At 43.4% G+C, this 72089-nt stretch overlaps 1 protein-coding gene, 1 long non-coding RNA gene and 1 pseudogene across 2 annotated transcripts; 1 reads left to right on the top strand and 2 right to left on the bottom strand.

Annotated features, from left to right (window-relative positions):
• The first annotated feature begins 33806 nt into the window (after positions 1–33806).
• LOC125537975 (G-type lectin S-receptor-like serine/threonine-protein kinase B120) lies at positions 33807–43566 on the top strand (annotated as a pseudogene).
• LOC125539838 (uncharacterized) lies at positions 34858–42015 on the bottom strand. Its single transcript, XM_087545677.1, has 9 exons — positions 41538–42015; positions 41006–41174; positions 39039–39331; positions 38652–38784; positions 38312–38395; positions 37009–37148; positions 36785–36928; positions 35801–35852; positions 34858–35280 (listed from the first exon to the last, which is right to left on the bottom strand). The coding sequence occupies exons 1-3, from the start codon at positions 42013–42015 to the stop codon at positions 39253–39255; spliced, it is 726 nt and encodes a 241-aa protein (XP_087401803.1). The 3' UTR covers positions 34858–35280; positions 35801–35852; positions 36785–36928; positions 37009–37148; positions 38312–38395; positions 38652–38784; positions 39039–39252.
• Positions 43567–44325: 759 nt separating the features above from the next.
• LOC125534187 (uncharacterized) lies at positions 44326–49013 on the bottom strand. Its single transcript, XR_007294415.2, has 3 exons — positions 48752–49013; positions 48580–48656; positions 44326–46423 (listed from the first exon to the last, which is right to left on the bottom strand). It is a non-coding gene; the product is annotated as an uncharacterized LOC125534187 (long non-coding RNA).
• Between the last annotated feature and the right edge of the window lie 23076 nt (positions 49014–72089).

Raw genomic sequence — 72089 nt, 5'->3', positions numbered from 1 at the left:
GCTCGGTTTTTGATGACTTGTAGATTTTTGCAATAAGTATGTGAGTTCTTTATGACTAATATTGGGTCCATGGATTATATGCACTCTCACCCTTCCATCATTGCTAGCCTCTTCGGTACCGTGCATTGCCCTTTTTCACCTTGAGAGTTGGTGCAAACTTCGCCGGTGCATCCAAACCCCGTGATATGATACGCTCTGTCACACATAAACCTCCTTATATCTTCCTCAAAACAAACACCATACCAACCTATTATGGCATTTCCATAGCCATTCCGAGATATATTGCCATGCAACTTTCCACCGTTCTATTTATCATGACACACATCATCATTGTCATATTGCCTTGCACGATCATGTAGTTGACATCGTATTTGTGGCAAAGCCACCATTCATAATTTTTCATACATGTCACTCTTGATTCATTGCCCTTCCCGGTACACCGCCGGAGGCATTCATATAGAGTCATACTATGTTCTAGTATCGAGTTGTAATCATTGAGTTGTAAATAAATAGAAGTGTGATGATCATCATGTAGGGTAACGCAGCAGAAAACAAAAAAATTCTGACCCACGCACCAGCCCAGGGCCACTATGGAGACTGCATACATGATTTGATCTTTTTCGTTACCGACTCGTAGCGTAGCGGGAAGTAGAGTCGATGACGATCAGCGGTGCAGATCCCCGCAGCTAGGATTTACAATCTCCCAACCGTGAGGATGTATACCCTCATCTGCTCGTCAGATAGCCCTTCGGTAGGACCTTCGAAACTCGGACGGTCACACGGACAGCCCTCCGAGAGGCACTCACGAACTAAGACCGAAACTACGATCTCTCTACAGAGTTGCACACATACGGTGTCATCTATCCGGCAGGGCTTCGCCGTCCAGAACTAGTTCCCGCCGGAACCCAGATAACCTTTTGGCTCTACGAAACTATTTCGCGGGGAGGGAGAGAGAAGCCAGATCATTGCATGGCACTTGTATGTGAGAAGGGATGAGGAGAATGGCAGCCCCTTCTCCTCCTTTTATAGGCCAAGGCAAGGTGTGGGGTGGTGGAGGAAATACCAAAATGCCCATGCTACATGTCCCACATGAAGGGTGAAATGGTAACTCAAGTGGGGGGACACCATGGAGGCACCCCCTTGGCCAGCCACAACCTTTCCCCCTCCCATAGGGGGGCAACAAGCCACCAATATGTCTCCTAGAAACATGGGTGCTCCCTAGACAAAAAGCCACCAAACATGTAACCTCCTATATATCTCCATATACCCTAAAACAATCGGAGAGCACAATAGATCGGGAGTTCCGTCGCCAGAAGCCTCCGTAGCCACCCAAAGTCAATCTAGACCCGTTCCGGCACCCTGCCGGAGGGGGCAATCCCTCTCTAGTGTCCATCTTCATCATCCCGGTGCTCTCCATGATGAGGAGGGAGTAGTTCTCCCTCGGGGCTAAGGGTATGCACCAGTAGCTATGTGTTTGAGATATCTCTCTCTCTTGTGTTCTTGATTTGGCACGATCTTGATGTATCGCGAGCTTTGCTATTATAGTTGGATCTTATGTTTCTCCTCCCCCTCTTCTCTCTTGTAATGAATTGAGTTTCCCCTTTGAAGTAATCTTATCGGATTGAGTCTTTAAAGATTTGAGAACACTTGATGTATGTCTTGCCATGCGTATCTGTGGTGACAATGGGATATCACGTGATTCACTTGATGTATGTTTTGGTGATCAACTTGCGGGTTCTGCCCATGAACCTATGCATAGGGGTTGGCACACGTTTTCGTCGTGATTCTCCGGTAGAACTTTGGGGCACTCTTTGAGGTCCTTTGTGTTGGTTGAATAGATGAATCTGAGATTGTGTGATGCATATCGTATAATCATGCCCACGGATACTTGAGGTGACATTGGAGTATCTAGGTGACATTAGGGTTTTGATTGATTTGTGTCTTAAGGTGTTATTATAGTACGAACTCTAGGGCTGTTTGTGCAACTTATAGGAATAGCCCAACGGATTGATTGGAAAGAATAACTTTGAGGTGGTTTCGTACCCTACCATAATCTCTTCGTTTGTTCTCCGCTATTACTGACTTTGGAGTGACTCTTTGTTGCATGTTGAGGGATAGTTATATGATCCAATTATGTTATTATTGTTGAGAGGACTTGCACTAGTGAAAGTATGAACCCTAGGCCTTGTTTCCTAGCATTGCAATACCGTTTACGCTCACTATTATCATTCGTTACCTTGCTGTTTTTATTATTTCAAATTACAAATACCTTTATCTACTATCCATATACCACTTGTATCACCATCTCTTCGCCGAACTAGTGCACCTATACAATTTACCATTGTATTGGGTGTGTTGGGGACACAAAAGACTCTTTGTTATTTGGTTGCAGGGTTGCTTGAGAGAGACCATCTTCATCCTACGCCTCCTACGGATTGATAAACCTTAGGTCATCCACTTGAGGGAAATTTGCTACTGTCCTACAAACCTCTACACTTGGAGGCCCAACAACATCTACAAGTAGAAGGTTGTGTAGTAGACATCAAGCTCTTTTCTGGTGCCGTTGCCGGGGAGGTGAGTGCTTGAAGGTATATCTTTAGATCTTGCAATCAAGTCTTTTAGTTTCTTGTTTTATCACTAGTTTAGTCTATAAAAGAAAATTATAAAAAAATGGAATTGAGTTTGTCTCATACGCTTCATCTTTTTAATATCTTTCATGAGTATGATGGAAAGGAAAATTGTGCTCAAGTGCTAGAAAAGAAATCTATAAAATGTTTGGCACTAAATCTTTGAATGATGAGCATGATTGCAATGTTGTTAGTATGAATTCTTTGAATACCCATGATGCTAATGATGATTGCAGTAGTTATGATGAAAATGCCTCCTATAAACATGTCAATTTTTGTGGAGTGCATATTTGCAAGTACACACCAAATAGGGAAGATAGATATTGCAAGGGGCATAAGTACTTAGAAAGCAAATTATTGCAAGAAGAGCTAGACGAATGTGCTGAAAATTTAAGATATCTTACCCATACTTGCAAACTTTGCAATGAACATGGTCATTTAAATATCAAATGCAAATTGTTTCATGACCGTATCGTGTCCAAAAATTGTGATGACTTGATTTCCCTTGCACATCATAATGAACTTAGTTTGCTCTTGGGTTATGAAGAAATGAAACATATAACTGAGGGTATTCTAAAATTTAATCTCGATAAACTTCTTGGTTTTGATCTAGATAAGATTTATATGTATTGTGCGGTGAATTGCATTGAAAATCCTTATATTGCCAATTACATAAAGAAAAGAAAAGAAATAGGAGATGAAGAGAATACTAATGAAAGGGAAGAGACTTCCCAATATCCTCCTATTATTTCTTATGATGAATCAGGTAACGAGGAGGAGCCTTCTATTCAACCAATCTCATTAATAAGGAGCTCCAGAAAGAGGATTGAACCCACACATGAGGTGAAGAAGAAGAAAAGAAAAAGGAAGAGAGGTAAAAAGGTATCGCTCCCAAATAAAGTTGCTCCTATTATTGTTGTGCCTCATGAAAATGAAGATGATACACTTGATGATGATCTCGTTATGCCTATTGCTTGTTGTGATGATTATGATTGGGAAGATAATGATACTTCTTATGATCTTGAAAATATTTTTGGCACTTGCTTGGAAGGATATAATAATTGCTATACTATTGGTGCTATCCATACTATTAATGATGAGAGTGATTATGCTTATGATATGAAAAGGCTCAAGCTTGGGGAAGCTATGTTTGATGAGGATGACATATTTGAGAATATATTTGCTGCAATTAATGTTTGTCCCAAGCTTGGGGATGCTATGTTTAATGAAGATGATATTTTTAGCCTCTCAAGTTTTGATATGCAAAGTTGTTGTGATGATAGCATGCCTTTTAGCTATTATGATTATATTGATGAAAGTGGGTTTGGAAGAGTGTCAACTTTAGGGAGTAGTGATCCCACAATATTGGAGGATGTTGAATCTTATAATATTTATGGAAGTGTATTTGGAGAGGTCATGACTTTATTTAGTGATGTATCCACTATTTCGGAAGAGGTTTCAATCGATTATGATGAGAACAAAGTTGCTACTTATGATGATTATTGTGATGAAACTTATGATATAGAAAGTAGTGATTATATTTATAAAACTTGTAATGATTATGATTACCCCTTCTCTGAACATTACTCTTTTAATGTGGAAACAATTTATAGTATTCGAGTCTCTTATGATACTCCCACTATTATTCATGAGAAGAATTTTGCTTGTGTGGAGAGTAGTAAATTTTTTATGCTTGTAGATCATGAAAAGAATGCTTTAGGTGCTGGTTATATTGTTGAATTCATTCATGATGCTACTGAAAATTATTATGAGGGAGGAATATATGCTTGTAGGAATTGCAATAATATCAAGTTTCCTCTCTATGTGCTTAAAGTTTTGAAGTTATGCTTGTTTTACCTTCCTATGCAAGTTGATTCTTATTCTCACAAGTTGTTTTCTCACAAAATCCCTATGCATAGGAAGTGGGTTAGACTTAAATGTTCTAGTCATATTCTTCATGATGCTCTCTTTATGTTTCAATTCTTATCCCTTATGTGAGCATCATTGAAATCATCATGCCTAGCTAGGGGCATTAAACGATAGCGCTTGTTGGGAGGCAACCAATTTTATTCTTGTTACTTGCTTTTTGTTCCTTTTTAGTAATAAATAATTCATCTAGCCTCTGTTTATATGTGGTTTTATGCTTTTAATTAGTGTTTGTGCCAAGTAGAACCTTTGGGAAGACTTGGGTGAAGTCTTGTTGATCATGCTGTAAAAAACAGAAACTTTAGCGCTCACGGGAACTGCTGTCATTTTTATTTGGAGAGTTCTATTTAGTTAATTATTTTTTAAGATGATTAATAGATAAATTCCTCAGGTCCAGAAATTTATTTGAGAATTTTATGAGTTCCATAAGTATACGTTTGGTCCAGATTACTACAGACTGTTCTGTTTTTGACAGATTCTGTTTTTCATGTGTTGTTTACTTATTTTGATGAATCTATTGCTAGTAAAATGGTGTATAAACCATAGAGAAGTTGGAATACAGTAGGTTTAACACCAATATAAATAAAGAATGAGTTCATTATAGTACCTTGAAGTGGTGATTTATTTTCTTATACTAACGGAGCTTACGAGTTTTCTGTTAAGTTTTTTGTTGTGAAGTTTTCAAGTTTTGGGTAAGGATTCGATGGACTATGGAATAAGGAGTGGCAAGAGTCTAAGCTTGGGGATGCTAAAGTCACCCCAAGGTAATATTTAAGGACAACCAAGAGCCTAAGCTTGGGGATGCCCCGGATGGCATCCCCTCTTTCGTCTTCGTTCATCGGTAACTTTACTTGGAACTATATTTTTATTCACCACATGATATGTGTTTTGCTTGGAGCATCATGTCACTTTTTTTTTGCTTGCTGTCATTTAGAATAATGTTTTTCATCCTTTAGTTTCAATAAAATGTCAAGGATAGCCTTTATCATGCTTAATTTGCAATTATACATGTTGCTGTTTGAAAACAAAAAGTTTACCGCTGTTGCAGAAATTCCACAGAAAAGTCAGAGTGTGATAAAATGTTGAAACCTTTTGAATAATGAGCCCTGATAAATTATCTACAGTGGGAATTTTATTTCATAGTTTTTGGAGCTAGGGAAGTATGATGAATCTTGCATTCTTTACAGACTGTACTGTTTTGGCAGATTGCTGTTATGTTTGCATTGTTTGCATATGTTTCCTTGTTTAATGATTCTATTTGATGATAGGAGTATTAAATATGCAGAGGCATTTAGTATGCAATGTTGAATAATAATTTTAGTGATTTTCTACAGTATAGTATAATAAGGTTTTTGCATTGGTTTATACTAACCTATCTCACGAGTTCTTGTTGAGTTTGGTGTGGATGAAGCTTTTGAGATTTAGGAAACCGTGATATGAGAGGAATTAAGGAGACACAAAAGCTCAAGCTTGGGGATGCCCAAGGCACCCCAAGATAATATTTCAAGAAGTCTCAAGCATCTAAGCTTGGGGATGCCCCGGTAGGCATCCCACCTTTCTTCTTCAACAATTATCGGTTAGTATCGGTCGAACCTAAGTTTTTGCTTCTTCACATGTTGTGTGCTTTCCTTGAAGCGTCGTTTTATTTTCTTTAGATTTTCTTGATGTTTGAATAAAGTACCAAGATCTGAAATCCTTAAATGTGAGAGTCTTCACATAGTTGCATAATTATCCGAATACTCATTGATCTCCACTTATATCTTTCAGAGTAGTTTGTTGTTTGCTCTAGTGCTTCACTTATATCTTTTAGAGCACGGTGGTAGTTTTATTTTGAAGAAATAGATGAACTCTCATGCTTCACTTATATTATTTTGAGATTCTTAAATAGCATGGTAATTTGCTTAAATAATCATAATATGCTAAGCATACAAAATTTGTAAGAATTCATATGAGTGTGTTGAATACTAAGAGAAGTTTGATGCTTGATAATTGTTTTGAGATATGAAGATGGTGATATTAGAGTCATGCTAGTTGAGTAGTTGTGAATTTGAGAGATACTTGTGTTAAAGTTTGTGATTCCCGTAGCATGCACGTATGGTGAACCGTTATGTGATGAAGTCGGAGCATGATTTATTTATTGATTGTCTTCCTTATGAGTGGCGGTCGGGGACGAGCGATGGTCTTTTCCTACCAATCTATCCCCCTAGGAGCATGCGCATAATACTTTGGTTTTTGACGACTTCTAAATTTTTGCCAGAAGTATATGAGTTCTTTATGACTAATGTTGAGTCCATGGATTATACGCACTTTTTCCCATCCTTCCACCATTGTTAGCGTCTCTAATACCGTGCACTTTTCGCCGGTATCATAAACCCATCATATACCTTCCTCAAAACAGCCACCATACCTACCTATTATGGCATTTCCATAGCCATTCCAAGATATATTGCCATGCAAGTTTCCACCGTTCCATTTATTATGACACGCTCCATCATTGTCATATTTCTTTGCATGATCATGTAGTTGACATCGTATTTGTGGAAAAGCCACCGTTCATAATTCTTTCATACATGTCACTCATGAGTCATTGCACATCCTGGTACACCGCCGGAGGCATTCATATAGAGTCATATCTTGTTCTTAGTATCGAGTTGTAATTCTTGAGTTGTAAGTAAATAAAAGTGTGATGATCATCATTATTAGAGCATTGTCCCAGTGAGGAAAGGATGATGGAGACTATGATTCCCCCACAAGTCGGGATGAGACTCCGGACGAAAATAAATAAATAAAAGAGGCCAAAGAAGCCCAAATAAAAAAAGAGAAAAGAGGCCATAAAAAAGAGAAGGCCCAAATAAAATAAAATAGAAATAAAATAAAAAATGAGAGAAAAAGGGAGAAGGGACAATGCTACTATCCTTTTACCACACGTGTGCTTCAAAGTAGCACCATGATCTTCATGATAGAGAGTCTCCTATGTTGTCACTTTTATATACTAGTGGGAATCTTTCATTATAGAACTTGGCTTGTATATTCCAATGATGGGCTTCCTCAAAATGCCCTAGGTCTTCGTGAGCAGGCGAGTTGGATGCACACCCACTTAGTTTCTTTTTGAGCTTTCATACACTTATAGCTCTAGTGCATCCGTTGCATGGCAATCCCTACTCACTCACATTGATATCTATTGATGGGCATCTCCATAGCCCATTGATACGCCTAGTTGATGTGAGACTATCTTCTCCTTTTTGTCTTCTCCACAACCACCATTCTATTCCACCTATAGTGCTATGTCCATGGCTCACGCTCATGTATTGCGTGAAGATTGAAAAAGTGTGAGAACATCAAAAGTATGAAACAATTGCTTGGCTTGTCATCGGGGTTGTGCATGATTTAAATATGTTGTGTGGTGAAGATGGAGCATAGCCAGACTATATGATTTTGTAGGGATAGCTTTCTTTAGCCATGTTATTTTGAGAAGACATGATTGCTTTGTTAGTATGCTTGAAGTATTATTATTTTTATGTCAATATTAAACTTTTGTCTTGAATCTTTCGGATCTAAATATTCATGCCACAATTAAGAAGAATTATATTGAAATTATGCCAAGTAGCACTCCGCATCAAAAATTCTGTTTTTATCATTTACCTACTCGAGGACGAGCAGGAATTAAGCTTGGGGATGTTGATACGTCTCCAACTATCTATAATTTTTGATTGCTCCATGCTACATTATCTACTGTTTTGGATGTTTATGGGCTTTATTATACACTTTTATATCATTTTGGGACTAACCTATTAACCCACAGCCCAGTGCCAGTTTCTGTTTTACCTTGTTTTAGGGTTTCGAAGAAAAGGAAAATCGAACGGAGTCCAATTGACCTGAAACTTCACAGAACTCATTTTTGGAAGGAAAGAAGCCCAGAAGACTTGAAGTGCATGTAAGGGAAGCTTTGAGGAGACTACGAGGTAGGGGGCGCGCCCACCCCCCTAGGGCGCGCCCTCCACCCTCGTGGGCCCCTCGTGGCCCCCTTGACGCACTTCTTCCTCCTATATATCTCCATATACCCTAAAATGATCGGAGAGCACAATAGATCGGGAGTTCCGCCGCCAGAAGCCTCCGTAGCCACCGAAAGCCAATCTAGACCCGTTCCGGCACCCTGCCAGAGGGGGCAATCCCTCTCCGGTGTCCATCTTCATCATCCCGGTGCTCTCCATGACGAGGAGGGAGTAGTTCTCCCTCGGGGCTGAGGATATGTACCAGTAGCTATGTGTTTGATCTCTTTCTCTCTCTCGTGTTCTTGATTTGGCACGATCTTGATGTTTCGTGAGCTTTGCTATTATAGTTGGATCTTATGTTTCTCCTCCCCCTCTTCTCTCTTGTAATGAATTGAGTTTCCCCTTTGAAGTAATCTTATCGGATTGAGTCTTTAAAGATTTGAGAACACTTGATGTATGTCTTGCCGTGCGTATCTGTGGTGACAATGGGATATCACGTGATTCACTTGATGTATGTTTTGGTGATCAACTTGCGGGTTCCGCCCATGAACCTATGCATAGGGGTTGGCACACGTTTCATCGTGATTCTCCGGTAGAACTTTGGGGCACTCTTTGAGGTCCTTTGTGTTGGTTGAATAGATGAATCTGAGATTGTGTGATGCATATCGTATAATCATGCCCACGGATACTTGAGGTGACATTGGAGTATCTAGGTGACATTAGGGTTTTGATTGATTTGTGTCTTAAGGTGTTATTCTAGTACGAACTCTAGGGCTGTTTGTGACACTTATAGGAATAGCCCAACGGATTGATTGGAAAGAATAACTTTGAGGTGGTTTCATACCCTACCATAATCTCTTCGTTTGTTCTCCGCTATTAGTGACTTTGGAGTGACTCTTTGTTGCATGTTGAGGGATAGTTATATGATCCAATTATGTTATTATTGTTGAGAGGACTTGCACTAGTGAAAGTATGAACCCTAGTCCTTGTTTACTAGCATTGCAATACCGTTTCACTCACTTTTATTATTCGTTACCTTGCTGTTTTTATTATTTCAGATTACAAATACCTTTATCTACTATCCATATACCACTTGTATCACCATCTCTTCGCCGAACTAGTACACCTATACAATTTACCATTGTATTGGGTGTGTTGGGGAAACAAGAGACTCTTTGTTATTTGGTTGCAGGGTTGCTTCAGAGAGACCATCTTCATCCTACGCCTCCTACGGATTGATAAACCTTAGGTCATCCACTTGAGGGAAATTTGCTGCTATCCTACAAACCTCTGCACTTGGAGGCCCAACAACGTCTACAAGAAGAATGTTGTGTAGTAGACATCATGACCCTATAGGTTCGCTGAAGTATAGACATGATCTGGAACCCCTTCCGATCAATGATCAACATCGGAGCCGTGGACACCCATATTGACCCCTATACCCACACGAATGAATATTCGAGTGAACCTCCAGTTGCCGTGTGCTATTCCTATTGCTTCGGGATATGTTACAAATCCCCGAGGTGAGATTTACTTGCATCCCCGTGGATCAACGACTTGTCCACTATGCTAGTTACCTCGTTACCGGTTTTGTTCTCTTTTCTCGTTTCCGTGTTGCGGAATCCCTGTGATCCAATCACACTGTGTCTGGCCAGACGATGATGGATGTCGTAACACCAAGAGGGCCTGAGAATATCTCTCCATCGTCGGAGGAGCAAATTCCAATCTTGAGCTATCAAGTTACTTGACACACTTTTCCATGAACCCGTAAGCCGCCGTAATAGCCACCCATTTATGGATGACGTTTAACAAACCCCAAAGTTCATGAAGCAAGTATGAAGAAACTCGATACCCTCATGGTCTACGGAATTATGCAAACGTTAACCATATCTGTGTTATGTACCATTAACTTGTGATGAACGAATCTCATAGCATAACATCAATCCGGGTCGATTCAACACAAATGTTCTCTTAACATTGTGCCCTCAAAATTGCTGGCATAGACATGCCCATGACCAGGAAAACAGAATCATCATGCAACACTTGAGCTAGTATTAGAGGCCAGACTAGGAATACTTCTTACCATTTATTATTCCACACGTGCATATGAGTCTTCCTCCGAGCCTCGTGTTATTGCAGACTCGAGAACCATAGCAGTTATAGCATGGAACATAAACATAATTATGAACATGGAGATAAGTGATAGCATTTATTATTGCCTCTAGGGCATATCTCCTACACATCATTAATAGAGCATTGTCCCAAAAAAATGAGAAAGGCCAAATAAAAAAAAGGAAGGCCCCAAAAAAATATAAAGGGGCAATGATACTATCCTTTTTCCACACTTGTGCTTCAAAGTAGCAGCATGATCTTTATAATAGAGAGTCTTTTTTTTGTCACTTTCATATACTAGTGGGAATTTTTCATTATAGGACTTGGCTTGTATATTCAACACTGGGATTCCTCAAATGCCCTAGGTCTTCGTGAGCAAGCAAGTTGGGTGCACACCCACTTAGTTTCTTTTGTTGAGCTTTCATACATTTATAGCACTAGTGCATCCATTGCATGGCAATTCCTACTCCTTGCATTGACATCAATTGATGGGCATCTCCCTAGCCCATTGATTAGCCGCGTCGATGTGAGACTTTCTCCTTTTTTGTCTTCTCCACATAACCCCCATCATTATATTCTATTCCACCCATAGTGCTATATCCATGGCTCACGCTCATGTATTGCGTGAAAGTTGAAAAAAGTTTGAGATTACTAAAGTGTGAAATGATATGTCTTCAACGTATCTATAATTTTTGATTGCTCCATGCTATTATATTATCTATTTTGGATGTTAATGGGCTTTATTTTACACTTTTATATCATTATTGGGACTAACCTACTAACCGGAGGCCCAACCCAAATTGCTGTTTTTGCCTATTTTAGGGTTTCGAAGAAAAGGAATATCAAACGGAGTCCAAACGGAATGAAACCTTCGGCAACGTGATTTTCTCAACAAACATGATCCAGGAGACTTGGAGTGGGCGTCAAGAAACGATCGAGGAGGGCATGAGGCAGGGGGCGCGCCCTCCACCCTCGTGGGCCCCTCGTTGCTCCACCGACGTACTTCTTCCTCCTATATATATCCACGTACCCCCAAAACATCCAGGGGCACCACGAAAACCTAATTCCACCGCCGCAACCTTCTGTACTCGAGAGATCCCATCTTGGGGCCTTTTCCGGAGCTCCTCCGGAGGGGGAATTGATCGCGGAGGGCCTCTACATCAACTCCATGGCCTCTCCGGTGATGTGTGAGTAGTTTACTTCAGACCTTCGGGTCCATAGTTATTAGCTAGATGGCTTCTTCTCTCTCTTTGCATCTCAATACAAAGTTCTCCTCGATCTTCTTGGAGATCTATTCGATGTAATCTTCTTTTGCGGTGTGTTTGTCAAGATCCGATGAATTGTGGGTTTATGATCAAGTTTATCTATGAACAATATTTGAATCTCCTCTGAATTCTTTTATGTATGATTGGTTTATCTTTGCAAGTCTCTTTGAATTATCAGTTTGGTTTGGCCTACTAGATTGATCTTTCTTGCAATGGGAGAAGTGCTTAGCTTTGGGTTCAATCTTGCGGTGCTCGATCCTAGTGACAAAAAGGGAAACGACACGTATTTTATTGTTGCCATCGAGGATAAAAAGATGGGTTTTATATCATATTGCATGAGTTTATCCCTCTACATCATGTCATCTTACTTAAAGCATTACTCTGTTCTTATGAACTTAATACTCTAGATGCATGCTGGATAGCGGTCGATGTGTGGAGTAATAGTAGTAGATGCAGAATCGTTTCGGTCTACTTGTCGCAGACGTGATGCCTATATACATGATCATACCTAGATATTCTCATAACTATGCTCAATTCTATCAATTGCTCGACAGTAATTCGTTTACCCACCGTAATACTTATGCTCTTGAGAGAAGCCACTAGTTAAACCTATGCCCCTCGGGTCTATCTTCCATCATATTAATATTCCAATACTTAGTTATTGCTTTTGCCGTTTATTTTACTTTGCATCTTTATTTCTATTTATCATAAAAATACCAAAAAAATAAAAATGCCAAAAAATATTATCTTATCATATCTATCAGATCTCACTCTCGTAAGTGACCGTGAAGGGATTGACAACCCCTTTATCGCGTTGGTTGCGAGGTTCTTATTTGTTTGTGTAGGAGCGTGGGACTCGAGCGTGATCTCCTACTGGATTGATACCTTGGTTCTCAATAACTGAGGGAAATACTTACGCTACTTTACTGCATCACCCTTTCCTCTTCAAGGGAAAACCAACGCAGTGCTCAAGAGGTCACAAGAAGGATTTCTGGCGCCGTTGCCGGGGAGATTCGCGCCAAGTCAAGTCAAGATTTGACTCCTGACAACGAGCCATTTCTGGCACCGTTGTCGGAGTCTACACACAATTCAAGACATACCAAGTACCCATCACAAACCCTTATCCCTCGCATTACATTATTTGTCATTTGCCTCTCGTTTTTCTCTCCCCCACTTCACCCTTGCCGTTTTATTTGCCCTCTCTTTTCCGTTCGCCTTTTCTCCGCTTGTTTCTTGTTTGCTCATGTGTTGGATTGCTTGCTTGTCATGATGGCTCTACCTAGATTTGGTGATCTTCACCTTAAAAGGTTAGAAGAGATCGAAAGCAACGTCAGGAGTTTTATGACTTTACAATTTGAGCATAATAATTTCTTTAGGAACGAGCTTAAGGAACAAAAAAGCTTTATGGGTTATATGAATAAAGAGCTCGATGATATGTCTAAGGAATTTTATGGTTTGAAATCTCAGATTGCTCATCTTGAAAAATTAATGTCTGAAGTTTCGGATAAGCAGGCCACCTTAGTTAATAAGATGGCCTCTAAGCCGGATTTTTTTTATGAAAATAAGGATGAAGATCTAAAAGTTATTGATGTGTCTCCTATTAGATCTTTGTTTTGTAATATGAATATTGATAATGATGGGACTGAAGATGAGCCAACTTGAGCCACCTTTACCTAGAAGGCATTCCAAAAATTCGGAGTTTTTAGATCTTGATGCAAAAATTGGTAAAAGTGAGATTGAAGAGGTCAAAACTTTAGAGATCAATGAACCTACTATTCTGGATTTCGAGGAATTTAATTATGATAGTTGCTCTTTGATAGATTGTATTTCCTTGTTGCAATCCGTGCTAAATTCTCCTCATGCTTATATTCAAAAATCAAAATAAAGCTTTTACTAAACATATTATTGATGCTTTGATGCAATCTTATGAAAAAAACTTGAGTTGGAAGTTTCTATCCCTAGAAAACTTTATGATGAGTGGGAACCTACAATAAAAATTAAAATTAAAGATCATGAGTGCTATGCTTTGTGTGATTTGGGTGCTAGTGTTTCCACAATTCCAAAAACTTTGTGTGATTTGCTAGGTTTTCGTGATTTTGATGATTGTTCTTTAAGCTTGCATCTTGCAGATTCCACCATTAAGAAACCTATGGGAAGAATTAATTATATTCTTATTTTTGCTAATAGGAACTATGTGACCATAGATTTCATTGTTCTTGATATAGATTTCAATCCTCCATGTCCTATTATTCTTGGTAGACCTTTCCTTAGAACGATTGGTGCAATTATTGATATGAAGGAAGGGAATATTAGATTCCAATTTCCGTTAAGGAAAGGCATGGAACACTTCCCTAGAAAGAAAATTAAATTACCATATGAATCTATTATGAGAGCCACTTATGGATTGCCTACCGAAGATGGCAATACCTAGATCTATCCTTGCTTTTATGCCAAGCTAGGGGCGTTAAACGATAGCGCTTGTTGGGAGGCAACCCAATTTTATTTTTATTCCTTGCTTTTTGCTCCTGTTTAGTAATAAATAAATTATCTATACTCTGTTTTGGTTGTGTTTTTTGTGTTTAATCAGTGTTTGTGCCAAGTAGAACCGTTGGGAAGACTTGGGGAAAGTCTTTTTGATCTTGCTGTAAAAAACAGAAACTTTAGCCCTCACGAGAATTGCTCCCATTTTTATTTGGAAAGTGATATTTAGTAAATTATTTTTGCAGATTATTAATAGATAAATTCCTCACGTCCAGAAATTTATTTTATAATTTTTGGGGTTCCAGAAGTTTGCGTTAGCTACAGATTACTACAGACTGTTCTGTTTTTGACAGATTCTGTTTTCCGTGTGTTGTTTGCTTATTTTGATGAATCTATGGCTAGTAAAAGAGTTTACAAACCATAGAGAAGTTGGAATACATTAGGTTTAACACCAATATAAATAAATAATGAGTTCATTACAGTACCTTGAAGTGGTGTTTTGTTTTCTTTCGCTAACGGAGCTCGCGGGATTTTCTATTTTGAGTTTTGTGTTGTGAAGTTTTCAAGTTTTGGGTAAAGTTTGATGGATTATGGAACAAAGAGTGGCAAGACCCTAATCTTGGGGATTCCCATGGCACCCCGAGGTAAAATTCAAATACACCAAAAATCCTAAGCTTGGGGATGCCCCGGAAGGCATCCCCTCTTTCGTCTTCATCTATCGGTAACTTTACTTGGAGCTATATTTCTATTCACCACATGATATGTGTTTTGCTTGGAGCGTCTTGTATGATTTGAGTCTTTTGTTTTTATTTTACCACAATCATCCTTGATGTACACACCTTTTGAGATAAACTCACATGATTTGGAATCTATTAGAATACTTTATGTGCTTCACTTGTATCTTTTGAGCTATATAGTTTTTGCTCTAATGCTTCACTTATATCTTTTAGAGCACGGCGGTGCTTTTAATATATAGAAATAATTGATATCTCATGCTTCACTTATATTATTTTGAGAGTCCCTTAGAACAAAATGGAAATTTGCTTTAATATAAAAACTTTCATAGAAGTGCATTGAATACTATGAAAAGTTGAGACTTGATAATTGTTTTGAGATATGGAGATGGTGATATTAGAGTCATGATAGTCGAGTAGTTGTGAATTTGAGAAATACTTGTGTTGAAGTTTGTGATTCCCGTAGCATGCACGTATTGTGAACCGTTATGTGATGAAGTCGGAGCATCATTTATTTATTGATTATCTTCCTTATGAGTGGCGGTCGGGGACGAGCGATGGTCTTTTCCTACCAATCTATCCCCCTAGGAGCATGCGCGTAATACTTTGTTTCGATAACTAATAGATTTTTGCAATAAGTATGTGAGTTCTTTATGGCTAATGTTGAGTCCATGGATTATACGCACTCTTACCCTTCCACCATTGCTAGCCTCTCTAGTATCGCGCAACTTTCGCCGGTACCATAAACCCACCATATACCTTCCTCAAAACAGCCACCATACCTACCTATTATGGCATTTCCATAGCCATTCCGAGATATATTGCCATGCAACTTTCCACCGTTCTGTTATTATGACTCGCTTCATCATTGTCATATTGCTTGCATGATCATGTAGTTGACATCATATTTGTGCCTAAGCCACCGTTCATAATTCTTCATACATGTCACTCATGCATCATTGCACATCCCGGTACACCGCCGGAGTCATTCACATAGAGTCATATTTTGTTCTAAGTATTGAGTTGTAATTCTTGAGTTGTAAGTAAATAAAGTGTGATGATCATCATTATTAGAGCATTGTCCCAAGTGAGGAAAGGATGATGGAGACTATGATTCCCCCATAAGTCGGGATGAGACTCCAGACAAAAAAAAGAGGCCAAAAAGAAAAAAAGGAGAAAAAAGGCCCAAATAAAAAAATGAGAGAAAAAGAGAGAAGGGACAATGCTACTATCCTTTTTCCACACTTGTGCTTCAAAGTAGCACCATGATCTTCATGATACAGTCTCCTATGATATCACTTTCATATACTAGTGGGAAATTTTCATTATAGAACTTGGCTTGTATATTCCAATGATGGGCTTCCTCAAAATGCCCTAGGTCTTCATGAGCAAGCAAGTTGGATGCACACCCACTTAGTTTCTTTTGTTGAGCTTTCATATACTTATAGCTCTACTGCATCCGTTGCATGGCAATCCCTACTCACTCACATTGATATCTATTGAAGGCATCCAAGATCGGTATAATAAAAACTTTCATAAAAAGTGCATTGAGTACTAGGAGAAGTTTGATACTTGATAATTGTTTTGAGATATAAAGGTGGTAATATTAGAGTGTGCTAGTTGAGTAGTTGTGAATTTGAGAAATACTTACATTGAAGTTTGCAAGTCCCGTAGCATGAACGTATGGTGACCGCTGTGTAACAAATTTGAAACATGAGGTGTTATTTGATTGTCTTCCTTATGAGTGGCGGTCGGGGACGAGCGATGGTCTTTTCCTACCAATCCATCCCCCTAGGAGCATGCGCTTAATGCTTGGTTTTTGATGACTTGTAGATTTTTGCAATAAGTATGTGAGTTCTTTATGACTAATGTTGAGTCCATGGATTATACGCACTCTCACCCTTCCATCATTGCTAGCCTCTTCGGTATCGTGCATTGCCCTTTCTCACCTTGAGAGTTGGTGCAAACTTCGCCGGTGCATCCAAACCCCGTGATATGATACGCTCTGTCACACATAAACCTCCTTATATCTTCCTCAAAATAGCCACCATACCTACCTATTATGGAATTTCCATAGCCATTCCGAGATATATTGCCATGCAACTTTCCACCGTTCTATTTATCATGACACACATCATCATTGCCATATTGCCTTGCATGATCATGTAGTTGACATCGTATTTGTGGCAAAGCCACTGTTCATAATTTTTCATACATGTCACTCTTGATTCATTACCCTTCCTAGTACACCACCGGAGGCATTCATATAGAGTCATACTTTGTTCTAGTATCGAGTTGTAATCATTGAGTTCTAAATAAATAGAAGTGTGATGATCATCATTAAAGAGCATTGTCCCAAAAAATAAGAAAGGCCAAATAAAAAAAGGAAGGCCCAAAAAATATATAAAGGGGCAATGCTACTATCATTTTTCCACACTTGTGCTTCAAAGTAGCAGCATGATCTTTATGATAGAGAGTCTCTTGTTTTGTCACTTTCATATACTAGTGGGAATTTTTCATAATAGAACTTGGCTTGTATATTCCAACAATGGGCTTCCTCAAATGCCCTAGGTCTTCGTGAGCAAGCAAGTTGGATGCACACCCACTTAATTTTTTTTGTTGAGCTTCCATACATTTATAGCTCTAGTGCATCTGTTCCATGGCAATCCCTACTTCTTGAATTAACATCAATTCATGGGCATATCCCTAGCCCATTGATTGGCCGCGTCGATGTGAGAATTTTCCTTTTTTGTCTTCTCCACATAACCCCCATCATTATATTCTATTCCACCCATAGTGCTATATTCATGGCTCACGCTCATGTATTGCGTGAAAGTTGAAAAAAGTTTGAGATTACTAAAGTGTGAAATGATACGTCTTCAACGTATCTATAATTTTTGATTGCCCCATGCTATTATATTATCTATTTTGGACGTTAATGGGCTTTATTTTACACTTTTATACCATTTTTGGGACTAACCTACTAACCAGAGGCCCAGCACAAATTGCAGTTTTTTTTGCCTATTTTAGGGTTTCGAAGAAAAGGAATATCAAACGGAATGAAACCTTCGGGAACGTGATTTTCTCAACAAACGTGATCCAGGAGACTTGGAGTGGGCGTCAATAAACGATCGAGGAGGGCACGAGGCAGGGGAGCGCGCCTACCCCCCTGGGTGTGCCCTCCACCCTCGTGGGCACCTCGTTGCTCCACCGACGTACTTCTTCCTCCTATATATATCCATGTACCCCCAAAACATCCAAGAGCACCACGAAAACCTAATTCCGTTGCCACAACCTTCTGTACCCGAGAGATTCCATATTGGGGCCTTTTCCGGAGCTCCGTTGGAGGGGGCATTGATCACGGAGGGCCTCTACATCAACTCCATGGCCTCTCCGGTGATCTGTGAGTAGTTTAGTTCAGACCTTCGGGTCCATAGTTATTAGCTAGATGGCTTCTTCTCTCTCTCTTTGGATCTCAATACAAAGTTCTCCTCGATCTTCTTAGAGATCTATTCAATGTATTCTTCTTTTGCGGTGTGTTTGTCGAGATCCGATGAATTGTGGTTTTATGATCAAGTTTATCTATGAACAATATTTGAATCTCCTCTGAATTCTTTTATGTATGATTGGTTTATCTTTGCAAGTCTCTTCGAATTATCAGTTTGGTTTGGCCTACTAGATTGATCTTTCTTGCAATGGGAGAAGTGCTTAGCTTTGGGTTAAATCTTGCGGTGCTCGATCCCAGTGACAAAAAGGGAAATGACACGTATTTTATTGTTGCCATCGAGGATAAAAAGATGGGGTTTATATCATATTGCATGAGTTTATCGCTCTACATCATGTCATCTTACTTAAAGAATTACTCTGTTCTTATGAACTTAATACTCTAGATGCATGCTGGATAGCGGTCGATGTGTGGAGTAATAGTAGTAGATGCAGAATCGTTTCGGTCTACTTGTCGCAGACGTGATGCCTATATACATGATCATACCTAGATATTCTCATAACTATGCTCAATTCTATCAATTGCTCGACAGTAATTCGTTTACCCACCGTAATACTTATGCTCTTGAGAGAAGCCACTAGTGAAACCTATGCCCCCGGGTCTATCTTCCATCATATTAATCTTCCAATACTTAGTTATTTCTTTTGCTGTTTATTTTACTTTGCATCTTTATTTCTATTTATCATAAAAATACCAAAAAAATAAAAATGCCAAAAAATATTATCTTATCATATCTATCAGATCTCACTCTCGTAAGTGACTGTGAAGGGATTGACAACCCCTTTATCGCGTTGGTTGCGAGGTTCTTATTTGTTTGTGTAGGTGCATGGGACTCGAGCATGATCTCCTACTGGATTGATACCTTGGTTCTCAAAAGCTGAGGGAAATACTTACACTATTGCAGAACCGGGCTTTAGCGCCGGTTCGTAAGGGCCTTTAGTGTCGGTTCCATAACCGCCACTAAAGAGTGGGGACTAAAGGTCCCCCCCTTTACCGGTTCATCACGAACCAGCACTAAAGTGCCACCATGTGGCACGAGCCAAGCCCGGGTGCGTGTAGGACATTAGTACCGGTTGGTAACACCAACCGACACTAAATGTTTTGGTTTTATTTTTTATTTTTCCATTAATTTTGTGTTTTCCATTTAATTCTTTTTTGTTTGCTGGTATTTTACGATACTACATATTGTACACGTTATGCATATATATAAATAGATTTTCTCATAGAACCGATCATATATATATATCACTGAATGTCTCACAACCACCATTAATTATTCACACATACACATGTGTGTGTGTGTCTATATATATATATATATATATAATTTCTCCTACATGTTGCCTTGGTGCCTTCGGAGCACGATAATAAGTGGTTCATGGGGGTGGTAGCGGGTAATAGTATTCTCCTTTGAGATCTATGACCTGGTCGAGCAAAAATCCTGCTATTTCCTCTCGAAGTGCTAGTATGCGCTCCGTTGTTAGGAGCTTCTCCCGCACCTCTTTGAACTGTTAAGAAGGAGATCAATATGCATGTGTATTAGTTGTGTGACTAGATATCGATAATGATGTAAATATTGTGAATAGTGTTCTGGCAAACGTACCCATTCCTGTCTTTGAGATTTGCTCCCTTTGGACGCCATCATGCGAATGTTCTCGCAAACGTAGTATGCACACAGATTATTCCCCGGAGCCTGCCTCAGGGCCTTTACAAGAATGGAATTTAATCATATAATAATTAATCAAGCATGATAATTAGTTGATGGTATTGAAACAAGAATTAAAGAGATGGTAAGCTAGCTAGTAATACTTAATTACTTACCTTGGGTCGATACCAATACATCTTTTGTCGCCATTTGCCTGGAGTCACCTTGATGAACTTTGCCCAAGCCCTGCCCGCCAGCAAAGAAAATGAACAAAGGGGTTATTAAATAATTGATATCAGGAAATGGCGAACTAATTAAATAGACTGAGATATAGTTAATAATGATTGAAATTACCTCCCGACTATCCCCTTCACGATGGCGAAGTCACTTTATGCCTTAAGTAGTGAGTCCAGTACTTCAATCAACTTTAATGATTAACAAGATCCAGTGGAAACTGCATGCGCACATGTTTTCATGTATTAATTAAGCGGGCATGTGCACAACACTAATCAACTATCCTAAACCCTATATACTTAATTATTAACATCTAGCTAGCTAGTAAGCAAAAACAAAATTTGTAGTACAAGAAAATGTGACTCACAGGAAGTTGTAAGGAAGTAGTATATCTTCATTGCTATTGAGGCGCTTGAAGAACTCTAGCATGCTTTCCTCTAAACTTGCTTGACAACTTAGAATATTCCATGTGTACTCATTAATGGTATTAGGGTCAATGAACCCAATGCCATAGCCTCCAGATTTTTTCATTTCATACATCTTCATCCTGCATAATACCACAGAAAAGAATATAGTGAGGATAATTACAGGTAATGATTGATCAAAATGATCACTACAGCTATCTTGGGACTTAAATTATAGAAAGAAATCACTTACAGACAATAGCAACTGACGAGAGATTTGTCGAGTGCATCTTGATTGTATAACTGAAATAGTTCTAAATACTCAACGGACAGAGCTTTCTCATGGTAGTAATGCTCCTCCTTGACATTCACCATGAGGGACTCTCGATTGGAAATCTTGGTAATGTTCATGTACCACTGATGCAATTCATACATTCTCGTTGGGAGGTTCTTGACCTCCTCGGGCTTGACCAAAGGTTGGCCTCAGACATATTGCCGTTTTATTTCCTCCTCTCTAAGAGGAGACATGGGATCGATGTCGAGGAGTTGTCCAACACTGATATCGAGCATTTTAGCCTGCCTTATATGCTCCTCGGTTATTACCAGATTGTTCAGCTGGGGAACGGTTTGCCCACAATAATATACGGCGCGCGTACTCTCATGTGTTGTTGGCACAACAAGCGGGGGGATCGATTGCGCCACCTGTTCTCCAAGTTGGGGAACGTTTTTCCCGCATTTTTTGGCAGCTGCTTGTTGGCTCGAGCTCGAGCTCGCTTCCCTCTGTAGTCGTGCTCGATGTGCCTTCCTGAGTTGGCGCTCATAGTCAGAGTCAACGGGATTGGGAGATGGTGCTCTAGCCATACGAATGAAGTGGTCAATCTTTTCCTCAGGCACTTTCTCCCTTGGCGGCGGTGCCGGTTTCAGTCCAAAATGGGCGTCCACTTGGGCCTTCACTATGGCTTTGTTTTGCTCCTCGGTTATGTCGTAAGGCCTCTGAGGAAGAGGAGCGAGGCTGCTTGGACCATATTTATATCGCTTGCCTCCGCCTGTACCTCCTGTACTACCTCGACTCGTACCGCTACGCACCATAGCTGCGGCGTGTCTCTTCTGCGATTGCTGAGGCAGCGGAGATGGCTGACGTGGTTGAGTTGGAACAGGAGTCTGCTCTCGCATTGGTGGACTTGGAGGAGCGGGAGTCTGCTGACACGGTGGTGGACTTTGAGGAGGAGTCGGCTCAAGCGTTCATGGACTTGGAGGAGCGGGAGTCTGCAGACACGGTGGCGGACCTCGAGGAGGAATCTACTCACGCGTTCGTGGACTTGGAGGAGCGGGAGTCTGCTGACACGGTGGCGGACTTTGAGGAGGAGTCGGCAGACGCGGTGTTGGTGGACTTCGAAAGATGATGCAATCCTTTCTCCAAAGGATGGTACGATGTATGGCCTCTCCCAGTGTGTGCTCGTCGTCACCTCCAGGTATGTCAAGTTGTAGCCCCGAATATGGGTCCACCACCTCAGCAACCAAGACACGAGCATAGCCCGCTGGAATCGGGGCGCAATGGAAGGTTGCTTCTGGGGTAATTGTGAAAGCAACGACGTCCGACACCTTCATGGATATGTTCTTCATTTTGAAGTGTAGCTCACAGTTAGTGTTCTCTATGATGTCATCCACAGGGTATGTATCCAGCAGTGCGTCGCCCGGGGCGGAACCAACGCTGCTTCTCGGCATGGATGGGACGGTGCTATCCAGTGCTGGACGATCATCCGCTTGCTGCTGCCGCTGTTGAGACCCCCTTTCCTGGCTAAGTGAGTCGATCTGCTGCTGCTGCTGGAATTTGAGTGCCAAGTCCACATGCCTTGCTTCTAGGCCTTGAAGGCGTTCTGCGTCCTGCTTCCTCTGCTCCTCCTCCAGCTTCCTCTTCTTCTCCTCCTCCCTCTTCTTTCTTGCACGGGTCCTGTAATCGTCGTTCCATTCTGAAAAGCCCTCATACCAGGGAATAACGCCCTTGCCTCGTGTTCTTCCCGGGTGTTTAGGATTTCCCAGGGCGCGCGTAAGCTCGTCGTTCTCTCTGTTGGGCGTGAACACGCCCTTTCGAGCATCTTCTATTGCGTCAAGTAACTTTTGTTCGGCTCCTTTTAGACTTGCCTTCTTCGAAACCTCGCCTGTCTTCGGGTCCAACTCCCCTCCATGCGCATAGAACCAAGTTCTGCACCTGGGGGCTAGCTCCTAGTAACTGGAGTGACCCTGCATCCTCCATATCTTGCTCAGACTTATCCCACTTAGGCATTGCCACCACGTAGCCACCTGGCCCCAACCTATGGAACTGCGTCTTTTTTCGGCATTGGCCTTGTTTTTTCTCGACCGTTCCTTAGATAATTCTGATTCCTTGAATTCCACGAAAGCGGGCCAGTGTTCTCTTTGCTTCTCCAGTGTTCCTGTGAATTCAGGAGTCTTCCTGTTTGCAGCGAGGTAGTTGGCCCATACAGTTTTCTTGTGGGTGTTGAATGCAATTGCCATCTTCTTAAGAGCAGCATCCTTGACTTTCTGCACATCTGCATCAGTGAAATAATCTGGTAGGGTGAAATGTTCCATCAGAGATTCCCAAAGATTGTCTTTTGCTCTGTCGTCGACCCAAGTAACATCTGGACGTTTAGTTTTTATCTCTTTCCATTCTTGAATGGAGACCGGGAGTTGGTCCTTCACAAGAACTCCGCACTGACAAACAAACTTGTTCGCAATGTTCTTAGGCGTGAGGGGTTCGCCACCCGCTTTGATGGAATCGATGTTGTACTTTACACCCTCCTTCAACTTTTTGCCCGGGCCTCGCTTTATCCTACTATCTGTAGAAGTAGATTTGCTCGATCCGGAAGGCTAAAAGAAGAAAGATCAATTCGTTAATATATCTTCAAATAAAAAACATGTGATGATCACTAGATGCCTGCTTATATAAATATACCTCGCCGGTAGTCTTTGTTATTTCAAGATCAACATTGTTTGTGTCATCATAATCATAATCATAGTTCATGACTTCATCAGCTCGGTCGTCCTGATCGAATATCTTATCATCACCCTCCACGGTATTGTTCAGATATTGGGAGCCGTCATCTGCTTCATTCATATCATCTGGCCTGGTAGGGCTGCGTATGATCTCGAACATGGACTCTTCTCCCTCTCTGCCGGTATTGTCCGCCATAGCTTTTATTTAACACTAATCCAGAAGAAATATAAAACAATTTAGTATTCAAATTACAATGCATGGATGCAATCAATAAGGAAAAACTGAATCATATAGTACATAATATGCATCGTCTCGAATAATATATAATCTCGAATACATCATCTCAAATAATATATAATCTCGAATACATCATCTCGAATAATATATAATCTCGAATACATAGTCTCGAATAATCACTGGCTAGGTAGCTAATAAATATCGAATACTACAGAAGAATCACGTGGACACCCAAAGAGAAGGAACCATCACAGGATCATATCTCCGGTCATCTGCCCAAAGAACCTACCAGGTATTGGAGAACCTAACGTCCATAGCAGCCATGTAGCGATGGACGTGCTCGTCCTCCTCCCTGACACGGCGACGCACCACCTCCGGCGGGGCCGGCTCCCTCTGCACCGAATGTGGCCCACGTGAACGCCACCAAAGGAGATCAGGGTCGACGACGGGACCCGGGTTCCTCACCAAGAGGCGAGCAAAGGTAGCACCTCCCAGTGCCAGCCCGGCGGGGCCCAGTCCCGGACATGGGTCCTCTGAAGCAGGACGTTGTCGCGAACGGGTCGACAGCGAGGATGCGGGCCGGGCATCGTCGAGAAAAAATACTATATGCCGCAAAAGTAACATTTTTTAAATTATTGGATTGTGATTTCTTATATACAAATTTAAAAAATGCTATCATTGCATATGTCAAAATTCTATATGCAATTTCATACTAATTAAGCATCTAACACTAAAAACAGAAAAAACAACTTCTATACATCCATTAAAAAATAGAAAAACAACATTATATAAAAAATCCATACTAATTAAACACTAATTATATCCATCTAACATGCATTCATACATATATACTAGTGAAAAAATAATAATCTAAAACATGCAAACTAATTAAACATAAAAAAATACGTATATACTAATTAACTTAAGGAAATGTGTGTGTGTGTGTGTTCATCATGCTTGTGTGTGTATGGGCTCGAGGAGGGGCGGTGCCCATGGTGGCCACCGGGGCAAGGGAGAGGGGATAGAGGGGGGAGAGCTCATAGCGGGGCGACAACGATGGCGAAGCAACGGCGACCGCGAGGCGACAGCCGGGGGCGGCGACGGGGGGCGGTGACGTGACGGGGGTGGCGAGGCGGGATCAGGCCGGGGGCGGCGACGGAGACGAGGGCGGCTACGGGGACGGGGGCGGCGACGGGGACGGGGGCGGCGACGGCAACGGCGCGCGACGGGGGCGGCGACAGGGACGCCGCGGGACGGGGGTGGCGACGGCGTCGATCGATCGGGGCAGGCGGTGCTTCGATGGGGAAACAAAGGGAGAATGAATTTTTTTCAAGTGCTGCTTATATAGAAGGCACCTTTAGTACCGGTTGGAGCCACCAACCGGTACTAAAGGTCTGTTTTGGCCAGGCGAAGCGGCGGGAACCGCACCCCCTTTAGTACCGGGTCATGGCGCCAACCGGTACTAAAGGCCCCCCTTTAGTACCAGTTGGAGCCATGACCCGGTACTAAAGGGTGTGCGCTGCCAGGCGAGTGGCGCAGAAGTTTAGTCCCACCTCGCTAGCCGAGGGGCACTCGCACCTGCTTATAAGCCCCGCCGCCGCTGTTGTCTCAAGCTCCTCTCAAAGCAGGCCTTCTAGGCCTACCTCTGCTGCGATGCCCTGTTGGGCCTACTGGGCTAGTAGGCCTGCATCCTGGCCCAACTAGAATTTGGGTTTCTAGTCGTATGCAGGCCGCTGTGGCCCAGTAGGTGGGCTTTTTTCATTTAGTTTTTTTCTTTTTTCTTTTCTTCTTTATTTATTTTGTTTTATTTATTTTTAGTTGTTTTTTGTTGTATTTTGAGTTTCTTTGTGAATATTTTTGCTTTAGGTACAAAAAATTACAAACTTTCTGTTAGTGCCGGTAGTTTTCAAATTTGAATAGTTTAAATTTTGAATTATTTGAATTTTGTGTGAATCACTAGTTTGTGAATAACTTAACTTTGAAAATAGATTTTTCAGTGATTCTTTTTTCTTATGTTTAATATTAGTGTGTTTTATCATTATATTCAATTTGGTAATGCTTAGGTATTTAAAAAATGAAATGCCTTTGTAACAGATGAGTTTTCGTCCGAAACCCTGATACTTCAAAAGAGATTGTCCATTTTGTACACGAAGTGCATCCAGTTTTTGCGGTAACCCTCTCTACTTTTTGCACATGCTATGTGGGTGAAATTAAGATACCATGCCAACTTTCAACCTTTTCTGAGTTCATTTGAAATGCTTTTCAATTTTAGGGTCATTTAGCTGAAAAAATCAATAAATGCATGAAAGAATTTGTTTGCACATAAAATTTCTTCGTGTTTCAAATGCCAAAACACATAACTACCCTAACTATTACAGAGATTCCCTCCTGGGTGTGAAACACAGAAGAAAGTTATGATAGTGAAGCCGATCACATCCCAGATCTTTGGGTGTGAAATTTTTTCTTCGCGTGTGTCCCTTTGCGTCGTAGCATGGAAAATCTTCATCATTTAACTGGATGCTCGGGTCAATATTCACTGTGAATGGAGCAATTTCATCAAAATTTTCATAATCTTCTGACATGTCTATCTTGTCATCCACTCCCACGATGTTTCTCTTCCCAGAAAGAACTATGTGGCACTTTGGCTCATCGTATGATGCATCCGCTTCCTTATCTTTTCTTTTTCTCGGCTTGGTAGACATATCCTTCACATAGAAAACCTGTGCCGCATCATTAGCTAGGACGAATGGTTCATCTGCATACGCAAGATTGTTGAGATCCACTGTTGTCATTCCATACTGCGGGTCTTCCGTTACCCCGCCTCGTGTCATATTGACCCATTTGCACTGAAACAAAGGGACCTTCAAACCACGTCCATAGTCAAGTTCCCATATCTCCTCTATGTAACCATAATATGTTTACTTTCCCATCTTGGTTGTTGCATCAAAGCGGATACCACTGTTTTGGTTGGTGCTCTTCTTATCTTGGGCGATCATGTAAAATGTATTACCATTTATCTCGTACCCTTTGAAAGTCATTATATTTGAAGATGGTAACTGGGACAACGAGTACAGGTCATCTTCAATAGAGGCGTCATGCATGGTATGTGTCTGCAACCAGCCGGCGAAACTACTGGTTTGTTCACATGTAATCCAGTCACCAGACCGCTCCGGGTGTTTGGACCGTAGAAAATTCTTGTGTTCGTCCATATACGGAGCCACCAAGGCGGAATTCTGTAGAACTGTGTAGTGTGCTTCAGTGAGAGAATGTCCGTCCATACATATTTTTTGATTCCCTCCTAGCATGCCTTTTCCATCCAGTCTGCCCTTATGCCGCATATTCTTTATCATTACCAGCAACTTTCCAAATCCCTTGTCAGATACACCATTCTCTGCCTTCCATTGCAGCAATTCTAGTGTGGTGCCCAACTTTTTCTTGTCAGGTTCGCAATTCGGGTACAACAATTTCTTGTGATCCTCTAACATGCGCTGCAACTTCTTCCTCTCCAAATCACTTGTGCAGTTTCTCTTTGCATCAGCAATGGCCCAACCTAGATCATCAGCGGGCTCATCTGATGCCTCTTCTTCAGCTTCTTCCCGCATTGCCGGCTCAGCTTCTTCCCCCATTGTTGTATCATTGTATTCAGGGAACCCATCATGGCCAGGATAGCTGTCGTCGTCCTCTTCTTCTTCATTGTCTTCCATCATAACCCCTCTTTCTCCGTGCTTGGTCTAAACATTATAGTGGGCATGAAACCGGACTCAAACAGGTGGACGTGAATGGTTCTTGACTTAGAGTAATTGTTATCATTCTTACAGCCAACACATGGACAAGGCATAAAACCATCTGCTGGTTGTTTGCCTCAGCCACAAGCAAAAAAGTTTGCACGCCATTAATGAATTTGGGAGAGCATCGGTCATCGTACATCCATTGTCGGCTCATCTTCATTACACAACACCGAAAAGACCAAATTAATATAAGTTCATACATAAAGTTCATACAACACTTAAATGCAACAAAAAAATAACTCTCTAGCTAAAGAATTTAAATGCAACAACAAATGTGATCAAGATCGCAACTAAGGTAACAATTGATCCAACAGCATAATGATACCAAGCCTCACTATGAATGGCATATTTTCTAATCTTTCTAATCTTCAAGAGCATTTTCTCCATCTTAATCTTGTGATCATCGATGACATCGGCAACATGCAACTCCAATTCCATCTTCTCCCCCTCAATTCTTTTCAATTTTTCTTTCAAATCCTCGTTTTCTCTTTCAACTAAATTTAACCTCTCGACAATAGGGTCGGTTGGAATTTCCGGTTCACATACCTCCTACATACAAATATCTATGTCAGCTTGATGGGCATAATTTATCAAAAACACGAAATGCAACAAATAGTTTTAAAAGAGAATATACCACATCCGAATCATAACCTGGACGAGGGCCGACAGGGACGGATATCAAAACCATGGCACTATGTATAACAGGCAACATACGGGTAACACAATTATACGAGTAACTATATATCCAAATCACACAAACATTAATTTTTATATAAAACATTCATGAACAAGAGGCTCACCACAAGGTGGTGCCGGCGACGGGACGGTGCGGGCGATCGACGGTGGTTACGACGGAGATTTAGAAGGCACTAAGTGAACCACACCTACATATGCAAACTAAGTGTTATTTTTGACCTCAAATTGCATATAAATCAAATACTAGCACATATATATAATTCCTCCCAAATTACTAAACTCACAAATCAATCACTATATAAAGCATTGCAAGAGCTAATCTAGCAATGAGAGATGAAAGGACAAAGTTGCTAACCTTTGTGATCATTTGAATGGATGGGGGCCTTCAAATCTTGACAAATTTTGGGCAAAATGTGTGATGAGCTTGAGAGGAAGAGGGGAAGAACAGAGAGGAGAGGGGAAAGGGGAAGAACAGAGCGAGCTCGGGTGGACGAAGGGTGTATGTAGGATGACCTTTAGTACCGGTTCGTGATACGACCCGGTACTAAAGGTGCTGGAGGGGCCCCGGACTGACAACATCCTGCCACCACTCACTTTAGTACCGGTTCGTGGCATGAACCGGTGCTAAAGGTTCGCCACGAACCGGTACTAATGAGAGCACTAATGTGCTTCACATTTGACCCTTTTTCTACTAGTGTTACGCTACTTTACTGCATCACCCTTTCCTCTTCAAGGGAAAACCAACACAATGCTCAAGAGGTAGTAGCGCCCATGCCAGCCGCTGCGGGTCGCGGCGTGGGTGCGCAGGGGCTGAGGCCTCCGCAGCCCGGGACTGTCGTGGTGGCGCCCCAGAAGCAGCAGCCGCCGGCGCGTGCGCTGCAGCCTCGGATTGCGCCGCCGCCTCACTTCGTCGCGCGGCCGCTGCAGAAACGGGATGGACCGGTGCAGACGTCGCACGCACCGCCGCCTCAAAATTCCGGGCTGCCGGCTGCGTCTTAGACTGGGCCACCTGAGCAAGTGGGCGATGGAGGCGCGGGACATGCTCGATTCCCAGCAAACCATGGTGGTAATGGACCGCCTCGGGGACAATGGGGTGATGATGGTTACAATGCTTATGGTGATGGCCATCATCGTGGCTCGTCGGCGGCGGGCGGCGGGCGTGGATATGCATGGTAGAGTGATGGAACAACAGAAAGACCTTTTCACGTCCCCTCGGGAGGCTTTATCGATGGGGGCATCTGGCCCAGATTACTGGTAGAGAGGTGGCTACCGAGGTTATCATGGTGGTCGTGGTGGTAGGAACCGTTACCGACAGCCTCCTCCACCCGTCGTTGTTGAGCCGACAGCCTCCTCGGAGGTGGTTGTTGCCGGACATACGTCGAAGTTGTCCGGTCAGGTTATGGACACGGTGATGGCGCTAGCTAATGCTGAGCTGCCTCAAATTGAGCCCATGGTGACGGGCTCTGTCGGTGCTGCTAACAAGTCAGACGGTGATAGAGCTTCCAAGTGGGCTCATAAAAAGGAGAAGATGTTGTGCTATCGTTGTGGTGAGAAGGGACATTTTATTGTTGAATGTGTGACCGAGATATGTGATACCTGCCTCAAGCCAGCGCATGATACGGGGAAGTGCCCGATACTGCGTGAACAGATGCCGAGTATTACCATTTATGGAGTTTACTGTGCCGAGTTGATGTTCTTTGAGTCTCCTAGTGCGAGGGAGATCCCAGAGGAGCCCCAGAGCACGGCCATGGGGGTTGTCAAAGTCACGAAAGGGGATGTGTCTGAGGCTCAAATTATGCAGAGGCTTAATTAGTTAGCTCCAGGTAACTTTCAGTGGGAGCATATCAGACTCGAGGCCAATATGTATAAGGTTGACTTCCCTACAGCAGAGGACTTGCAGTGACTTCTGAGTTTTGGGTTGTGCAGAGTGCCTGGCACAGAGTGCATCCTTGAGTTTCATGAGTGGAAGAAGATAGAGCCACAAGGAAAGCCTCTTACTCAGGTCTGGTTATGATTCTCGGGGGCTCCATCGAAGCCGCTGCAGGATGCTCGGATCGCTGCTAGCTTGGGGATACTGGTCGGGAAAACTGAGAGGGTGGATAAGGCCTTTACCCGAGCTAACAGGGTGGCCAGATTGCTGGTGAGTGTCCTGGATATTGAGTTCGTGCCAGACGTGGTTAAGTGGACATATAGGGGCCAGATATACAACCTTCAGATTGAGTTTGAGGACACCGATCTTTTCGCTGAGGCGCTGGCAGGGACTGATCTGGATATGCATGATAAGGATGATGGTTCGAGTAGTAAGGAGGCACGGATGGAGGATGTTGGGCGAGAGTTGTCCAACGGCCCGGGTTCCGCCTCACAGACGACCGGGAATGGGGCTGCACCATCATCTACGGTGCCTATGAACACTCTAAGATTTGGTTCGTTTGAGCCGGCTTCTGCTCCTCCCAGACTTTGGAGCGACCGGGTGGACTGTGATGATGTGCTAGAATGCACGCTCCCTCCCCTGGACTTTGCAGATGCAGATGGCTTCGTGGATGGCTGCTTGGATGTGTTTGTCACTGAGATGACTTCGGTCGAGGGGAGGATCATGGGCAGGAGGCCCCTCGTTCTCCTACTCCTCCTGTTGTTTCGTCACGGGTGAGGACTCCGATGATGCTGGGCACGGTAATGACTGTGTTGCAGATCGGTGATGGGACCGGTTTGGGAGGGCGGCCCGGGAAGGCGGCCTCGACCTCTACTTCTCTTGTGGCGGTCAGGGTGGCCGCTCCTGCGGCGTCCACGGGCTCCGGGAGCTGGCCGACGCCCGCTGAGCTGGAGGTGTTGGCCCAGGCGACGCCGGCCGTGGTGGCCGCGTCACCCTCCAGTCAGAGGGCCGGGTTGGGTGGGGAGCATGGGCAGGCGGCTTCCGCACTCACTTCCCTTCGCGCGTTTTTGGATGGGGTGCCCCTCGCTGTGTCCCCGGGCGCCGGGTGCCGGCTGACGACGCCGCAGGCGTTGGGTACCTCGCCGACGGCTCTTGGCGCTTCTCCGGATGGTGTAGCACGGCTATGCGTTGGGGATGGGGCTGGAGGCCTTACCTCAAACGGGACCACTCGGGAGGAGATCATCGCTTTTGGAGGGATTACGGATCCTGTATCTGAGGGGCGACGGATGAGCTGCCGCCTCCAGGATCAGTCGGATGTTGATGACATGCAGTAGAGGTGCGCCATGCGGGCAGCCAAGCTTCGTGACATTGAGGTCACTACTGGTATGTCGGTCAACACTTCCAATTCCATTCTGCATTTTTCCAATGATGAGATTATTCATAATGCAAATCAGTTAGGAGTTTCACTAGGTAGTAATGATAGTGAAATCTCTATGTCCGTTAATGATATCCTAGATCTTGAAGCGGAACGCGCTTTAGAACTGATTCGAAACTTAGCAGTGGTCAAACATATGAACAATTCTGACATAGATGCGTTGGGAGTCAGGGTGCTCAATAATTTTTGTGCGGATCTTGCCCCATCCCTTCCCGAGACAGAGGAGGATGATGGTTCTATATCCCTAAGGGACACTACCCCTATCGAGCCTCAGGCAGTTAGGTCCATGAAGCCCGGTTGTGAGGACCGAGTGGAGGATCAAAACAAGCCTAAACGCAAGTGGATGCGAAAGATTTATCCAGCTTTGGCGCTGCGTAGAAGTGCTAGGAACCGTACTACTATAAAAATTCATGATAAAATATGAGAGGAATCTTTTGGAATGGCAGAGGTCTGACAGACTTGGCTAAAAGAAGGTTTCTAGCGGATGCTTCTATCGAGCATAGGTTGGATTTTATCACCCTCTCTGAAACTGGAAGAGACAATTTCTCTCTCCAGTTTCTAAGTACTTTATCAGGAGGTGTCGATTTTGATTGGCATTGCCCACCTCCGAGAGGAAGATCAGGTGGGATCTTACTTGGGGTTAGATGCGAGTCGCTGGAAGTCCGAAGTGTGGTTATGGGAGATTTCGCTGTCAAGTTTCGGGTTAGATCAAAGGTCGATGGGTTTAATTGGGCACTGGTGGCGGTATATGGCGCCGCGCAGCCAGAACTCAAACTAGATTTTTTGGCGGATCTTGTCCGAATTTGCGGTTCTGAGCAGCTTCCAATCTTTGTTGGGGGCGAATTTAACATTATTAGAAGGAGAGAGGAAAAAACAATGATAACTTTGACGGCAGGTGGTCGTTTACGTTTAATACCATTATTGAAAGCTTGGATCTGAGAGAGATAGAGCTTTCGGGTAGAAATTTCACTTGGGCTAATACTTTGCCAAACCCGACGTTTGAAAAGATGGATCGAGTCCTCACGAGCGTTGAATGGGAGCAGAAATTTCCCATGGTAACAGTCCAAGCGTAAGAATCGCGCGCAATCTCCGACCACACCCCTTTGCTGGTTGACTCTGGTGAGGCAACACATGTGGGGAATAAAAATACCCTTTCTTTCGAATTGGCGTGGTTTGAAAGAGAAGGTTTCTTGGATCTAATAGCCAAGGGATGGGCTAAAGATGCAGGAGGGAGGACATTTGTTGAAAGATGGCAGAATAAGATAAGACACTTAAAGAAGTTTCTTACGTGGGTGGGCTAAGCATCTAGTGGGATTTATAAGGTTGAAAAGGATAGGCTCCTTACACTTATTCTGTCCCTAGATTTAAAAACCGAGTCCACAATTCTAGAGACCACGGAGCTACATGCTAAAGTAGACGCGCAGATGAGATTGAAAGAACTCCTGCGAGAGGAGGAATTGAAGTGGGCATTGCGAGCTAAGGTTCACAAAGTTGTCCAAGGTGATGCTAACACTCAATTCTTTCATATGATCCCCAATGGCAAGCACAGAAAGAAAAGAATCTTTCAGCTTGAGCAAGACGAGGGGACGATTTTAGGATAGGAAAACCTAAAATTATACATAACCAATTACTACAAGCAATTGTTTGGGCCTCTGGAGGATAATTTCGTATCCTTGGATGAGTCGAGGGTTGAGGATGTTCCTCAACTTGCTGCGGATGAGAATGATATTTTGACTGCCCCATTTTCGGAGAAAGAGGTGTTTGAAGCTATTTCACAGATGAAGAATAATAAAGCTCCAGGGCCGGATGGATTTCCGGCGGAGTTTTATAAAAAGTGCTGGCATATTATTAAAGGGGATTTGATACCGATGTTCCATGATTTATTCTCTGGACAGCTTCAGTTGTTTCATCTGAATTGTATGACATTATTCTCTTGGTGGACTATAAATCTGCAGTTGATGAGAAAAAGATAGCTAAACTGAAGATTGTACTCCGGTTTGTGGCATGTCTGTTGATATTCACATGCATATACCTTGGATGCAAGTCAAGAGGTAGAATAACTTCTCATTAACCCTTATCTCTCAAAAAGAAATATTAATCAAGGATTCATTTGAGACAATATTGATGAAACTATCATGTCAGGTAAAAGCAGCAGAAAAGTTCAAAACAAACATAAGCTAAAACACTTGAATGCTTCTGATGAACTTGGGAACGAAGATACAGAACTTCCGTCTGTTGGCTTTGAAGACATTCTCATTGCAACAAACTATTTCTCTGATCACATCATGCTTGGAAAAGGTGGTTTTGGAAAAGTGTACAAGGTAATGAACATTTTTAACTTCATTTCTGAAGAACAAATATTTTTGCCGTTCTCTTGTTAAACTGAAAAATGATGTGCTCGTGTAGGGAATGTTGGAAAATGGCAAGGAAATTGTTGTCAAAAGGCTTAGTATTGGATCTGGGAAAGGGGTTGGAGAGTTTAGGAATGAAGTAGTTCTAATTGCCAAATTGTAGCACAGAAACTTAGTTAGGCTTCTTGGTTACTGCATTCATGAAGACTAGATCGGCAGCGCGCCTTGGCGCGAGGGTGCCGGTCCTAACGATGTGGTCAAGCAAATATAATCATGGTTTAGCGTACGTATTCAAATAGGACAACAAAATAAAAGAAAGAAGAAACATTCACTTCTAATAAAAGACATCGAGTCACGTGACCACAAAAGGTAACCACTTCCATTAAGTTCAGTACTAAGAGCGCGAAAATGAGAGAGCAATGTCCTAATCTGAAACAAAGTTTGCAGCACATCCATATATAAGCAAGGCAGCTACATAGGATAAAGTTATACCAAAAACAACTTCACTGCAAAGGTAACATCTAAAAAAGGAGGTTAGTAAACACTTACTAATGATTCAATACTAAACATCAAGGTTCATCACACGATATTGGCAAATTTCATACCAAAGCATACTTGTTGTAACAAATATACTCAAAACAACTTCTCGGAGTATTAGTGCATTTCATAAAACAATGCTATGAAGGGGGGCATCCACGATACAACATACATGTTAGTCCTCAACTTTCATTTCTATCTATCTAAGTATATTGGAATTCCAAAGAGCGGTCTTTAGGGCGTCGTGCCCTGTCCAGCACCATGGTCCAGTGCTCAGATCCAAACCATAGAGCAGGTTACGGTGATCATGGTCCAGGTGGTGTCGAGTAGAAAAAACCACAATATATTACACGTGAAAGAACATGCCATTCTTGTACATAAGTGAACCCCTAACGAAGCAATGCCCTAGATCATCTTCACACACCTATGAGACTCCAGGTTGTAGCCTTAAAGATAAGTGTAGACAAACCATGTCAATAGTAATACATGGGATGCAAGAGTAGAGAACATTTACTGTACACAAAGCCACACCATTCTGTCATAGAAGTAGGGAGACAGAGCACTAAAACAAAGAAGAGTACAGTTTCCTTTCACCAACGGATGAACTTTGCAATTGACACTCAAAAGGGGATGAAAGCAATGGGAAATTTTCTTCTAAGACTGCCGCAAATCATTATGAATCATGGGCATGTGTCCTGCACACACACATGATGCATTTTTTATTATTACCATGCACTACTGCCTACTCTATATATCATTAAGAACAGGTCATTAATTCCTTTGTATGGTTGACACTAAGATAAAGTCACATGTTCAAATTCCATTAACCTAATAAGGCAGTAATTCAAACAGTCTGTCGAAGCCTTTCCAAAGAAGGCCCCTAAAAGATAATCAGCCAAACTATATGTACTGAACATAAGAACTTATTCCAGAGATATGTTAACAACACATTATGAAAGATTATACCTCCACAAAGCAAATCAGGGACGGCAAATCCACGAATGTCCATCCCCACTTCCTACAATTACGCAAAATAAAATCTAAGGTGAGAACATCACTGAATTCTAATTGAAAACTGAATTTTGCTCTGAACCATAGCATGCACTTGACAAAGTGAAATATAAAGAAATGGAGTTATTATATGAACCATAGCATGCACTTGAAAAAGAAAAAATGCGAACTGGAGCTAAACCTATATAATCATACAGTGGTATTTTCCTGAAAATTTAATCATAAAAAGAGAGAAAAGAAAAATCAGCGGATAAAAAGGCAATCAGCGTGCCGAATCACATCATTATATGAACAGGCACAAAGGTCAAACAGGAAGTCCAAGGAAGCCCGAGATGATGGTACCATATACATATTGTATACGAATATACCTTCATCGCCGGTGTATATTGGATCGCCACTCCGTGCCCCTTTAATGATGTTATTATATATCGGATGCTTAGTTGTTACTGCAGCTCTAGCATGAGCGAAAGCTCGTTAGTATTCTTATACTCATACGGCATTATATTTTTAACTGAACTAAGCATCCAACAGTGTGCGAACAACTAACCAGGGAGTCAATCAAAGTTATAGAACTAAAACTACACATGTACCCCAAAATCCAACTATCCATGTGAAATCGGAGAGAAGTAACCAACTGTTTTTTGTTGTCTTATATTTCTCATGACAGAGCCTGGGTGATTTTGTAATCAGTACAGTAACTGTAACCCACGTGCATATCAATGAGCATGATATGTGTCATGCACTATTTTGACAAACATGACAGAAAAAAATCCTTTACATCTACTGTTAACTTGATTCAGTTTCAAATGTAATGCTGGTTCATACATCCAGAGAAGCCTTGCTTATTAGCCAATTTAAGCCTTGCTTATTAGCCAATTTGAGAATCAGCCTCCTATAAGGCTATAAGTACCAATGAGGTAGGAAAAGAACAATATCTACCTTTTTATAAAACCAGAGAAGCAGTGGACCAGCGACTGGAGATGAAGAGCCCTCATGGTAGTTTATAAAACCAATGAGGCAGACTTTTCCACAATTATACAAGTTCGGATTAAGTCAAAGCCCTCCAGAATGGTAATGCACCAACTGCAGCACCATCAGTGTTAAGCATTTTAGTAAAATGATAAAAATAATCACATAAAAAGAAATGCCGGAAGCTTATATACCGGAGGCTCAGAAGGATAATTAGAGGTAAAATGTGCATCAAAGAAGAAGAGGCCATCATGGTAGGGTGTTCCCTTAGGGCCAATAATCGCAGCCCTAAGAAGATCCATTCTATCTTCAGCAACACAGGCAAAGATAGAAGCTACAAAAAAGAGTAGTTTTCGCAATTTATACTTCTAATTTGAGAAAATATACTGAGAAGGTGCAATAAAGAAGCCATATTTTGCTCAACTTCATAATATCAATCTGTTTGCTAGTGCTAAGTCAAATGAGAATTAGCTAAATCTCAGTAGACCAAACTTAGCTGCCGATTAGCCATAGGATTTAATTCTTTATCCAGATTAAAATTTCATTTATGTATCATCTTGGTGTTATTTCCCCCACCGTTGGATGAAAGATCCTAGGGCTCCCAGCGTTTACTGAGCAGTAGAAATCAAATATGCTATTTAAGCCTCACTATTTACTCAGTACAAGATACGCAAAACCGATACCAGACAAATCTAAGTATAAGTCTAGATCTAATAGATTTCAGAACTCACTCCAAAATCTTAAGATTTTACAGAGATAATAAGCGAAGAGCATAAATAGAATGCCTCCTTCCAGAGCAAGCTTTAAACTGACAGTTCTATACGTATCATAGGTACAGTGTGGATCCGTTTATGGCGTAGATTTTTTATTTGCCTCTGCCTATTATATCTTGCGAGACAGAGAAAAAAATGAGACGCCTAACAAATCAAGCAAGGCAACAAAGACGTATATTGAAACCTAGCACATGTACCCTGAAGGGAACCGCTAGCCAAACATATACTCATATATAGTGCTCTGTAAGCTCAAAAGTACTAATATTTCAGAGCAAACCATATACTTACGTCGCCACAAGCAAGCAAAAACAATCTTTGTCTGCATCTGAACTTCAGAAGCCAAATAATATAGAAAATAAACAATTCAAGGACTAAAATGAGGGTACTCTTTGATTCCTATTGTGGAGCGAGCGGTAGATTTCTTAGTCTGGTAATCTGATTTGGTAGTGCTTATACATCAAAAATTTGTTTATCAACAGAAAAACTATGTGATGCATTATTTACACACAAAAATATTTTTGTATAGGGTCGGAAATACATTTCAGCATCCAAAGCAATAAGAGAGAAATAATCTCAGTATAATTAGTACAGAGCAACAATATCTGAACTTCTTGTCAGTCAAAAGTAATAATATATGGAGATCATCTATCTTGCATGTGGTGCAACATTAAATTTAGCAGATCTCACAGACCAGACATGAATGTACTGAGTATAAAGGACATACCAGACCCATATATGAAGTAGAAAGGAAGACGCTTGAGTGACAAATGGGTTCGAGCTAGGCACATTTCAACTTTCTGTAGTTAAGCTGGAAAAACACCATAGTTGTTCACCATTTATCATCAATGGAAAGCAACCATATGCAATGCAGGAATCATAATCATATTTGTTCGTATCCATAAGACAAATACAAAGCAGGAAAATATCAAGGGAAAGCAACCGTATGAAATGCATATCACAAGACACGTGATTTCGGTCAAGTGGCTTTCAGGGGACCTCCATTGTGCAAAATGATAAGAATCGAGCTTGACATTTGAGAGAGAGGGAGAGAAGGAGAAATGGACCTGTAGATCATCAGCAGTATGATGTCCTTGATGGCGCCATCTGGTACATGGTGGTGGCGGCTTGCACTCTTCCTAGCCAATACCTCACCAGGTAAGGCAAGTCATCATGACCTTGTCCGGCTCCAGTGGCGACCTGCAAGCCAAGAAAATGGAAAGAGCAGAGGTCACACACACACAGGCTTTGTAACGGTTATTGATTAGAGTTATTTCTAATTAGGTGGCTTTGTAATGGTTATTGATTAGAGTTATTTCTAATTAGGAGGCTTTGTAACGGTTATTGATTAGAGTTATTTCTAATTAGGCAAAACACTGAACCAGTCTAGATTTTTTTTTCAAAACTGTACTTTTAGGAGGAAAAGGAAGATCACTCAACATAGTAAATACTACCTGGTGCTTCTGCCGAAGGAAGGAGGCACGCATGGCAAGCAGAAGCTCCATGGCCTGCTCCAATGGCAAGCAGCACGCGGTGTCAGCCCCGTTCAGAGCACAGGTCGAGCAGTAGTAGCAGCGACAATTTGATGGCCACCTTGATGCACTTCTCGCAGAGGACACGGTCACAACTCGTTGGTCCATCTTGTTCAGGGACACGGGGAGGTGAAGGTCAGCCCCTTTGGAGCAGCATTGGCAGTCCATCGACCACTCGCTCGTGATGTTCTGTTGTGAAGGTGGCGGTTCCATTTCTGTTCACCAAATACATGGAAAGATATTTATGCACTGCAGCACTTCAATAATGCATAGCAAATATATATCCAACCTCTACATTTTTTGTTACATAATGAGTGTAAAACCATTAAAAAAGAATAGCATGCAAGTAAAAGAGGGACAAATCAAGAGAAAGAATAATGCATGTATTGAGAATCATACATAATTACCACTGCAAAATCAGAAAAAAATGGTATACTAACTACTAATTATTGGAAGCAAAACAGAGTAGAGAGCAGAAATACATACAGCAGAAATCTGATAAGAATAATAAACTGGAAAACCTGACCAATCCGATCCTAACAGTACATTCAAGATCCTAAAACAAAAAGGATCACTGTCAGATTGTGCAGAAGTTTTCAAGTTTCTAGACGTATCGTATACACAAAGAGCATAACGTGAGTTTGTATGAAATATGAACATCCAAGAGAAAGTAAGAATTTTGAAAACATTAGGAACTTGTTCCAGCACGAAACAGCCGATGTATTATTATATTTTCTAGGTAACCAATGCGGAGCACGATATAAACCGGATAAAACAATACTCATAGTTCCCTTGGGCAGGATGGGAATGAATACCTTGGCCTGGACTGTAACCTGGTGGATTGACTGCCCCTTGGGCAGGCTGCAGCTTTCTTAATACAGTAACTGAGCATATGTGCAACCATGAACAGAACTGACAGCCTCTTGTCCAACTTATCAAAACAGGCAATATACAATTTCCTTTGACCCAAACAAAGAGGGAGATGATCTGTAGAACCTACTGATTGAGTAGTTAACATCAGTGTTTAATAGTAAGTGGATAAAGGGTGGCAGTAAAGTATATTTGTTTCTTGCGGAAAACAATACACTGAAATCCTAAATTTGAATCGCTCATTTGAATCTTGAATTTTTGTCCCTCGACCTTCAGCAGTACGCCAAAATTATAAATTTGTGAATTTATCGCATATGCGCTGTAGAAAACTATCTAATGAAAAATGGACATACCCAGAAAGGTAAAATGGAGGAAGAAACAATAGTCAAGAGAAGTACAATATGTGCATCTTCTGCTTGAAATTTCTCAGTCAGCACGACATCTTCTGATTTAAATCTAGCAGGTTCAGAACTACACTTTTTTTGTGACAGAATGCAAACTCCTAAAAATACCATTATGCACAAAATTTACATCCTAACATAGAGAGGGCACACATTTATGGTTGTTTGTAAGTCTTGTGGAGAGTAATCATGCTCAGACCTCATCGTCGTGTGAGCAAGACTGATGACTGCATATATGAGATTCTTGACATTGTATATGAGATTCTTGACATTGTAGGATTCCATGTAGTGATCAATAATCTAGAATATGGTCTGCCAAGACTCTAAATGAACTCCATACTGTCATATCTCTCGTATTGTATTGTAGAAGTATAAAGTAGATAGAGACACATTATCACTTCAAGACTAATCAGTTGCCATATATGAGACTGCATCAAGTGCAATTATAATAGTTCACGCTGCACAAGGCAATCACTTTGGAAACAGATCAGAAGATTCAGCATAATTAAACTGAACATTCTACACTATGCACACATAATACAAGCAATTTTGTACTGACAGTAAGTTCCAGTGACGAGAGCATCGCATAATATGGATATAGGGAGGGTTAGTTTATACCTGGTGGATCCACGAGAGGAAGTGAAGACATCATCGATGCCGGCGAACTGCAGCACCTTCTGGGGGACGCGGGCGGCCACGATTTCAGACCCCCAGGGGGCGGGCACCTGAGCTGCCGGCCAAATCCTTCCTCCGCCTGAAATTCCTCCACTTTGCTGCCGATTCCACGCTGCAAGAAGAAGAACCAGAAGTAGGGAGGAAAGAAACCTGGTCAGAACCAAATCCTGCGCAGAAAGAACAAGAAATCCATGGTGGGAAGCGAAGGAAACAGAGGAATGGAGCTAACCACGGGAACAGCGAAACGGATCCAACCATGGGAACATCCCCACGGCACCTAATTCTAATCAACAGAAAGGCAGCCACCAGCTAATTCTAACCAAAGCAAAGAGGATGGATTCGATTTGAGGGTTCTTCCACCAATCCATCTATCTATCTACAGATTGCCTCTCCTCCCCTGGATTTGATTCGGTTGGGTTCCTCTCCTCCCCGAGCGGAGGGGAGAGGATAAGGGGGAAGAAGGGGAGGCACGCACCGTACTGGCGATGGGACGGTATGGGGCTGGCCGTTCTTGTTCCCCCAGTAGCCCGCCTGACGGGCACGATGGAGAGCTTGGCGAGGATGATGGCGCCGCGGATGGCCGTGGCTGCCTCCTTGGCGCACTTGACGCCGAGGCCGACGTGGCCGTTGAGCAGCAGGGACGGACGGAGACGGCGTGGAAGGGCAGCCCCGGCGGACGCGCCCCCGCGGCGAGGTGGTGGGTTGGTGCGGGGACGTGCGTGGCAGCCGTGGACGGGGAGGATGGCCAGTGGGGAGCGGCGGCTGGGGTTGGCCGGGGCGAGTCGCGACGGAGGGAAGAGGCCGGCGGCGACACGCGAGTGCGGGAGCGACGCGGCTAGGGTTTCACCACAGGCGTGCCCCCTTTTATACCCCCGGAAAGCGAAATGACGAGAATGCCCTTGGCGGGGCACTGAAATTACACGTGGTGGCATGAACGAGAGGTAACTATTCATTCCTATAGTGCCAGCCCCAGATCCGACGGCCCAGCTCTTCCATGCGCTCGATCGGACGACCCAAAACTCATCAAGCAAACGCATCCGACGGCCGAGAGTTGCTGAGCTCTGAGGAGCCTTGTAGGAACATCCTTCTCTTATCTCTTGATGAGAAATTACTCATCTACGAATACTTACATAACAAGAGTTTGGATGCCTTCCTTTTTGGTATGTTCTGACTTATGTACGTAAAGAATAATTTTACATTAACTACGGCGAGGGTTTTACTATGGCTCAGAATACATCTCATTTTGCATGGATTTTGGAAGATGCTACAAAAAAATCTGTGCTTGATTGGTTGACCCGGTTCATGGTCATTAAAGGGATAGCAAGAGGCCTTCTTTATCTCCACCAAGATTCAAGATTAACAATAATTCATCGAGATCTCAAGGCAAGCAACATCTTGTTGGATGCAAAAATGACTCCAAAAATATCTGATTTTGGCATGGCAAGGATCTTTGGAGGAAACGAGCAACAAGCAAATGGGGACATAGTAAGTAATATTTATGCACCAGCTATGCTCAGTGTGGTATTCCCTTAAAGTATAGCTAATATATTTTCCTTCGAATTGTTCAAATAGTGGTTACATGTCTCCTGAATATGCGATGGAAGGTTACTTTTCCCTCAAGTCTGACACCTACAGCTTTGGGGTTCTTCTGTTGGAGATTGTAAGCGGGTTAAGGATTAACTCATCCCATCTCATAATGGACTTTCCAAACCTTATATCTTACGTAAGTATTACTAAAGCGTTCTAATTTCCAGCGGTTTAAGTACTCATAGTATCTTGACCAGAAATTGATTTCATTGATTCAGGCATGGAGCTTATGGGTTGACGGAAATGCAAGGGAATTGGTGGACTCGTCGGTTATAGAGAGATGTCCACTTGATGAAGTTTTACGATGTGTTCACATAGGACTCTTGTGCGTTCAAGACCATCCAAATGCTAGGCCACTCATGTCATCCATTGTGTTCATGCTAGAGAATGAAACAGCTCCGCTTCCTATCCCAGAGAAACATGTATATTTTACGTTACGGAATCATGAAGTTGAAGACCGGAGAAAATACATGGGAAGATCCGAGACTCAGAATGAAATGACCATCACAACACTGGAGGGACGTTAAATGTTTATTAGTTACGTTGTTCCTTGTTCGTAATTAAACTGCTAAAAAACCAGCGGTTGAGCAATTCCTATCAATTCATGTTTGCATACACGCAATAAGTGTACTGTCGAATAGATTGTTGTCAACATGCAGGTCGTATTTGTAAATACAGTCTCCTTGCTCCATGCACTTAATCAGTTTCTGCATTTGTTTTCACCTGGCCAAGTGAAGGAAGCTGCCTGGTCATGTCTGGGTTACAAACTTTTATGAGGTTTTAGAAAAAAGGAGGCTTTAAAGATAAATGTCCTAGAACATAAGTATGGTATGGGCTGAAGCAGTAAATAGAAACATGAAAGAAAACAAGGCAGTAATGCTCAGGCAATGGTGCGTCCTTCCTCCTTCATAGGGGTCTCCACAGCTGCAAAATGTTGATAATTTTGTATATGCAATCAGCTGGGATGCTTGATGAACAATCCCTCAATTAAAGCTTTGCTCCTAACATTCCGAAGGGTTTAGGGTTTAGGGTTTAGGATGTTGATAATTATGTCATGCACATAGACGATGCCACGCGTCACGAAGAACCTTCCTGATAGCCCTTATCATCGCTGCATCTCCATCAGTAATTACGAACTTGAGTTTTTTTTGACAGAGAGCTTTCAAGAACGTCTGAAGCAGCCAAACAAACATATGTACCTTCAGTCTCATCTAAAACAATGGTGCAACCAAATACCGTAGTGCGACAGTGGTTGTTTAGACCCATAAAAGGGATGAACGGCGTTCCATACATGTTCATCTTGTACGTACTGTCAAAGACGGTCGCATCACTGTAGTCAAGATAATCCCGACATGAGTGTGAATCACACTAGAACAGGTTTTTGAGCCCGCCTTCAACGTCAACAGTATGCTCAAAGAAAAAATATGGATCCTTTGTAGTCATCATTATTCCTATGGTAGTGTCAGGATCACCCCGTGCAAGCAGTTTCATCTTCTCTATAGCACATATTATACAACTCCTCTGAAACCATGCCTTAGCATACGACCCATACCTGTTGATGAAGTTGTCAAAACTAATGTGTTTTCTGATCCCAGCTTCTGTCATAGCTAAGATCTCTGTTCTGTGAAATTCTTTGATCTTATTATGAGACAAGAGAAGCGGGACTTCTTCCGGTCTTGCAAGAACGTGGCTGTGATCATCGACGAAACTGCTCACATACTAGAGTTCATGCTTTTTATCAAGCTTCACTGTTAAATGGGCTTCACAGAAGCATCGACTATTCAGTCTAAGCCTGTGGGTTTGGCCTTCCATGGTACAAATTTTGGCTTGTCATTTTCCTGCCTGGAACAGAGATACCTCCTCTCGCCGATACTTCCCGCGGGTCCTTTTCCATGTTTCAGCAAGTCCCTCCTGATGTTGAACCCTCCTTCTGCGTGCATGCGCTTCTGGGTGTGGTTGGGAGATGTCAACAGGCTTGCCACCCGAGGTGTCTTGCAGCTGGAGGAACCGGTAGAGCAGCTTGCGCACTTGTTCCATTGTTCGAAGCTAGGTGTCGAGGCCAAGCCGATGAGAAGATCGGGCCCCTTGAAGATGCTTGAGTACAAAGTTCTGCTTCACCTTGACAGGGTGATTGACTTCTGTTAGGCACCTGTGTCTTGTCCGACGAGCGGCAGAAGCGAGCAGAGCAACAACAACGGCATCCCGTCAGAATCGCGTTCTGAGGAGGGGCCACGAGAATGGCGTTACCAGTGGACTTTGGGACTAGAGCACGGGGCATCTCCACCGACGCCACCAAGAGCAAGTGCGCATTCTCAGCTTGGCCCTAGGCGAGATGGAGATGGCGGGTCTGGAGGTGGTGGTCACCACCTCGGCGGTGGGGATCATGGCCAGAGCTCTGGTGGCGGTAGGCCATCCAGGCGGGATGGCGGCTGCCGATTCGGAGGTGGAGGTCACAGCGGTGATCGCTATGAAAGCTACGGCGGCAGCCAGCATGATGGGTCTGCTTGGCAAGGGTTCTCGGTGGGGATGCTCGCTTGTTCGCTAGCTGTTGCGGCGGGGCCTGTAGAAGGTGGGTTGCATGCGCTGGTCACCAACGATCAACCAAGAAGTGGAAGCTCGTCAGATGCTTTCGGAAGACCCAACTCCTGTTGCTTGCCCCATCAATGATACTGATTTGCAGCGAGCGCTGGAGGCTGGCTAGTACACACAGCGGGAGGTAGTGGTGCAGCGCCAGATGATAGAGACCGATGTGTTTTCTAGGATGGAGAACCTTGGTGGTCCCAAGGATTCGATCATGTCTCTCCTGGAGATGGATCCTGACGAAGCACACACGGAAGAACCGGGTTCTAGGCCTTCTAGTCCAATCCCAGTCGTTTCGCCTGATTGGGCCGAGACCATCCCTCTGGCCCATGTATGCCCTGACATGGACGTGCCCACTCCTGGGCTTGTGGTTGGTGCCGATTTGGGTGCGCCAGATCCTATCGCCGACTTCCTCTGCGAGCTAGCTTCCCCCACCCATCTGTCGTTCGTGCTTGCACATGTAAGGTTTTTGTGACTATCAACGCTTGCACACTTTGCCTTTTGATAACATCCCCACTTAATCTCCATTATGTAAAAGCTTGTTTTGAGAATCATCCCATGGGCGTTAGTGGCACCCTTGGTTTGTTAATACATTTGTTATGAGCAACAAAGATTATTCCCAAGTCCTATGATTTATGTGACTAGTAGGCTAAGGTTGGTCATAGTGGGAGAGTAACTTAGCTATATGTGGCAAGTGGTTAATGAGGAGAAAGGTGTTTGCCGTAACATAACGCAATCCAAGGCAAAATGACTCTACATCTAAATAAATGAAGACTTGCATGATACCACACATATTTTACTACCCATTATGAAGGTAGTAACATATACTATTCCCAAGTCCTATGACTAGCCAAAGATTACTACTCCCTCCCATCCTTGTACTAAATCAACGACAACTAATATGGACCAGAGGGAGTATTAAACTTGCACCTGTGACACATTTATTTGTGGCCAGTGGGTATGTAGAAGGGGTTGTCAATATCAAGCACATAGGTCATAGCTAAACCCTGGCTAATTTACTTACCATGGCAATAATAATAGCAAACAATACTTTATGCATGAAAAATAATAATAAAGTGTGTATGCAAATATGGGTCCACCATGATCAAAGTAGGTTGCTTGCCTTGCTTAGCAAAATCTTCAATGCTTCTGGTCACTACTCGAATCCCTTGAATCTTCCTGAAAATAACATTTCTACATGCGAGAAAAATAAAAATTAGCACAAAATCGATAAACAGTACATGCAAAGGGCTCTAATTTACAAAAGTAGTATCTTTGGAAAGAGGGAAATTTAGATGAATTTACGAAAAAGAATGAAATGATTTGTAGTTGCAGTTGTATAAATATGATTTTTGCAAGTTTCTTGGATTTCAGATCAGAAAAAGTGAAATGGGCTAGAACGGGCCTGCCCGATTAAACATAACTACACCAAGGGGGTCGACAAAACAAATATGCCTTAATTTACACACTGAAGCGGTACACACTAATTTCAAACTTTCAGTAGGGCCCACTTGTCGACAAGAGAGAAAAGGGAGACGAGGGCCCACTTGTCGACAAGAGAGAAAAGGGAGAGGATGACAGGTGAGAGCCAGTTGCGGTGTAGATTTGGTGAGAAACTAGAGACACTAGCTTTTTACTTGGGTTGGATTTGATTCGTGGTGCTCCATACGGACAACAGCACCAACCATGTCAATCGTTTATTTTGCTGGAATCTATGTGATCATTTGATTTAGTTGTTTAATAAGCGAAAGCTGCCAATGGTTTGTTTCAATGTTTTTATGATGGGTTTAGCAAGTTCATTGTGTGTGCGATGGATTTAGCTCGATGTGTGCAGCCGGTTTGCTCACAGGCAAAGTGTTCGATAAATTGCGTGAATCAAATGTCAATTATAGGGAATTAAAGTTTAAGGCATCTACTAGCTGAGGAAAAGTTTAATCCTTAAAAAAATTGACTTTTGGGGATAGGGTATCAGCTAGAGATTCTCTAAGAAACAACCAAGAATCTATAACCAGAAATCATATTATTCCAATCCTAAACTTATACGTACATCCAAACAACCAAGAAACTAATATAACAAGTTTGTGATGCAAACATCCTTATATATCAAAAATTATTCTCCTCTTCTGTAAAAAAAATTATCCCCACTCTTGACAATTCAGTTGAGACAAGACGGGCATATCTCTCGGGTGATGAGCTTACTGACACTCATAAATTCTTTCTAGTTCAGTATGTCAGAACTGAGCTAATCAGTTATTATACCAAAGCCATATATGCTACCACTATTATTGGACAGAACGTGCAAGCACGGTGCACTAGTCAGATCTTGTCAGGTAAGCTATCTTTACCATCTAACCATAACGAATACTCAGTAGTTAGCCACAGCCACGGACAGCGCCATCAGCCTCCCGTGCACACACACAAACACAAAGCAAAGCTCGACGCTTTCACTCGCTGCACATGCACAAACACAAAGCAAAGCTCGATGCTTTCACTCACTGCACTATACTGGGGACAGGTGCAGTTTCTTCACTAATAGAGAAATAATGCATATGGTTCAGACTTTTTCAAACAACAAAATTGCAACATCATATTCTCATTCCTAACCTTCGAGTGCAAAACATCAAGTCTGCTCTGGCAGGAGCAGGACTAGGATCACCCATAGCCACGATTTAATTTTGTCAGGTTTTTCACTCCTTGCACTATGATGAACGCAGGCAGAAGTTTTTCACTGGAGAAGCATTGTACAGGTTTCAAACTTCCTTAGACAAGTTTGCCTGAATGCAAACGCATCATGTCTGCTCGACTAGGATTACTCACAGCTACAATCAAGATTGTGCACGAGTGTCAAACACAAGTGTCCGCAACATCAGAAGATTATATTTTAACATATCAAACATTGCAATGCCAGCAATTTCATGGTCCAGGCCAAGCATCGAGGAAACTTGTTTTTGCTAAAGAAGAGATTTTTTTTTGACAACCTGTTCCATAACCTGCCTAATTAGCTCCAATCTGTCTCAACTAATCACAAGAAAAAAATTGCAAACGAACTATGTTGCACGCATACTTGATACGTATCGGATACGCAGTACGGGGATACGCCTGATACGCCAATTTTCTAAAAACATGGATACAGGGATACGTTTATATATAGATATTACATATATTAATTATTACAAATATGAAGAAAAAATTTAAGGAGCTTCTAGGTCAAAGCATGCCTCAGTACAATTACCTCTTTCTTTTCTTGCACTTAGTCCACTTCCACTAATTGGCAGTGAATCTACTTAGGATTTGGCAGGAGTGCGGATGAGGGGGGGGGGGGGGGGGGGGGGGGGAGGGGCTGAGCTTACTTCTTGGCGTAGTGGAGCAGGGTAGAGTTAGACGAGCTTCTTCACCTCAAGCGACTACGCGAGACGTTCCTGACCACCTGCGCCTCAAGCACAGTAGCACACACGCAATTCAGTCGCCCAAATCCGCGGCGTGAGATGAGATGAAACGAGACGAGGGGAACGCTAGCCGGACCTGCCGGGAGACGTGGTCAGCGTAGACGCCATGCGCGATGCTTGAGCGCGTCGACTTATCGCCGTCGAAGCGGGGAGTCGAGGAGCGCCAGGACGGCGACGGCATCCGGGTCGTCGTACAGGTGCCCATCCCCGCGCCGCTCGCCCGCATCCCGAACATCCCCCACCCTAATCTAGGCGTACGTGCCCCGGCTATCCAAGGCGGCGGCGGCGAGGCTGGGGCTGAGCGCCGCGGATCTCGGCAGCCGTCGCGTTTCGCCCGGTATAAGAGAGACAAGGTACACATGGAGCGGCCCGCATACGTTTTTGGTTTTTTGAGCGGGCCGCATACGTGTCCGTGAGAGGGACTGGGCCGTATTTTCTGTGGGTAGGGTCCACATACCGCGAGACACCTCCTCTGTTTATGTAGTTTGGGCTGGGTGACAGAGAGAAACGTGACAGGCCGAAAGCCGAACTTTCACCGGTGGAAGTTGATGCGCGGTGCCGCCGTCTCGACTGCTGACCCGCCGCCGCCGGCGCTTCCTGCTCGTGATGCCAGCTAAGTAGAGCATCTCCAGCCGTTGTGCCTTTCAGGGACATTTTTTGTGCCGGATCAAGATCTGTCGGCGCTAATTTAGCTCTTGGGGAGGGATTGTTCCCAGTAGTTGAGCCCCAGCCACGCCTCCGTGTACGCGCAGGAGGTGAGCGGCATCGCGAAGGCCGCGGCAACCGAAGAGGCGGACGACGAGCCCGCCATCCGCTGCCGGTCGCTGTGCGCTAGGTCGGGAAGGGACGCCGGCGCGGCGAGGCGGAGCAGGGAGAACCGCGTCGAGTCGCTCGCGCCTGCCAGGAACGCGGCGGGCATCGCGACAAGCAGCAGGGTCAGGCGGCGACCCGCCATTGCCGACGGCGCGACAGATTCTTGGTTTCGTATATCCGCCCCCGCCACCGCCTCATCTCGCCCGCCGATTGCCGCAGCATGGCCCGACTGTCGCCCTCTCCGCATGTGTCGCGCCCGCTGGCCGGCTCCTCTGCTCCGTCATCGCGCCGGGTCCGGCTCGCTACGTCGTCCAGCCGGCCTCCCGCACGCCCGCGGACCCGGCAGGCTCCTGCCCCGTGCGCGGCAGCCGGCTGCTTCGCCCACGCGCCGGCTCCGCGGCCTGCCATCCTGGCACCTTCAACCACCCTCCTGCCGATGATACGTCCATTTTGCATCATACTTTTATATCGATATTTATTACATTATAGGCTGTTATTACACATTATGTCACAATACTTATGCACATTCTCTCTTATTTTACAAGGTTTACATAAAGAGGAAGAATGCCGACAGCTGGGATTCTGGGCTGGAAAATGAGCAAATATTATAGACCTATTCTGCACAGCTCCAAAAGTCCTGAAACTTCACAGAAAACGTTTTCAGAATATATAAAAAATACTCAGCGGAAGAGATTCACCAGGGGGCCACACCCTGCCCACGAGGGTGGGGGACGCGCCCTACCCCCCTGGGCACGCCCCCCTACCTCGTGGGCCCCCTGGTGGCCCTCCGGTGGCCATCTTCTGCTATATGAAGTCTTTCGGTGGGAAAAAATAAGAAGCCATCTTCTCGGACGAAACTCCGCCGCCACGAGGCGGAACCTTGGCGGATCCAATCTAGGGCTCCCGCAGAGCTGTTCTGCCGAGGAAACTTCCCTCCCGGAGGGGGAAATCATCGCCATCGTCATCACCAACGCTCCTCTCATCGGGAGAGGTTAATCTCCATCAACATCTTCATCAGCACCATCTCCTCTCAAAGCCCTAGCTCATATCTTGTATCCAATTCTTGTCTCCAAGTCCGGGATTGGTGCTAGTAGGTTGCTAGTAGTTTTAATTACTCCTTGTAGTTGATGCTAGTTGGTTTATCTGGTGGAAGATCATATGTTCAGATCCTATATGCATATTAATACCCCTCTGATTATGAACATGTTTATGCTTTGTGAGTAGTTACGTTTGTTCCTGAGGACATGGGAGAAGTCTTGCTATCAGTAGTCATGTGAATTTGGTATTCGTTCGATATTTTGATGAGATGTATGTTGTCATCCCTCTAGCGGTGTCATGTGAACGTCGACAACATGACACTTCACCATTATTTGGGCCTAGAGGAAGGCATTGGGAAGTAATAAGTAGATGATGAGTTGCTAGAGTGACAGAAGCTTAAACCCTAGTTTATGCGTTGCTTCGTAAGGGGCTGATTTGGATCCATATGTTTCATGCTATGGTTAGGTTTACCTTAATACTTTTGTTGTAGTTGCGGATGCTTGCAATAGAGGTTAATCATAAGTGGGATGCTTGTCCAAGTAAGAACAGTACCCAAGCACCGGTCCACCCACATACCAAATTATCAAAGTACCGAACGCAAATCATATGAGCGTGATGAAAACTAGCTTGATGATATTCCCATGTGTCCTCGGGAGCGCCTTTCTCTATATAAGAGTTTGTCCAGGCTTGTCCTTTGCTACAAAAAGGATTGGGCCACCTCACTGCACTTTATTTACTTTTGTTACTTGTTGCTCGTTACAAATTATCCTATCACAAAACTATCTGTTACCACTTATTTCAGTACTTGCAGAGAATACCTTACTGGAAACCGCTTATCATTTCCTTCTGCTCCTCGTTGGGTTCGACACTCTTACTTATCGAAAGGACTACAATAGATCCCCTATACTTGTGGGTCATCAAGACTTTTTTCTGGCGCCGTTACCGGGGAGTGAAGCGCCTTTGGTAGGTGGAATTTGGTAAGGAAAAATTTATATAGTGTGCTGAAATTTACTGTCACTTGTTACTATGGAAAGTAATCCTCTGAAGGGCTTGTTCGGGGTATCTTCACACCGACCAGTAGAGCAAAGAGTTGCTCCTCAACCTACTGAACCTACTGAAAATGAAAATGTCTGCTTTGAAATTCCTTCAGGTATGATAGAAAAACTGCTAGATAATCCCTTTTTAGGAGATGGAACAAAACATCCTAATGAGCATCTAATATATGTGGATGAAGTTTGTGGATTATTTAAGCTTGCAGGTGTACCCGGAGATGTTGTTAAGAAGAAGGTCTTCCCTTTATCTTTGAAGGGAGATGCATCGACATGGTATAGGCTATGTGATGATATGGGGTCTTGGAATTGGAAACGATTGAAATTGGAATTTCATCAGAAGTTTTTGTTGGAAATATGCCCTAGAGGCAATAATAAAAGCATTATTATTATATTTCTTTGTTCATGATAATTGTCTTTATTCATGCTATAACTGTATTATCCGGAAATCGTAATACACGTGTGAATACATAGACCATAATATGTCCCTGGTAAGCCTCTAGTTGACTAGCTCGTTGATCAACAGATAGTCATGATTTCCTGGCTATGGACATTGGATGTCATTGATAACGGGATCACATCATTAGGAGAATGATGTGATGGACAAGACCCAATCCTAAGCATAGCACAAAGATCGTGTAGTTCGTTTGCTAGAGCTTTTCCAATGTCAAGTATCTTTTCCTTTGACCATGAGATCGTGTAACTCCCGGATACCGTAGGAGTGCTTTGGGTGTATCAAACGTCACAACGTAACTGGGTGACTATAAAGGTGCATTACAGGTATCTCCGAAAGTGTCTGTTGGGTTGACACGGATCGAGACTGGGATTTGTCACTCCATATAACGGAGAGGTATCACTGGGCCCACTCGGTAATGCATCATCATTATGAGCTCAAGGTGACCAAGTGGTTGATCACGGGATCATGCGTTACGGTATGAGTAAAGTGACTTGCCGGTAACGAGATTGAACAAGGTATTGGGATACCGACGATCGAGTCTCGGGCAAGTAACATACCGATTGACAAAGGGAATTGTATACGGGGTTGATTAATCCTCGACATCGTGGTTCATCCGATGAGATCATCGTGGAGCATGTGGGAGCCATCATGGGTATCCTGATCCCGCTGTTGGTTATTGACCGGAGAGTCGTCTCGGTCATGTCTGCTTGTCTCCCGAACCCGTAGGGTCTACACACTTAAGGTTCGGTGACGCTAGGGTTGTGAAGATATGTATATGCAGTAACCCGAATGTTGTTCGGAGTCCCGGATGAGATCCCGGACGTCACGAGGAGTTCCGGAATGGTCCGGAGGTAAAGAATTATATATAGGAAGTGCTGTTTCAGCCATCGGGACAAGTTTCGGGGTTATCGGTATTGTACCGGGACCACCGGAGGGGTCCCGGGGGCCCACCGGGTGGGGCCACCTATCCCGGGGGGGGGGGGGCCACATGGGCTGTAGGGGGTGCGCCTTGGCCTGTATGGGCCAAGGGCACCAGCCCCTATAGGCCCATGCGCCTAGGGTTTCCATATGGGAGGAGTCCCACTAGTGGAAGGCACCCCTGAGTGCCTTGGGGGGGAGGGAAACCTCCCCTGGCCGCCGCACCAAGGAGATTAGATCTCCTGGGCTGGCGCACCATCCCCCCTTGGCCCTCCTATATATAGTGGGGGAGAGGAGGGATTTTATACCTCAGCCTTTGGTGCTTCCTCTCTCCCCGTTACGTCTCTCTCTCGTAGTATAGGCGAAGCCCTGCTACTGTGACGCCCTGCATCCACCACCACGCCGTCGTGCTGCTGGATCTTCATCAACCTCTCTTCCCCCCTTGCTGGATCAAGAAAGGAGGAGACGTCATCCGTTCCGTACGTGTGTTGAACGCGGAGGCATCGTCCGTTCGGTGCTAAGATCATCGGTGATTTGAATCACGTCGTGTTCGACTACATCATCCCCGTTCTTTGAACGCTTCCGCTCGCGATCTACAAGGTACGTAGATGCATCTAATCACTCGTTGCTAGATGAACTCATAGATGGATCTTGGTGAAACCGTAGGAAATTTTTTTTGTTTTCTGCAACGTTCCCCAACAGTTTTATCCTATGCATCTTCTTCATCGTGATCGCAATTATATATATAATTTTTGGCCTCGCGAAGGAGAAAGCATCGCTCAAGTTTAGGGGAGGCTTAAATCAATGTTATATTCATGCCCCAATCATGAGCTCTCAAGAGAAATGATTATTCAAAAAATTTATGCTCGGCTTTCTGATAACAATCGCACCATGCTTGATACTTCTTGTGCTGGCTCTTTTATGATGAAGACTATTGAATTCAAATGGGATTTATTGGAAAGAATTAAACGCAACTCGGAATATTGGAACCTTGACAAAGGTAAGGAGTCAGGTATGACACATAGTTTTGATTGTGTTAAATCTTTTATGGATACCGATGCTTTCCGTAAATTTAGCACTAAATATGGACTTGACTCTGAGATAGTAGTTTCTTTCTGTGAATCTTTTGCTACTTATGTGAAGGAAATATGCCCTAGAGGCAATAATAAAGTTATTATTTATTTCCTTATATCATGATAAATGTTTATTATTCATGCTAGAATTGTATTAACCGAAAACATAATACATGTGTGAATACATAGACAAATAATATGTCACTAGTATGCCTCTACTTGACTAGCTCGTTGAATCAAAGATGGTTAAGTTTCCTAGCCATAGACATGAGTTGTCATTTGATTAACGGGGTCATATCATTAGAGAATGATGTGATTGACTTGACCCATTCCGTTAGCATAGCACTTGATCGTTTAGTTTGTTGCTATTGCTTTCTTCATGACTTATACATGTTCCTATGACTATGAGATTATGCAACTCCCGTTTACCGGAGGAACACTTTGTGTGCTACCAAACGTCACAACGTAACTGGGTGATTATAAAGATGCTATACAGGTGTCTCCGAAGGTACTTGTTGGGTTGGCGTATTTCGAGATTAGGATTTGTCACTCCGATTGCCGGAGAAGTATCTCTGGGCCCACTCGGTAATGCACATCACTATAAGCATTGCAAGCATTGCAACTAATGAGTTAGTTGCGGGATGATGTGTTATGAACGAGTAAAGAGACTTGCCGGTAACGAGATTGAACTAGGTATTGAGATACCGATGATCGAATCTCGGGCAAGTAACATACCGATGACAAAGGGAACAACGTATGTTGTTATGCGGTTTGACCGATAAAGATCTTCGTAGAATAGGTAGGAGCCAATATGAGTATCCAGGTTCCGCTATTGGTTATTGACCGGAGACGTGTCTCGGTCATGTCTACATAGTTCTCGAACCCGTAGGGTCCGCACGCTTAAAGTTCGATGACGGTTATATTATGATTTTATGTGTTTTGATGTACCGAAGGAGTTCGGAGTCCCGGATGAGATCAGGGACATGACGAGGAGTCTCGAAATGGTCGAGACGTAAAGATCGACATATTGGACGACTATATTCGGACATCGGAAAGGTTCCGAGTGATTCGGGTATTTTCGGGAGTACCGGGAAGTTATGGGAATTCGTATTGGGCCTTAATGGGCCATACGGGAAAGGAGAGAAAGGCCTCAAAGGGTGGACGCACCCCTCCCCATGGGCTGGTCCGAATTGGACTAGGGAGGGGGGCGCCCCCTTCCTTCCTTCTCCTTTTCCCTTCCCTTTCCTTCCCTCCTACTCCTACTACTTGGAAGGGCTCCTAGTTCTACTAGGAAAGGGGGAATCCTACTCCCGGTGGGAGTAGGACTCCCCTAGGGCGCGCCATAGAGAGGGCCGGCCCTCCCCCTCCTCCACTCCTTTATATACGGGGGAGGGGCACCCTAAAGACACAATAATTGATCCCTTGGATCTCTTAGCCGTGTGCGGTGCCCCCCTCCACCATAATCCACCTCGATCATATCGTAGCGGTGCTTAGGCGAAGCCCTGCGTTGGTAGAACATCATCACCACGCCGTCGTGCTGACGAAACTCTCCCTCAACACTCGGCTGGATCGGAGTTCGAGGGACGTCATCGAGTTGAACATGTGTAGAACTCGGAGGTGCCGTGTGTTTGGTACTTGATCGGTCGGATCGTGAAGACGTATGACTACATCAACCGCGTTGTGCTAACGCTTCCGCTTTCGGTCTACGAGGGTACGTGGACAACACTCTCCCCTCTCGTTGCTATGCATCACCATGATCTTGCGTGTGCGTAGGAATTTTTTTGAAATTACTACGTTCCCCAACAGTGGCATCCGAGCCAGGTTTTATGCGTAGATGTTATATGCACGAGTAGAACACAAGTGAGTTGTGGGCGATACAAGTCATACTGCTTACCAGCATGTCATACTTTGGTTCGGCGGTATTGTTGGATGAAGCGGCCCGGACCGACATTACGCGTACGCTTACGCAAGACTGGTTTTACCGCCGTGCTATGCACACAGGTGACTAGCGGGTGTCAGTTTCTCCAACTTTAGTTGAACCGAGTGTGGCTACGCCCCGTCCTTGAGAAGGTTAAAACAGCACTAACTTGACAAACTAGTTGTGGTTCTGATGCGTAGGTAAGAACGGTTCTTGCTAAGCCCGTAGCAGCCACGTAAAACTTGCAACAACAAAGTAGAGGGCGTCTAACTTGTTTTTGCAGGGCATGTTGTGATGTGATATGGTCAAGATGTGATGAGATATAAGTTGTTGTATAAGATGATCATGTTTTGTTGAAGTTATCGGCAACTGGCAGAAGCCTTATGGTTGTCTCTTTATTGCATAAGATGCAAGCGCCAAATAATTTTTTTTTTGAAAAGACAGTAGGAGAGGCTCCTACTGGTTGTATATATTCCTTCCTTTTGTGGCTAGTTACATGTGTGTTACAGAGTAAAGGACATAGCAGAAGCCTGCCATCCCTTCACCCCTGATGGGGTGGAGCTTAAGATGGGTACCAAAACAAGGGTTTACTACAGAAAGGTCAGGGAGGGGGTTTAGGCTAGCGAGTTACAAAAAGTAGTTACAAAAGTTTTTTGTGCCTCCTTCACCCTGTATTGGAGGAGGTCAAAATCACCCTTGAAACGTGCCAACCAGGAGCTAGTGCTGGGGCTGACCCCTCTGAAGTGTTTATTGTTGCGTTCCTTCCACAAACTCCAAGCTGCTGTGAGGAAAATTTCCATGAAGAGATGTCTTCGGTCAGACTCACTAGTTTGTGCGATCAGATCAAGCCTGGAATCAAACCCCGGCCATGCAATGCCGATCTTGTCCCAGCAAGCCTTACTGAACGGGCAGGTGAAGATCATGTGGTCCACTGTTTCTTTAATATGTTGACCACAGAGAAGGCAATCAAAGACCTCACCAATGTTGTAGTGGCGACGCTTCAGCATGTTCCTTGTATTCAGACGATCAAGAAGCAGCAGCCAACCAAAGACTTTAATTTTCATGGTACTTTTAGATTTCCACAGTAGCCTGAAAGTTGGATGTCTCGGGGCCAGCCTAAAGCAGAATTTATAGTAATCAGCAGACTTAAACTCAGTTTGTCCCCAGGTATAGTGCCAAATGTCCGTGGTAGACGTGGAAGGGCGCATGTGTGTGGTTAGGGTTTGCATATCACGGACTTCCGAAAGAGCTTCAGGAGAGAGCGACAGGTGAAAGAGGTCATGCAGCGACGTGCTCTCTAAGAAGTCCTTAATGGACGCATCTTCATGCAAGGCGAAGGAAAAGGCCCGAGGGTGCGACGTCTCAAGGGTGTCATCAAGCCATAGATCTTTCCAAATGAGAGCAGTTGTCCCATCAATCACTTGGACACGTGAAACGCCATGGTATTTAGGTGTAAGTTTAAGCACGTCTCGCCACCAGAACGAGCCCACCGCGTCCAACGCGTGTGGAATTTTACCCGCGTAGTAAGTGTCCCAAAGCAGGTGCACCCACGGGACATCCTTCTTGTTATAGAACTTGTGAAGGAATTTCATGAGTAAAGCTTCATTTTGGAGTTTCAGGTTGATCACGCCAAGGCCTCCATATTTCTTTGGCTTGCAGACCAAGTTCCAAGCGGCTAGAGAGTTGCATTTATCTCCGTGTTCGGTCTTCTTATTCCAAAGGCAGCGGCGACGGATCTTGTCCAGCATCTCAACTATTTGGGGGTGTAACTTTAGGGTGCACATGGCATAAATAAGCAGGGACGTGACGGTTGCATTAAGCCATGAAAGCTTCCCCCCGTATGACATCATGGAAATCGTGGCGGTAAGGCGTCGTTCGGCACTGCAAACGAGAGGCATGAGGTCATGCACCGTAGGTTTGGAGATACCCATTGGAAGACCAAGGTATGTAAACGGCATGGCGCCAACCGAGCAGCCAAAGATTGCAGCGAGCTCAGCAGTTGAGGTATCATCAAGGTTTATAGGGATAAGAGTGGACTTGTTGAAGTTGATCTTAAGACCAATGGACATTGCATAGTCTGAGAGAATGTGCTTGATAATTTCAGCTTGACGTGGGCATGCGGGGAGGGCCAGGATGGTGTCGTCGGCATACTGGATGACAGGATATTCAGATTGACCAGGGCAAGGGAAAGGTAGCTCGATCCTCCCCTGCCTAAACGCATCGTTGATGGCCGCCTGAAGTAGATCAGCCGCAATGACAAAGAGCAAGGGGGAAAGAGGGTCACCTTGGCGTACCCCACTCTTACAATGAAATTGGCGGCCCGGCACACCATTTAGTAGAACAGATGATCTCCCAGAAGAAAAGATACAATGAACCCAGTTAAGCCATTTGTCAGAGAAACCCATATGCTTCATAATGTTGATCATAGGATCATGACCAATAGTGTCAAAGGCTTTCGCAAAGTCCAGCTTGAGCAGAATGATTTTGCATTTTGATGCATGACATTGATGGATATATTGGAAGGCCCAAGCCAGGCAATCTTGGATGGTCCGGCCCTTTAGGAAACCATATTGGTTGCGGTGGACTAGACTCAGGATGATCTTTTGCAGTCGATTAGCCAAGAGTTTGGTGATCAATTTGAGGCAACAGTTTAGTAGTGTAATCGGTCTGTAGTCATTGACTGACAAAGGCGAGTGGATCTTTGGGATCAGAGTAATAAGACCGTCATTGATGCTAGTTAGATCAAGGTCACCTGCGTGAAATTGGGAGCATAGGTTATAAAAATCATTTTTGATCAGAGGCCAGCAAGCCTTGAGAAATGCTCCATTAAATCCATCCGGGCCAAGTGCTCGGTCAGGAGGCATCTCTTTTACAACTGCATCAATCTCTTCATGTGTGAATGGATCTGTTAAGTGTTCCAGATCATTGGAGCGCAGAAGTAACGAAGGTAAGTCAAATTTCATCTCAGCAGGTGATGAGGAACCCAGGCGATTTTTGTAAGTCTAAAAGAGGAGAGCTTCCTTACTAGTGTGATCCTCCACTTGATTGCCCTCATTATCCAAGAAGCTAGCAATATTATTATTACGATAGCGTTCTGTGGCCACAGCCTGAAAAAACTTCGTGTTCTCATCACCGAACTTAATCCAACGAACTGTACATCTTTTCTTCCAGTAGAGCTTTTGATACTGTAAGAGTCTCAGTATATGCTTTTTGAGGATGTTACGAAAATTGCTTTCAGGGATGGTAAGAGGTCGTTTGTTTTCCAGCTCATCAAGATGGGCTAGGGTTTGGTTACAGTTATCAATGGCGACCGTCAAACGAGAGATGGTTTTGCTCCAAATCTTGAGGGCATGTCTGAGTCTTTTGAATTTAGCACAAAGGACCGTGGCAGCATTAGACGAATTCACTGGTTTGTTCCAAGAGGCACGCACAACATCCATGAAACCAGGGTGTAGAAGCCAATAAGATTCGAACCTGAAAACCTTACTGCATGGGATGCATGTTTCAATTGAGACAACACAGGGTATGTGGTCAGAGACAGGCTTACCCAACGGCTTGACCAATGTTTTGGGATACACGGTTGTCCAATGAAGGGATGTAAAAAACCAATCTAACTGCTCAAGAAGAGGATCAAGTTGCATATTACTCCATGTATAAGCTCGGCCTTTAACAGGAAGCTCAATAAGGTTTTGTGCACGTATAATATCATTGAATGTGAACATGTCAGAAGTACTACCGCCAGGTTTATTGCGATTATCAGGCGCATGAATATAGTTGAAATCACCCAGTAAAAGCCAGTCCTAGTCCTGTGAGGCAGGGATGTCTAATTCATATAGCCAATTCGTGTAAGTCACCCGGTCGTCCCCAGTACAGGGCCCATAAATATTAGCTAGCGTCCATGTTTGCCGAGACTGTGTACTGATAAACTGGGTAACAAGTGCAAAATGATCGGAAAATAAAACTGCGCCCGTAAACATTGAGCTCTTCCAGATAGTAACAATACCTCCTGAGGCGCCACGAGAAGGCACAAAAGCAAAGCGATCAAATTGTCTGGGACAACATGTTTTAATAAAAGCAAGATCGAACGAGGTCTTTTTGGTTTCTTGCAAACAAACGATCGCACAACCACTGGTGACAATAGCATTACGAAGTGCTAGTTGCTTAGGTTCAGAGTTCAGACCGCAAATATTCCAAGAAAGAACATTCCAGGAACGCAAAAGAGACATATAAAAGCAGGTAGATTAAGCAGAGGTTGGATTACCACTGCTTCCAGCAGCGGCATCATCAGGGGCAGCTTCAGCGATTTCAGCAGGCGACACAGTGGGAGGTGCAGACAGGAGGACTTCTTCAGTTAATTCAGCAGCAGGGATAGCACACCTGTTAACGCCAACATCTTGCAGAGTAGCAATGGGAGTTGGGGTGGGATATCATCAGAAGCCTGCATAGATGTGGTGGGGGAGGAGGAGTCCACCTGAGGTATGATTCTTGGCTTAACTTTGGAAGTGGCAGTGCGGGCATCAGTGGGCATGTTGACCTTGAAACCATTGTATTTGCTGGTCCTGGTGCTGCGACGAACTTCAACAGTTGAAATTGGCGCCACAGCAGTTTTGGAGCGACGACCACGGGTCACCAAATGACCAGAAGGTATCTCCATGTTGACAGTTGCTAGGCCCAGACCACCCTGCGGTAATTCTGTTATTTGTGAGGAAGAAGAGTCAGGGTCCAGGGGGCATGTGTCAGAGACTATGACAGGCAGAAATTCAGAAGCATCAGAGTGAGGGTCTGCAGATGGCCGTGTCTCCTCTTCAGAAGCAGTCAACTAAAAGTGGGTAGATGGTGGGGCAGACAATGTAGTAGGTGATCCAGTATCCGCAGGTTGGAGTTCCTGAATGACCACAGACGATGGGGGCAGCTGCTCGAAGTGAACTCAAGTGTGATACGAAGAAACCAAGACAGAAACTTTAGCATTCGCAGTTCTCATGCCATAAGCATTGCGCCAGGGCCCCATGGATGCAATCATTGGACGGAGTGCATCAAAGATAAATGTGTTGAGCTGCTGTCTGGGAATTGGGTCTTCAATCAGCAGAGATAGGAGAGCAGAGCCTTGGGTCGAGAGACCAAACTGAATTCCATGATCATGCAGGACAACAGATACAGCAAAGGAATCGGTTGGCACTGGAGAGTCCATAGGCTGCAGAGATTGCTGTGGGAGAATGATCAAATCAGTGGTAGCAGAGCTGCTGTCTTCATCCGCGGTGGAAAAGGAGTCATTCCAGGCTTCAGTTGGGCTGTCAGTAAGGTTATTTTCAGGGAGAATGCCATCTTGAAAGGTAAGGCCTTGAGCAGCCAGCCATGCCTGGTAGTTGACCAAATGTGGTGGGAGCGGTGGAAGGGGAGGTGCAGGCGGCTGCGGCCACGCGCCCCAGGCAGCGTTGGCACCATCAATGTTGTCGTTGTTGACAGCCTCTTCAGGATCAGCAGGAGCAGCATTCTGCACAAGCTAGTTATGCACCTGTTGTTGATACAATTGCTCCGTAGTGATTTCGGGGCCAAACTGAGGGTGAGGATTGCCATCGGGCGGCCGTGGTTCTTCACCAGCAGGCTGAACTTCAGGGAGTAAACCATTCCAGTCATTGCTGCGAAGGATGGTAACTTGCACAGTCCGGCAGTTTCTGGCTCCCCCAAGCTGCCAGATGACGAAGCTCTTCGGAATCAGGCGCAAGCGAAGGACACGGGCTTTGATCAGCATGTATCGACGATCCTGCCTCGGATTGTACCAAGTCACCAGAGATCCAAATCCGCCAAGAGCCTTGGTGATGTAATAGTCGGTCTGATAGTCATATGGGAATCCAAAGAACATCAACCAAACCGCTGGGCCAAGAGTAGTGATGCGGCGATTCAGAGCTTCATCGTGCGGCACAAAGTTGATAAGAAGATCTTCATCTTCAAGCTCAATGGGCGTGTTGACAACAGTGTCACGCAAGAAAGAATCCGCAAAACCAAAAATCCCAATGCCAAGCGGATGATCACTAACTTCAGTAGGGTAAAGCTGAGAGGCATGGAGCGGACCTACGATTGCATTGCGAACAGTAGCACGGCGATGTAGAGGAACATATTCACTGGCCTTCGCAATGGCCAAGAACTCGTGGCTGAGCGGCGGAATTGGCCCGACCACCATCCCGCTGCGCACCACGTGATCCGCCGGTCCAGGCTCGACGGCGAACCCCGGAGGAAGAAACGGAACTGGATTCAGTGGGTAGTTCGCCATTGCCAAGGTCTGCGGGGGTGGCTGGGTTTGGCCAGTGGGCGAGACTGGTGATGGGACTGGGCAGGGGCGCGTCGGTTGAGAACTCGAGGAGGGAGACAGAGCGTGAGGGGTAGGGGTGGAAAGCAGCGTAGATTTGGGAATCCATTTCCATCTTTGGGCGCGGATGCGTCTGTAACAAGATCGATCCACGTGTCCATAAAACCCACAGCTATCAATAACGAGTAAAGAGACTTGCCGGTAACAATATTGAACTAGGTATTGAGATACCGACGATCAAATCTCGGGCAAGTAACATACCGATGACAAAGGGAACAATGTATGTTGTTATGCGGTTTGACCGATAAAGATCTTCGTAGAATATGTAGGAGCCAATATGAGCATCCAGGTTCCACTATTGGTTATTAACCGGAGACGTGTCTCGGTCATGTCTACATAGTTCTCGAACCCATAGGATCCGCACGCTTAAAGTTCGATGACGGTTATATTACGAGTTTATGTGTTTTGATGTACCGAAGGAGTTCGGAGTCCCGGATGAGATCAGGGACATGATGAGGAGTCTCTAAATGGTCGAGACGTAAAGATTGATATATTGGACGACTATATTCGGACATCGGAAAGGTTCCGAGTGATTCGGGTATTTTCGGGAGTACCGGGGAGTTACGGGAATTCATATTGGGCCTTAATGGGCCATACGGGAAAGGAGAGAAAGGCCTCAAAGGGTGGCCGCACCCCTCCCCATGGGTTGGTCCGAATTGGACTAGGGAGGGGGGCGCCCCCTTCCTTCCTTCTCCTTTTCCCTTCCCTTTCCTTCCCTCCTACTCCTACTACTTGGAAGGGCTCCTATTTCTACTAGGAAAGGGGGAATCCTACTCCCGGTGGGAGTAGGACTCCACTAGCGCGCGCCATAGAGAGGGCCGGCCCTCCCCCTCCTCCACTCCTTTATATACGGGGGCACGGGGCACCCCAAAGACACAACAATTGATCCCTTGGATCTCTTAGCCGTGTGCGGTGCCCCCCTCCACCATAATCCACCTCGATCATATCGTAGTGGTGCTTAGGCGAAGCCCTGTGTCGGTAGAACATCATCATCGTCACCACGCCGTCGTGCTAACGAAACTCTCTCTCAACACTCGGCTGGATCGGAGTTCGAGGGACGTCATCGAGTTGAACGTGTGCAGAACTCGGAGGTGCCGTGAGTTCGGTACTTGATCGGTTGGATCGTGAAGACATATGACTACATCAACCGCGTTGTGCTAACGTTTCCGCTTTCGGTCTATGAGGGTACGTGGACAACACTCTCCCCTCTCGTTGCTATGCATCACCATGATCTTGCGTGTGCGTAGGAATTTTTTTGAAATTACTACGTTCCCCAACATTATGTTGATCTCCCCAAGGAGAAGTGGTTTAAATACCATCTTCCCCTAGAAGTGAAAGTAGCTGCACCTATTAAAGTTGAAGAAAAGATTGACACTTATAATGATCCAATTGTTCCTACTTCTTATGTTGAGAAACCACCTTTCCCTGTTAGGATAAAGGATCATGCTAAAGCTTCAAGTGTGGTTCGTAAAAGCAATATTAAAACTTATGCACCTCCTGAGCAAATTAAAGTTGAACCTAATACTGCTATTGTTAAAGATCTCTTGTTTGATAATATTGATGGGCATGTTATTTATTTCTATGATGAAACTGCTAGAATTGCTAAACCTTGTGCTAAAGATAAACCTAGACCTGTGGTAGGCATGCCTGTTATTTCTGTTAAAATAGGAGATCATTGTTATCATGGCTTATGTGATATGGGTGCCATTGCTAGTGCAATACCTATTAGCCTATATAGAGAAATCATGCATGATATTGCACCTGTTGAGTTAGAAGATATTGATGTCACAATTAAACTTGCCAATAGAGATACTATTTCACCAATGGGAATTGTAAGAGATGTTGAAGTCTTGTGTGGGAAAACTAAATATCCTGTTGATTTTCTTGTTCTTGGTTCCCCACAAGATAGCTTTTGTCTCATTATATTTGGTAGACCCTTCTTAAACACTGTTAATGCTACCATAGATTGCAAAAGAGATGTTGTTACTATTGGTTTAGATGATATGACTCATGAATTTAATTTCTCTAAATTTAGTAGACAACACCGTGAAGAAGAATTACCTAGTAAGGATGAAATTATTGGTCTTGCTTCTATTGCCGTACCTCCTAGTGATCCTTTAGAACAATATTTGCTAGACCATGAAAATGATATGTTTATGAATGAAAGAAGGGAAATAGATGAAGTATTCTTTAAACAGGAACCTATTCTGAAACACAATTTGCCTGTTGAAATCCTAGGGGATCCTCCTCCACCCAAGGGTGATCCCGTGTTTGAGCTCAAACCGTTACCTGATACTCTTAAATATGCTTATCTTGATGAGAAAAAGATATATCCTGTTATTATTAGTGCTAACCTTTCAGAGCATGAGGAAGAGAGATTATTGAAAACTCTGAAGAAGCACCGTGCTGCTATTGGGTATACTCTTGATGATCTTAATGGCATTAGTCCCACTCTATGTCAACATAAAATTAATTTGGAAGAAGATGCTAAACCAGTTCGTGATCATCAACGACGGCTGAATCCTAAAATGAAAGAAGTGGTAAGAAAGAAAATACTAAAGCTCCTTGAGGCAGGTATAATCTATCCCGTTGCTGATAGTCAGTGGGTAAGTCCTGTCCATTGTGTCCCTAAGAAGGGAGGTATTACGATCGTTCCTAATGATAAAGATGAATTGATTCCTCAAAGAAGTATTACAGGTTATAGGATGGTAATTGATTTCCGCAAATTAAATAAGGCAACTAAAAAGGATCATTACCCCTTACCTTTTATCGATCAAATGCTAGAAATATTATCCAAACATACACATTTTTGCTTTCTAGATGGTTATTCTGGTTTCTCTCAAATACCTGTGTCAACCAAAGATCAATCAAAGACTACTTTTCCTTGCCCTTTTGGTACTTTTGCTTATAGACGTATGCCTTTTGGTCTATATAATGCACCTGCTACCTTTCAAAGATGCATGATGGCTATATTCTCTGACTTTTGTGAAAAGATTTGTGAGGTTTTCATGGATGATTTCTCCGTTTACAGATCTTCTTTTGATGATTTCTTGAGCAACCTTGATCGAGTTTTGCAGAGATGTGAAGAAACTAATCTTGTCTTGAATTGGGAAAAGTGCCACTTTATGGTTAATGAAGGTACTATCTTGGGGCACAAAGTTTCTGAAAGAGGTATTGAGGTTGATAAAGCCAACTTTGATGCTATTGAGAAGATGCCATGTCCCAATGACATCAAAGGTATAAGAAGTTTCCTTGTTCATGCCGGATTTTATAGGAGGTTCATTAAGGACTTCTCAAAAATTTCTCGACCTCTGACTAATCTATTACAAAAAGATATACCATTCGTTTTTTATGATGATTGTGTAGAAGCATTTGAAATTCTTAAGAAAGCATTGATCTCTGCACCTATTGTTCAGCCGCCTGATTGGAATTTACCCTTTGAAATTATGTGTGATGCTAGTGATTATGATGTAGGTGTTGTTCTATGGCAAAGAGTTAATAAGAAATTAAACATTATTCAATATGCTAGTAAAACTCTATACAATGCTCAAAGAAATTATGCTACCACTGAAAAAGAATTCTTAACAGTTGTATTTGCTTGTGATAAGTTCAGACCTTATATTGTTGATTCTAAAGTAACTATTCACGCTGATCATGCTGCTATTAAATATCTTATGGAAAATAAAGATGCTAAATCTAGACTTATTAGATGGGTTCTCTTGCTACAAGAATTTGACTTACATATCATTGATAGAAAGGAAGCTGAGAACCCCGTTGCAGACAACTTGTCTAGGTTAGAGAATGTGCTTGATGACCCACTTCCTATTGATGATAGCTTTCCTGATGAGCAATTAAATGTCATAAATGCTTCTCATACTGCTCCATGGTATGCTGATTATGCTAATTACATTGTTGCCAAGTTTATACCACCTAGTTTCACATACCAGCAAAAGAAAAAGTTCTTCTCTGATTTGAGGCATTACTTTTGGGATGACCCACATCTTTATAAAGAATGAGTAGATGGTGTTATTAGACGTTGTGTACCTGAGCATGAATAGGAACAGATCCTACGCAAGTGTCACTCCAAAGCTTATGGAGGACACCATGCTGGAGATAGAACTGCACATAAGGTATTGCAATCTGGTTTTTATTGGCCTACTCTCTTCAAGGATGCCCGTAAGTTTGTCTTATCTTGTGATGAATGTCAAAGAATTGGTAATATTAGCAGACGTCAAGAAATGCCTATGAACTATTCACTCGTTATTGAACCATTTGATGTTTGGGGCTTTGACTATATGGGACCTTTTCCTTCCTCTAATGGATATACACATATTTTAGTTGATGTTGATTATGTTACTAAGTGGGTAGAAGCTATTCCAACTAGTAGTGCTGATCATAACACTTCTATTAAAATGCTTAAAGAAGTTATTTTTCCAAGGTTTGGAGTCCCTAGATATTTAATGACTGATGGTGGTTCACATTTTATTCATGGTGCTTTCCGTAAAATGCTTGCTAAATATGATGTTAATCATAGAATTGCATCTCCTTATCACCCACGGTCTAGTGGTCAAGTAGAATTGAGTAATAGAGAGCTCAAATTAATTTTGCAAAAGACTGTTAATAGGTCTAGAAAAAATTGGTCCAAGAAACTTGATGATGCATTATGGGCCTATAGAACTGCATATAAAAATCCTATGGGTATGTCTCCGTATAAAATGGTTTATGGAAAAGCATGTCACTTACCTCTCGAACTAGAACACAAGGCATATTGGGCTATTAAAGAGCTCAATTATGATTTCAAACTTGCCGGTGAGAAGAGGTTATTTGATATTAGCTCACTTGATGAATGCAGAACCCAAGCCTATGAAAATGCCAAGTTGTTTAAAGAAAAGGTTAAAAGATGGCATGATAAAAGGATACAAAAGCGTGGGTTTAATGTAGGTGATTATGTATTGCTATACAACTCTTGTTTAACATTTTTTGCAGGAAAAATTCTCTCTAAATAGGAAGGTCCTTACGTTATCAAGGAGGTCTATCGTTCCGGTGCCATAAAAATTAACAACTTCGAAGGCACAAATCCGAAGGTGGTGAACGGTCAAAGAATCAAACATTATATCTCAGGTAATCCCATAAATGTTGAAACCAATATTATTGAAATCGTAACCCCATAGGAATACATAAGGGACACTTTTCGGAACGTTCCAGACTCCGAAAAGGAATAGGTATGTGGTACGGTAAGTAAACCGACTCCAAAACGTTTTTAAGGCAATATTTCTCCGTTTTGGAATATTTAGAAAAATAGAAAAATAAGAAGCAGTCCGGGAAGGACACGAGGGCTCCACGAGGGTGGAGGGCGCGCCCCCTGCCTCGTGGGCACCTCATGTGCTCTCCGGACTCTGTTTTCATACATGACACGTATTTTGGTCGGTAAAAATTCATTATATAATCTCCCGGAGGTTTTGACTCCTGTATCACGCAAAAAATCTCCTGTCTTTGTTTCGAGCTGTTTTCTGTCAGGGTTGTCAAGGCCAGGCACTATGTCGTCTCCCTCCTCCTCCAACCATGAGGGCAACGATGCTTGGCTAATGAAGATAGAGCTGAATAGAGAAGAACCCATGGAGATCCACAAGGATGAAGGGATCAAGAAGGCCATGGAGGACCAAGTTCCGGCAACAGAAGACACCCTTCAACTTGATCACAATCTTCTTACCCCAACAGAAATCGAAGCTTTCAAGATGATTGAGTTAGCTCGTATACAAAATAAGTAACTCACACGTGAAAATATTTTGTTGAAGGAGCACATCATTGCACTCAAGGGCATTATCCGCAAGTTAGAAGACCTCCTACGCTCGATGTGCGACTATCCATCATCAACAACTCCACCTTCTTCACCAACAAAGGAGACATAATCACATGGGTATGGGCACTCCCCTTGGCAACTGCCAAGCTTGGGGGAGTGCCCCGGTATCGTATCACCATCACTTTTATCTTTACTTTTTTCCTTAGTCCGATGTTTTTGGTAATATCTTGATCTAGTAGAATAAAAGTTCTTAGTATGATCTAGTTGTGAGTTTTGCTTTATAATCCTTCTATGTAATCGAGTCCGTGAGCTATATAATAAAGATTAGTGTTGAGTCAAGGGCTTGATTATTTTGCCATGATCCTAAGGGAATAAAAGAAAAGAGAAAGAATAAAAAGGAAACAAAGAGATCATGTGAGTCTTATGGAGAGTAATGAGCTCACATAGAAAAAGTATGATGAATAAAAGTTGTTGAGAGTTGACAAACATAGTTTTGGTCATCGTTGCAATTAATAGGAAGTAATAAAGAAAGAGAGGTCTTCACATATAAATATACTATCTTGGACATCTTTTATGATTGTGAGCACTCATTAAAATATGACATGCTAAAGAGTTGACGTTGGACAAGGAAGACAACGTAATGGGTTATGTTTTCTTACATCTGAGATAACTTATATTGTCATGGATCATCCAACATGGTTGAGCTTGCCTTTCTCCCTCATGCTAGCCAAATTCATTGCACCAAGTAGAGATACTACTTGTGCTTCCAAATACCCTTAAACCAGTCTTGCCATGAGAGTCCACCATACCTACCTATGGATTGAGTAAGATCCTCCAAGTAAGTTGACATCGGTGCAAGCAATAAAAATTGCTCTCTGAATATGTATGACTTATTAGTGTGGGAGAAATAAGCTTTATACGATTGTGTGATATGGAAGAAATAAAAGCGACAGACTGCATAATAAAGGTCCATATCACAAGTGGCAATATAAAGTGACGTTCTTTCGCATTAAGATTTTGTGCATCCAACCATAAAAGCGCATGACAACCTCTGCTTCCCTCTGCGAATGGCCAATCTTTTACTTTTATCTCCTACCTTGCATAAGAGTCATGGTGATCTTCACCCTTCCTTTTTACATTTTATCCTTTGACAAGCACAGTATGTTGGAAAGATCCTGGTATATATGGCTAATTAGATGTGAGTTTTCATGAACTATTATTGTTGACATTACCCTTGAGGTAAAACGTTGGGAGGCAAAACTATAAGCCCCTATCTTTCTCTGTGTTCGATTAAAACTCCATACCCATAAGTATTGCGTGAGTGTCAGCAATTGTGAAATACTATATGATAGTTGAGTATGTGGACTTGCTGAAAAGCTCTTATACATTGACTCTTTCCTATGTTATGATAAATTGCAATTGCTCCAATGACTGAGATTATAGTTTGTTAGTTTTCAATGAAGTTTACGATTCATACTTGAAATTGTGATTGAATTATTACTCTAGCATAAGAAATCATATGACAAGAATTATGTAAGTTGATGTTCTAAGAATGATCATGATGCCCTCATGTCCGTATTTTATTTTTATCGACACCTCTATCTCTAAACATGTGGACATATTTTTCGATTTCGGCTTTTCGCTTGAGGACAAGTGAGGTCTAAGCTTGGGGGAGTTGATACGTCCATTTTGCATCATGCTTTTATATCGATATTTATTGCATTATGGGCTGTTATTACACATTATGTCATAATACTTATGCCCATTCTCTCTTATTTTACAAGGTTTACATAAAGAGGGAGAATGCCGACAACTGAGATTCTCGGCTGGAAAAGGAGCAAATATTATAGACCTATTCTGCACAGCTCCAAAAGTACAGAAACTTCACGGAAGACGTTTTCAGAATATATAAAAAAATACTCAGTGGAAGAGATTCACCAGGGGGCCACACCCTGCCCACGAGGGTGGGGGCGCGCCCTACCCCCTAGGTGCGTCCCCCTACCTCGTGGGCCCCCTGGTGGCCCTCCAGTGGCCATCTTCTGCTATATGAAGTCTTTCGATGGAAAAAAAAATAAGAAGTCATCTTCTCGGACGAAACTCCGCTGCCACGAGGCGGAACCTTGGCGGATCCAATCTAGGGCTTCGGCAGAGCTGTTCTGCCAGGGAAACTTCCCTCCCGGAGGGGGAAATCATCGCCATCATCATCACCAACGCTCCTCTCATCAGGAGAGGGCAATCTCCATCAACATCTTCATCAGCACCATCTCCTCTGAAAACCCTAGTTCATCTCTTGTATCCAATTCTTGTCTCCAAGTCCGGGATTGGTGCTAGTAGGTTGCTAGTAGTGTTAATTACTCCTTGTAGTTGATGCTAGTTGGCTTATCTGGTGGAATATCATATGTTTAGATCCTATATGCATATTAATACCCCTCTGATTATGAACATGTTTATGCATTGTGAGTAGTTACGTTTGTTCCTGAGGACATGGGAGAAGTCTTGCTATTAGTAGTCATGTGAATTTGGTATTCGTTTGATATTTTGATGAGATGTATGTTTTCATCCCTCTAGTGGTGTCATGTGAACGTCGACTACATGACACTTCACCATTATTTGGGCCTAGAGGAAGGCATTGGGAAGTAATAAGTAGATGATGGGTTGCTAGAGCGACAGAAGCTTAAACCCTAGTTTATGCGTTGCTTCGTAAGGGGCTGATTTGGATCCATATGTTTCATGTTATGGTTAGGTTTACCTTAATACTTTTGTTGTAGTTGCGGATGCTTGCAATAGAGGTTAATCATAAGTGGGATGCTTCTCCAAGTAAGGACAGTACCCAAGCACCGGTCCACCCACATACCAAATTATCAAAGTACCAAACGCGAATCATATAAGAGTGATGAAAACTAGCTTGATGATATTCCCATGTGTCCTCGGGAGCGCTTTTCTCTTTATAAGAGTTTGTCCAGGCTTGTCCTTTGCTACAAAAAGGATTGGGCCACCTTGCTACACTTTATTTACTTTTGTTACTTGTTGCTCATTACAAATTATCCTATCACAAAACTATCTGTTACCACTTATTTCAGTACTTGCAGAGAATACCTTGCTGGAAACCACTTATCATTTCCTTCTGCTCCTCATTGGGTTTGACACTCTTACTTATCGAAAAGACTATGATAGATCCCCTATACTTGTGGGTCATCAGCCGGCTCCGCCTTTGCCCGGCCGCCGCGCCCACTTTGACCCGCTAGCTCCGGCCCCCTGCTCACTGCGCCGGGGAGATGCGGGGCGGGCCGGAGACGCCAAGCGAGGGAGGCGTCGGGGCTGCATCTGGCAGCGCGAGCTGTGTACGGTAGGTGGTAGAAGGAAAAGGAGAGGAGAGAGGGGAGAGAAAAGAAAGAAAGGGGGGAGAGGAGAGAGAGGGGCTGCCAAGTGGGCCTGCGCATGCAAAAGGCAATTGCCGGCGTCCCCAGCTGCCCCCCAGGGGGCTGGGTGTGGGGTGGGTGTGCCGGCGGGAATTATCGCCAAAACCGGCGCAAAACGACGTGTTGGGGGCCTGGCTGGGACGTTTTTTTACTGTCGGTGCTAAAAAAGGGCTTGGGGCGTCCTGGAGGCCCTAGTGGAGATGCTCTAATGTGCGTCTCCTGCGCCTCATCTTCCACGCCCTCCTCTCCCGAGGCCGGCAGTAGCACACGACTGGCACCTCATCGCGCCACCGTGGTCACCCTCCCCTGCCGGAAAATATATATTAGAGCATATGCATCCAAGTCCTCTCTATCTAGCCATCCATTTCCGCATCGCGGTTCGTGCAAATACATTTCTCTTTTTTGTTTCTCCTACATAAAACATATCTTGAAGTTCAAACCTATGTAGCGTGGCAAAGCTTTCTAAGCAGAATCTAGGATAAATCTTTTAGATTTTTTTGTCAAATATAAATATACAAAATACGTTTTATTTGATTAAAAATAATATTTTTAGTATTTATCTCGG

This window comes from Triticum urartu, chromosome 2A (assembly GCF_056163025.1).
Source record: "Triticum urartu cultivar PI428250 chromosome 2A, HENAU_Tu73, whole genome shotgun sequence".
Taxonomy (NCBI): Eukaryota; Viridiplantae; Streptophyta; class Magnoliopsida; order Poales; family Poaceae; genus Triticum; species Triticum urartu.
The sequence above is the reverse complement of the archived record's forward strand: the minus strand, read 5'-3'. Positions and strand labels throughout refer to the sequence as shown.

Bases quoted from the DNA above. Each gene is read 5' to 3' on its own strand.
- LOC125539838 (XM_087545677.1), bottom strand. From the start codon at position 42,015: ATGAATAGTTACCTCTCGTTCATGCCACCACGTGTAATTTCAGTGCCC. The intron at 41,175-41,537 runs GTGCGTGCCTCC...TTCTTCTTGCAG, and splicing joins ACCGTCCCATCGCCAGTACG to CGTGGAATCGGCAGCAAAGT. The intron at 39,332-41,005 runs GTATAAACTAAC...TTTGGTGAACAG, and splicing joins TCCTCTCGTGGATCCACCAG to AAATGGAACCGCCACCTTCA.